Here is a 62,683-nt window from a genome sequence, read left to right as displayed (position 1 = left end):
ATTAATTAAAATCATGAATGTTCACATTTATGCTTGAAAATTATTCTTCTTTGGATGGTTAAAATATTCAAACATGTATGAATGTTGGTTAAATAAATTATTTTTCATTAGATGGTTAATTAATTTATTCAATTAGTTTTGTATAATTCACAATTAATTTTTAATCTTTGGATGAATTAATTATGTAGCATACTCTTAACTTTGATTGCATCAAAAAAACGTAAATTATTAGAGAATGGTTATTGGAAATAATTTTTGGCTATTGCACTAAATTTTGATTAAATTAAGTTGGACTTAAAATTAATTAAAAATTGCTCAAATTTTAATTCTAAATTTAACTTGTGAATTAATTAAAGTCACTCAAAATTAATTAGGATTAAAATCCCAAACCTTACACATAATCGAGGCTTGAAACCTCAAGCATCAGACTCGGCCAGCAGGGGTTGCTCGCGCAGCTTGCATCGACACTGCTGATCGAGTTGATGCGCGTGTGTGCGGGGTCTGTGCGAGCAGGCAGTGCGAGGCTGCTAGTGTGCGAGTGCGAGGCAGCGCCCAGTGCTTGTAGCACATGCACGATTGCTTGCAGCAGCGCGTGCGGGTGCTGGGATGCTAAGCAGCACCTAGCTCACAAGCAAACACTACAAGGCTGCTAAGCAGCACTGAGTAGTGCGATGTGGCAACCCAGCACTAGCGCAAGCTAGTGTGAATAGCTCAAGGCCATTCAAGCACCACCACTTTGCGGTTTGGCTTAAAACGAGGCTTAGACTCGGTTTTTTCACGTACTTGCTTAAATTTTACAAAAATCGACTCGATGTGCTTAATTAAATTTAATCGGATTAATATAATTAAGATGGATGCGGGTTTTTGATATGAAATAATCAAGAAAAACCAATTTTAAATCCAAACTTCAATGTTCAAGATGTAATTTGAGAAAGAAAAAATAATTAAGATAAATTCTTATCACATCAACCATCAAGTTTGATGCAATAACGGTTAAATCAAAGCCTACCATGAAGTAGGGCAAAGATTAGAGAAAACATCACATAGATTTCAATAATAACAAAGATTATGGGTAGAGAGAGAAAATCTCATGAGATTTAAAATTAAGCAAAAGTTATTTAAAAAAAGAAAGATTAACCCTATTTAAAGGCTTTACAAATAAACCCTAAAGTTCTTAAATTACACCCCTTGGATTACAAGTGAAAGACCAATATTATAGCAAGCTAAGAAAAACAAAAGATAGAACAAAGCACCTACGAAATAGGGGTCTTATTAGAGCAGTCGCTCTAAAGAGTTAGAGCAGTTGCTCCTCTCGAACAAAGTGGTCTCTCCATAGAGGGGAGCGTTCTCTGCAAAGCTTTTGCCAAAAATCCCAATTTCTGATGGAGCGGTCGCTCCAGTGATTCTGCCTGGATAGCCCGATTTCAAATGCTCATACCTTCTTCATTTCTTGGTCAAATTGGGCATGTGACCTGTCATTGGAAAACTCTTGGACTTTACTTTCATCTCCAATTTGAATCACCTAAAAATTCCTTGTTACGAAGAAGAAATGGCTGAATGAAGTAGTTGCGTGATACATTAATAAGTTTCTTTCTTGGCTAACACATGGAATCCTTGGAGCTTTATTCTAAGCAAACAAAAGTTACTCGAGTTTGATGATGGTTAACCCCGAGAGGTGACCACCAAGGATTTTAGCATGTCTAAGTATCACAACACATGGCACTTCTTCAACATCCTCTTCTTCAAACCCCTCCATGCAGTCGCATCAAACCCCTCCTCTTCAAACGGAATTGCACTCAATTCCGGATCATAATCACCAATATCATCCTCAAAATGAAAAGGATCAAGATCACCAATGTTAAAGGTTGCATGAACCCCAAAGTCTCCTGAAAGTTTGAGCTTGTAAGCATTGGATCCAACCCCCTCCACAACTTCAAAGGGGTCTTCGGATCTTGGCATGAGCTTGTTCTTTCTCTTAGCTGAAAATATTTCCTTCCGAAGATGGAGCCACATAAGATCTCCTACATTGAATTCCCTTGGCTTCTTGAATTTGTTCGCTCTTGCCTTATAACTCTCATTTGCTTTCTCAATCCTCTTCCTGACATCTTCATGAAGCTTTTTCATCATTACAACTCTATCTTTTGCCTCAAAACTCAACTCCTCATGAGGAATACTAGGCAACAAATCAAGTGGTAAGCGGGAATTGAAGCCATACACCACTTCAAAGGGTGTTTTCTCGGTAGCAATAGAATGAGAGCGGTTGTAACCAAATTCAACTTGAGAAAGTTTAACACCCCAGTCTTTCAAGTGCTTGCTAATGATAGCCCGGACAACGGTAGACATAGTACGATTAGTAACTTCCGTTTTCCCATTGGTTTAAGGGTGACTAGAAGTATTGAACAAGAGTTTGGTTCCTGCCAACTTCCAAAAGGTCTTCCAAAAGTAGCTCAAGAACATTGGATCTCGATCCGACACAATGCTTTTTGGAATACCATAAAGCTTCACCACCTCTCTAAAGAACAAGGTAGCCACATGAGAGGCATCATCGGTCTTGTGACAAGGAATGAAATGAGCCATCTTACTAAAATGATCCACCACAACAAACACAGAATCATTTTCTTGGAGTGCTAGGGAGAGCAACCACAAAATCCATATTAAGATCATCCTAAGGGTGATTAGGAACCGGAAGAGGAGAGTAGAGTCCCTCATGGAATTGAATCTTATCCTTTTGATAAGCCCCACAACGAGCTATTATATCTTGCACATTACCAAACATTTTAGGTCAATAAGAATGTTCCCAAAGGATATCATACGTCTTTGCAACCCCAAAGTGTCCGGCTAGGCCTCTTTGATGAGCTTCTTTCACAAGTAGCTTTCGATGAGAACATTTTGGAACACAAAGCTTGTTTCCCATAAAAAGGAAACCTTCTTGCATCATGAAAGAACCATTAATCCCATCCTCACACTTCTTTATCAACTTACCAAAATCCTCATCATCACCATACAACTCTTTGAGCAACTCAAACACCAAAAACTTTGCATCGAGAATAGTGATCATACAATGCCTCCTAGAAAGAGCGTCGGCCACAACATTGCTCTTCCATTCTTTGTACTTAGAAGAGAAAGTGAAAGATTGGAGAAATTCAACCCATTTGGCATGTCTTGCATTGAGTTTATGAGAACCATTGATGTGCTTGAGAGATTCATGATCGGAATGTAGTACAAATTATCTAGGCCTCAAGCAATGCGAACAATGATTAAGATCCCTCACAATTACATAGAACTCCTTTCATAAGTACTTTATATTGTCCTTGCCCGACCAAGCTTATCACTAAAATTGGCAACAAGTCTCCCTCCTTGAACAAGTACCGCCCTAAATCCAACTCCACTATTAACACATTCAACCTCAAAGGGTTAGTCGAAATTTGGAAGAGCCAAGATTGGAGACTCACACAACTTCTTCTTGAGAGTCTTAAAAGCCCTTTGAGCCGATGGTGTCCACTAAAAAGTTCCCTTCTTTATGCATTCGGTGACCGGAGCAAAAATAGTGCTAAAATTCTTCACAAATCTTTGATAGAAAGAAACTAGGCCATGGAAACTTTTAGCTTGGGCTAGAGTGGTAGGAGTAGGCCAAGAATGAATGCCTTCCACCTTACTAGGGTCCATTGAGATCCCTACATTATCACATAGCTAAGAAAAACAACACTATCCACCGTAAAAGCACATTTTTCTAACTTGGCAAAAAGCCCCCTACTTCTCAATGTTTCAAATACTTACTTCAAATGTTCAACATAATCAAGTTCACATTTGCTATAACAAGCATATCATCAAAATAAACAACAACAAATCTACTAATAAAGGGGTGAATTACCTCATTCATGAGTCTCGTGAAAGTGCTAGGAGCATTTGAGAGCCTAAAAGGCATTACAAGCCACTCATACAAGCCTTGCTTTGTCTTAAAAGCAGTTTTCCATTCATCTCCTTCATGCATGCAAATTTGGTTGTACCTTATCCTCAAGTCAATCTTTGAAAACACCTTGCAACCATGAAATTCATCAAGCATATCATCAAGTTAGGGAATATGAAAACGATATTTGATGGTAATATTATTGATAGCCCTACCATCCACACACATCCTTCATGTACCATCCTTTTTCGGAACCAAAATAGCCAGAACCGATAAAGGGCTAAGGGATTCCCTCACAAATCCTCTTTCCATCAACTCATCAACTTGTCTTTGAAGTTCTCCTGCTTCATCGGGGGTACACCTATAGCCGGTCTATTAGGGAGTTGTGATCCCGGAATAAGATCAATTTGATGCTCAATTCCCCTAATAGGTGGTAAACCAGGTGGGAGATCATCGGGGAAAACATCTTGGTACTTAACCAAAACTTCCTTGACGAGGGGGTGGATTGGGTTCTCTCATTCACTCTCTTGTGTTTTCCTTAGAAGACAAATAAAGACAATTTTCCCTTAATTTATCTCCTTTCCCATCTCATATTCCCCAATGAGAAGGTTCTCTTTTATTGTGTTTCCCATACCCAAGGATTCTTTGTGTTTAATTGTGGGGGGTAAGGGGTTGAGTACAATCTTCTTCTTATCCATCATGAATGAATAAATGTTTTTCTTCCATCGTGCAATACACTTCTATCAAATTACCAAGGCCTTCCAAGTAAAAGCATCCATAGGCAACACATCTCAAAGCACATCATCGTTATACAATTTGCCAATTGAAAAAGAAAGAAGAGTTTGTTTTGTTACCTTCACCTAATTTTGATTGTTAAGCCATTGAAGCTTTTAGGGAGTAGAATGATTGGTAGTGTCAAGATTGAGCTTTCTCACTGGTGTTGTTGAAGCCACATTAGTGCAAGAGCCACTATCAATGATAAGGTTGCAAACTCGATCTTTGATGGTGCAACGAGATTGGAAAATGTTCTCCCTTTTCTCTTCTGCCAAAGGAGTGGAAATGAAGTGAAGTGCCCTTATAACAACAAGGATTTGACCCTCATCGGCTTCTACTACAACCTTATCCTCCTCATCATATATAGGATCCTCGAAATCCGTCTTCTCATCTTCGTATTCATCATTATCCATTTCACGAATCATCATAGCTTCAATATTAGGACACTCAATAGAAAAATGTCCATAGTCTCTACACTTATAGCAAACCTTCCTATTGCTCATCTTGTTTTGGTCATCCTTGCTAGAAGAATGCATGGGAGCCTTGCCTTTGTCATCCTCGGCAATAGGCTTGCTTGCATTGTCTCACCCTTCGGAGCAAAAAGATTCTTGAAGGTAGGTTTAGAATACCCACTAGCACTACTTATCTTGTCATACTTCTCAAACTTCAAAGTCTTTTGCACAACATGATCAAAACTTCCATGGGCATGAACATTAACCTTTTTCCCAAACTTTCTCTCAAGACCACCAATGTACCTAGCAATTTTATGCTTTGGGGCTTCTTCAATTCCACTCAAAATACAAAGCTTTTGAAACTCACTAGTATATATACTTCTCTACCAGCATAGCACCTTGCTTGAGAGCATTCAATTTATCTCTAGGCACAAAAGCTCTATTCATATGTTTCTTCAATTTCACCCAATAAGTGATTTTTGATTTTCCATCTTTCCTCCTACGATTTTTTAAGTTCTCATACCACAAAGAAGCATGTTTTATATTTTGAAGGATAGCCAATTGAAAATGTTTTTCATCATTATAACCCTTATACTCAAACATATTCTCCATACTTCTAACCTAATCAAGAAATTCATTAAGATCAAGATTACCTTCAAAATCCGGGAATTCCATCTTGGTGTCTTAGTCACGATTGTCCTCATGGTGTTGTTGGTGGTGTTCCCATCTCCAGTGAGGAGAGTAAGAACCATCTTCTCCACTTGGACTTCTCCTTCTTCTAGGGCTTCTTCTATTCTCCAAGACTCCTAGAATTCTATCAAACTTCCTTTCTAGAGCATCCAAGCTATAGTTCTAATTGTAACTTTAATTATCTTCACAAAAGTATCTATAATCCATGTTTCAAGATTGGAAGTTTGTATCATTGAGAGAAAAAATTCAAATTTTGTGGGGAAAAAGGTGAGATCTTTTTAGAGGGGGGAAGAGAGATTCAAAGGGCAGGATCTTTTTAGGCTAATAACCTAGGCTCTTAATACCAAATTGATATGAAATGACCAAGAAAAACCAATTTTCAATCCAAACTTCAATGTTCAAGATGTAATTTGAGAGAGAGCAAATAACAAAGATAAATTCTTATGACATCAATCACCATGTTTGATGCAATAAGGATTTAATCAAATCCTAACACAAAGTAGGTCAAATATTAGAGGAGAAATCACATAGATTTCAATAATCACAAAGATTATGGGTAGAGAGAGAAAATTTCATGAGATTCAATATTAAGCAAAAGTTGTTCTAAAAAGTAAGCTTAGCCATATTTAAAGGCTTTAAAAACAAACCCTAAAGTTCATAAATTATACCCTCTTGGATTACAAATGAAAGGCCAAGATTAAATCAAGCTAAGAAAAACAAAAAGAAAGAACATAGCCACTATGAAACAGGGGTCTTAGAGTGGTCGCTGTAAAGGGTTGGAACGGTCGCTCCTCTCGAATAAAGCGGTCGCTCCATAGAGGGGAGCGGTCGCTCTAAAGCTTCTGACAAAAATCCTAATTCCAAATAGAGCGATTTCTCTAAAGCTTCTGCCAAAAATCCCAATTCCGGATGGATCAGTCGCTTTAAAGAGTGTAGCGGTCGCTCCAGCGGTTCTGCCTGGATAGTTCAATTTCAAACGCTCATAACTTCTTCTTTTCTTGCTCAAATTGGGCATGTGACCTGTCCTTGGACATTAATTTCATCTCCAATTTTAATCACTTGAATATTTTATAACCAAGAAGATATGGCTGAAACAAAAACCTCGTCCGAGAACTTGTATAGAGAAGGATTTCCCGCGGCGCTCCGAGACACTTATACAGTACTGAAAATCCCCTCTAATGTTGTCTAAGTGCCTTTCTCGTGTGATGAAGTAGTTGCGTGATACATTGATAAGTTTCTTTCTTGGCTAACATATGGAATCCTTGGAGCTTTATTCTAAGCAAACAAAAGTTACTTGAGTTTGATGATAGTCAACCCTGAGAGGTGACCACCAAGGAGTTTAGCATGGCAATGTGTCACAACATTTGGCACTTCTTCAACTTCCTCCACCAAGTTCCATGCACCTGCATCAGTTTTAGTGGGAGCTTCATTAATTGGTTTTGAGCGTCTTAAGCTTTTATTATGCTTATTATTAGGTTAGTTCACATGATTGGATAATCCCTTGACCAGTTTTAATTAGGCATGTTAATTGGATTAACAACCTAAGTTAGTAACTAGTGCTCGCTTGTTTGATACTTCCTCTGTTCATTTTTACTTGACCCGCTTGGACTTTTACACTATTCACCATTCCTCCTTTGACCGTCTTTTGTAAATAATAGGTAAGGTATAACATATTCATGTGGGATCTTTTAAAATTCGTCTCAATAAGTACTATCATAATATATAACTTTTATAATTTTTAGTTATGGAGAATTAAAGTTATTTATCGTTAAAATTTTGCATTGGCAAACGTGATAAAAAAAACAGGTCAAGTAATAAATAACAGAGGAAGTACAAGTTTTGTAATTTTGCTCGTATTGTTTGTAAAAATTGCATAGGCCATTCACTTTAGAAGTGAATAAGTGAATGGAATATTATAAATATCTTTTATGCAGGTTTTACAAAAAGTGACTAGTATGGCCCGACTAGGATAGAAAATACGGACTGCGTTCCGTTACGTATTTTTGTAAATCTAAATACGGACTGCATGCAGTTAAGTATTTTTGTACTTAATTAATTTAGATTACTCCTAGTTTCTGGTTCTTGCATGCTTAATGGTTAAGTCGTACACAAATTGACTTACTTTCAACCATGGGAGTTTGCCCAATGGGTGTGGAGTGATGTAATCCCTCCTCGCATTTTGGAAATTTTTTCGGTTGATCTAGATGGATTTTTTTTCAAAAAAAAAAAAAAGTATTAAAGTTGTCACTTCCAAAGTTATTCACTAATAATTTTCTGTTTTACACAGATCACTAATCAACTCATACAATTAACTAACTCATACAATTCTACACTTGCTAGTTTGCAACTGTATTTATAATAAAATGTAGGTAACCGTCAGCTGATGTTAAAACCGCAAAGGTAACACTATCTATACACATGCATAGTTCACACTTCACATGACACAATTAATTTGCCATAATGACCACGACAAAAGAGTCATCCTAACTACATTTTTTTATTTGAGGAAAACTCATCCTAACCACATTTAAGACATGACAATTTGTAATTGACTTATATTACCATACTTTCCTTTCGTTTGTTGTAAACTTAGTTAATTAATGTAATTTCAGCCGTTTTCAAAATTTTAAAAAAAAAAAAACGAACAAAAAAACTTACAAACAAATTATACAAGATTTGGCGTGTGAAGATAAGATTTGAGAAATTGAAGTGTAAAGATAAACTAATACTCCGTATTTTTTAAAACAGATTTACTCTAAACTCTTAAAAGGTTTACTCTGCCCTTTAATTGGACGATCGTATAAAGACTCAACCCATTTATTTATTAGACGGATACAACCCAATAATAACTGTGGCGGGTCATGGGTCATGGCTTTTAATAGGGATCCAAGGCGTCCAACCCATTGAATTGCTCTATTGAAGCGCATTCGACGTTCTCCATTGAAGCGCAGTTGCCGTTCTCCGTTGAATCTAGTTCTTGTATCCCCCATGGAAGCAGCTTCTGAGGTAAGTTGTTTGTATTTGTTATCATCATATCAAATATCCCTAAAATTATGAGATAATTGAATCAAATATCCCTAAAATTATGGGATAATTGAATCAAATTTGGTTGCTAATGTATTGCACAACACTTTAATGTTAGGATTCAACTATGAAATCAGAGCTCTTTTCCCTGGGCTCTGGGCTGCCGCCCCTCCTGCCCTTCCTCAGGGACGGGCCTGGAAAGGGAGGTTTATGGTGGTTGGGAGGGTTGGTTTTGGGGATGGGTTGGGTGGTTTCGACGTAGTGAGTGTGATTTCCCTAGGCTGTTTCAGAAACTAGCAATTACGTCCGAATAACATGTTTCAACCCCAAACTACCACCTTGAGTGTCATGTTTCAGTCAAATATTACTTGCTATTGTGAATTAAATGATTCCCAATGTCTCCCTAATAATGGTTTTAAATTCTAAGCCTCCAAATCTCCAATGGTCTAATTATTGTGAAAGCTCACAACATTGGAATCAAATTTGCATCGTGCTTATCATGGCATAATCTGCGATCAACATGTCATACCATGACTGTACCCGTGATCTCAGCCAATTTATATTTTCGAACCATGTTCATGCATAACAAAATTTAATCTCTATGAATTGGGTAAAGGGGCTTTGTTTTTCATACAGAGAATGGTAGCTAAGTCACTAGTTTGTTGGTTTGTAGATATTTCATTTCAGGAGCAATAGTAGATAGTTCCATTCCATTTGCATTTATCAGCAGCATGTATATGTTCTCGCGCGCGCGTGCGCGTGCATGTGTGTCTGTGCGTGCGTGTGTGTACATGAGTGACTAGATTTTCCATTTGCTTCTTTTATGTAAATGAGTGACTAGATTGTCCTGGAGTTTGCTTATATAAAATGCTAGACAAAGTTTCAAAATAGCTCACCAGTGTTAAGGGTTGATGGTCCCAGAACTCTTGTGGGATTTCTTTTGTGGGAGGGGTTGATAGAAAGATCCAAACAGAGTAAGAAAGGAGATCTTGGTTCTTTTACTAGAAAGGATTTTCAAGTGATATGAGACTAGTATAGTTTTTTCTGTGCTTAGAAACAGTATCATTCTTCCGTGACTACTTTCTAATTGGTGCTGAAGAAGTCATATCTCTGAATCTATTCAAATCAAAGAATGTCTTGATGATAACGAACTTCTTGTTTTTGCCTGTTTTGTGCGATTATTCTTAATTGTTGCTGGGTGACCTGTTTTAACTTTTCCATTGACCTTTGTTTGTCGAAGGAAAAGGTTATTTCATTTTCTCTGTTGTAGTTGTGGTCTTTTATAATTGTTTGGTTTCTGGCTGTTGTGTCTTCTTTCAGTAATTCTCTTGTTTCTTTGTCCCTTTAAAATATATGACACGTCAATGTTTGGCAGGATATTGACATGATCACAGAAGTACAAGAGTTACAGAGTTTTAACTCTCAGGAGCTCAGTAAGCTGTTAAAGGACTCTGAAAACTTCTCGCTTATCCACATTACAGCAAATGGTTTATCTTTGCAGGTCAGTTGACTATCTTAATTCTCACATTTTTATGAAAGGTAAATAAGAAAATAAGATAGTTGGGTTTGGTTGATTAAAACTGAATAGAAAAAACAAGAAACAAGATGGGGTTTGATTGATTAAAAGTGATTTAAAAAATAGATTATAAGTGAATAAAAGGTGGGGTTTGGTTGATTGCAAAAGTGACTAAAAAAATAGAGGTGAAATGAAACTTTTATATAGGGACAAGATTATTAGGTGGAGTGAGACTTTTATTTGGGGACAAAAGGAGTAATATTTATGACCTCCCTTGGTTTTAAATTGTACTAGGACATTTTAAAGTTGGCCTCAAATTAAGGTGTGGCTCAATTCTCTTCATTAAATTCTATTGTATATTTTATATCCTTAAAAAAGAACTGAAGGTAGGACTACATCGAAATGTACCATAATAAGTATTGGTTTTGTCAAGTGACATACTTTATAAAACAATTCTAGAAAAGTTACAAAAATGTAGGGGATTTTTTTCTCCTTCTATTTTGGTCACTTTTGTGGATCAGGATATTTAAAGCAGTTTTTCTCAGATTGATATGGATAAACTCGTTCGACTTCTTCCTCCGCACCTTACTGCTGTGCTTTTGTCCTCTCAAGGAGATGAAGCCTCTTTGAAATATTTATTATCAGGACTCCGGCTTCTATATTCTTTATGTGAAATAGCTACTCGACATTCTAAGCTTGAACAGGTCAGTAAAATTTTGGCCAATATGTAGCCTTTCAATTGTATACTCCTTTGTCCCATATAAATGTTTTTATTGACTACTTTAAGAGGTGCCTATTAATACTTCCAATTGCTAATTAACCTGTGATTTCATTGTCATTTTATGTCGAATAGCCTTTATGGGCTTTGAATGCAGTTATTAAATATGCTTCAATTACTATAGCAAAATTAGTTTTGTCAAATAAACTCTCATGTTACCATATTAATGGTTTGTCTTAATCCATGTTCTTTGTTGATTAAAATTATTTATTTATATGGAGGAGATACTTCCTTTCTTTCATTTGTTCTTCACTATGCACGTTTGCCGATGCATAGTTTTGACTATTAATATCATTAATCATGTGTTGGTGAAAATTATATATCCTTGTAGCATTTATTGTGACGAATTACTTCCTCCGTTAACCGTTATTTGCAACATTTACCCAAAAAGGGTGCTAACTATTATTTGCAACATTCCCAAATCTTTCTATTTTTAGTAATTTTTTTTAAATAAAATTACAAAAACACCCTTACTTAAAATTTTATAACATCAATTACATACTTAAAACATAATTGATTAAAAACTAATCTAATCTAATTAAACTTATTTTATATCATTCAATAATCATCAATCCTTCATCATCTCTTCATCTTCCCCATTATCTTTCTCTCTCCTCCATCATCTTCTTCCTCTTCCCTCATAATCTATTTTCTCCATCTTCATCCTCTTCAACATTAACTTTTTCTCTCCTCCTTCAACCACTTTTCATGAATTGAAGAAGAAAGACACTCAATTTCACATCTGGAGAAATGGTGGGTTTCGGATCGAGGTTTGTGGGTGGTGGGTTAGGCGGTTTCGGGTTCGAAAGGTGGGTGGTTTAGGGTGGCGTCGGTGGTGGTTTTGGGTACAAAAGGTGGTGGTTTTGGGTTCGTGGGGTGGTTTGTTAGGTTTCTATGGTGGTTTTGGGCGGTGGTTCGAAAGGTGGTGGTTTTGGGTTCGTAGGGTGGTTCGTGGTGTGTGGTGGTTTTATGGGTTTCTGTTGGTGGTTTGCTGGGTTCGTGGGTGGTTTGTTGGGTTTCGGTGGTGAAGGTTGGGTTCGTGGTTGGGTTTTGGTGGTGTTTCGGGTTCTGAGGGTCGACGGGTTTGGTGGTTCTGATTGTTGTCGGTGGTTTTGGCGGTGGTTCTGGTTTTGGGTTTTTGTGGTGGTGCTGGTTTTGTTTAATTGTTTTATTTTTTATTTTTTTTATTATATATGTAGGATTAATACTTAATTACATGCCCTTATATTTCAATAATCATGCTTTAAAAGTTTTGCATTGGCCTCCGCGAAAGGTACCATTGTTGCAAATAACCGTTAACGGAGGAAGTAATAGGATCCCACTTTACTACTCTCTCTCTCTCTCTCGCTCTTTTTTTTTTTGTCTTATTTGCTCTTTGGTTCGTTTCTATTGCAATATTGTAATTTAAATATCTCAAGCTGCGTATTATAAAGCTTGCATGTTTAGAAATAAAATACCAAGACGAAGTTAACAAGATACCACATGACTATGTTTTGAAGTATAAAAAAGTCATTAAAGTGCAATATTCCATTTGCTTTGAATAGTAGCAAGATTCCATTTTGGACAAACATAAAAAACAGAGGGCGTAAGCGGGTACCGGGTACCCGGTGTCAGGTACTTAAAAAATCGGCCCATGACCCGACTCGAGAAAATTCGGGTACCCGAAAGATAATATCCGATTATTTCGGGTTGGGTCATCGGGTACCCGAAATTCTAACATATAGTAATTAAGAAGGAAACAAAGAACCCAATTCATACAACGATGAATTTGCAAATTATAGAAGGGAAACAAGCATTTAAATGCAAAGTAAACCATGATTTAAATAAATAAAAAATTAAATATACCATAAATTCATAATACTCATAATTATTTCTTATTATATATACTACTATTCGTATTACAAATCAATCAACGAATGAAAAAAGTTAGAAACTGTGATATCTATATGACGTATGTGTCTAAATTCAGCCTCCCTCTTTTAGTCTTTACTCCATTTTTATATCAAATACCTGCTAGAATCTACCTTTTGCAATCACTTAGCAGTCTTGAATATTGAAGCTCAATATTTCTATCATTCATGGTGGTTATTGGTTGTCAAGGTTTTTAGATGTCGGCAAAGGAAAAGTTGCAGATCTTGAAATGCACAATTAATGGTGCAGATGCATATAGTGAATTCAAGAGGGTGGGGAGAAGAAGAGTGAGAGTATGGAGGAGGAGAGAGAAAGAGGAAGCAGAAGAAGCAATTGGTTTGAAACCACGAGCGGCTAAGAGACAGATATTGGCTGGCCATTAGTATAAAGATGTAAAACTCCAATAATAATTTTTAAAAACAGTTATGTGGGTTTTCAGGTACCCGTCAAACACAAACAACCGGCCCATGACCTTACCCATTGACTTGTCTTTTTTTCTGGTCGGGTATGCAATTTCATAAAAATTGATTTTTTTACCTGGTTTTTTTAGTCGGCTCAGCTGGTTCATCAGGTCGGGTATTTCGGGTCGGGTAATTTTAAACACCCCTAAGTATATCTATGAATTGACACAGTGTGGGTATTTATGCCAATTTACCAATATGACCTTAGAAGGCTTAGATATATAAAACTAAATATTATTAAAAAATATGCCTCCTCCGTTTTTTTTTAGTATTGCACTACTTGTCTTAGTGAGGAAATTTTATAAATATTGCACCATTTCCATTTTAGGAAAACAAAAATCTATGTTCACATTGCAAATACCTAATGTACCATAACATTTTAACACTTAATTTTTTAGTATGTTTACAATTACATGGGCAGTTTTGTTTTTTTTTACCTTTCTCTCTCTTCCTTTCACACTTTTTAAAAAAACAGAGGAAGTTAAAAAGTTATTGTGAAACTTTATAGGAAAAATTAAAACTAATAATCCCACCTTTTGCTTCATCTTCTCAAAACAATCCCACCTTTTCGGAAATCTCCATATGCTCAAATTGATCCCTCCAGTGGTTTGTAAAATTGATAACCGGTTTTAGAAGGTGACTTGCCACGCGTCACCTTCTAATTGGACTTATTTTTATTTTAAATAATTTTTTAAAAAATAAATAAACCAACCCCCTTCATCCCATGGTTCGAAGATGCGGTATCGGTCGTGATCGCGGAACGATTACGGTGACTTGGTAACGGGACTGATGCATTGGTCTCGGATCATATAACGGTTGTCGCGTACAAATTTATTTTATGTTTTATTTATAATATGATTTTTCAAATAATGTTTAGAAATCTTATGCTCTTTTACTCTAATATATAGCCCAAAAAATATTCTAAAATTATTAAAACTCCTAATCTGTAGTACACTACAGTAGTAGTGTAATTGAAAAAGGGTGAAAAATGAATGAGGATCACGTTGCAAGAGATAAAATGAAGAGGGAAGAGAAAGGGTGGTGGGTTCACTGCATTAGGCCAAAATTAAAGATAAAAAGAATTTCCAGTTGTCATAAGTTATACCACAACTACCTTATAATTTTTATTTTTTTTTTAAAATATAGAAGATATTTTAGACTTTTTGTCGACCTTTGTCAACCTTACCGAGAAATGATCGACTTTCATGGAAAAAATTAAAACCCTTGCTGAAAAGAGCTTAAAGTTTGGGTTTTTTTTTATCGGATCTTTGCCGGAATTGTTTGATGCGGCCGAGTTTTTGCTCAAAACGCCCGTATCGGCAAAATTGCGAAGTTTTAAAAATCTGCGTGACAACCGGGAAATCTCGTAACGACAACTTGGAAATCCGTTACATCTCGGCCGATTCGCGACATAACGGCGTTGGTAGAGTTTGTATACTATGCTTCCCCCCTTCCTGTACCCCCACTTGAAACAATCTCCCCTTGCCTACCAAAGCTGCCCCACCCTTTCCTTGCTGGAGCTTCCCCCACCCCTTCCCTTGCTAACCTTACTCCCTTTCCTCACTAGAGAACCATAAAGAAGATATTTGCTGCAAGAAAACAGAACGTGTGGCAACAGTTTTTTTTGTGAAGAACTTCACCCAATTTTCTCTCTCCTCTCCCCCCCCCCCCCCCCACTTTAATTTAACTCTTTCTTAACTTTTCCAAGTCAAATTGAGCTTTAATCAATGGTATAGTTTATTCTACAAGGGCGATTGAAGCTACTATTGAACAGTCAACTCAATGTAAGCTTAAATACAAGCTGTGGGGTGATTGGTTTTGTTGAATTTTGCCCGATTTTTCTGGTTAATTTCAACGAAAATAATGTTAGAAGAAATAGGTTGTCAAAAAAAAGTGGCAATAATTGCTTCTGCTTCAAAGTGTACTCTAAAAAATTTTGTAAATGGGAATGTTAATGGAATTTTAATGGTGAAAGTAGTGATTATAATGAAGATGAAGATGGCGATGATGATCTTTCTTGTCTCAGGGGTTTAGTTCATGTGGGGGTTTGGAGTTCGGTGAGGGGGGTGCGGTTTGGTGTTTTTGGTGGTGTCTAGGTCCGGTGAGGGGGGTCAGGGAGAGGAGGTGGAGTTTGGTGTTCGGGCTGGAGTCTGGTGGGGTTTTGGGGTTTGGTGAGGCGTGGGCCAAGTGGTGGTGCGGTGGTGGTTATAGCGGGGTTCCCATTGAAGGGGCTGGGAGGTGGAGGTAAGAGGAGAAAGATTTAAGAAAAAACAAAATAATTTTTTTTTTAAAAAAATATAACCTTTTAAACAAGATGTGGGTAAGAAGGATTGTTTTGAGCATATGAAGGTTAAAGGTGGGATTGTTTCTAGATTTTTTCGGAAAAATGGAATTGTTTTAAAAAGACGAGGCAAAGGTGAGATTATTAGTTTTAATTTTTCCAACTTTATATTAATACATATTTAAAATTATATTTCATGATAAAATTTATTTTTAATAAGTTACTAATAAGCTATGGTTACTTGGTTAGTATATCTGCAGTAAAAAAGTAGTAAAAATTTTGGAACGGAGGGAGCATATCGGGACTAATTTGGAAGATTCCTTCATATTGTGAAGAGTGTTAAAGATTCTAAACAAGGAGAACAAAAGATAACTAAGAGAGTACTTTGTCAATAGTTTTGTTTAAGGAGGCTACATTTGCTGGCATGCTTATGGAATCCGTATAGACAATGCAACTCTAGGTTTCAACATATTTTAGAGGCTTAACTGCTTAAGCATATACTCATGTCCGACCCCTATTCCACATTTATTGGAACACTTCTAAAAATGTAAAGGTCACTGCCCCTTTTATTTATTTATTTATTAATGTTACTTTTTCCTAGTAATGGACCTACTAAAATCTGGAGAACTCCAAGCCTAAATCAATGACAAAAATAAATCATCCATCTGCCTTCTTCCTCCTTTCACCAAAAAGTAAATGCACATGTTAAATGTTTTCAAATAATTGTAAATTATAGGTCACAACCACTCGATTTTTTTTTCCTTGTAACACATCTTATTTCATGCTTGCCGATGCATTATTTCAATCACTAATATATTTACTCTCCCCGTTTCGTAATAATCGCAATGGTAGGGAGTGCACATAGTTTAAGAAAAATATAGAGTAGGCTTGTAGGCTTCAACAAATTAGTGGGGTTGGTATGAGAGAGAAATAATAAAAAAGTAGTGTAAGTGGGTTTGATAGGAGAGAGAAATAGTAAAATATTTGTGAAGGTGGGGTTAGTATGGGTTATAATTAATAAAATAATAGTGGGTCCTTACCAAATAAGGAAGTGTTGCAATTATTATAAAACATACATAAATGGAAAGAGTTGCGATTATTATGAAACGGAGGGAGTAATTAATACCCAATATATTTCTTTCACAATATAAATACCCAATATACCCCTGCTTTTTAATACTTCTAGCTTCACTTTATACTTGCAATCAGTAGTGCAAGTTTGTACTTTTACCTCTATCTTCCTTTTTCCCACTACCTAAAATCTTGTGCACTTCCCCCATGTTGCAATATTAAAGGAGTAGAGGAATTATGCGGGATAAACTTTGTTCTTGCAAGATTTGAAGGGCTCTCTTCCTAATAGCATTTAGCAGATGATCACAAGCCACAAGTGATGCTTGGTTAAGCTAACTTCCTAATAGCATTTAGCAGATGATCACAAGCCACAAGTGATGATTGGTTAAGCTAACTAGATAGCAAAACTCATCAATGCAATAACAATTCAAAACTGATATATTTATTAATGTACACATCAGCCTTATGTAGGCATTATAGCCATGCCTATAAGAATCCTGATGCACTTAGGGAAAACTAAACAAATCAGCAAACCAAAGTAAGATTACTTGCCTAAGACTTAGTCAACACACCTAGCATGAATTTGTAAATAAAATCTAACTCCAACTAGTATTCTAATCCCACAAGGATTCTACAACAACAACAACAAAGCCTTAGTCTCAAAATGACCTACAAGGATTCTAATTACAAAAATAATCTAAAAGTAAAAAAAGTGCTAAAGTGCTTAAACCACAAAAGACCTATACCAGGTAGGATTTATAAACTGTGCAAACCAAATTTGACACAAACTCTAATTAAACTAGCATATGAAGACTCCTATTAGAAGTAGTAATCAACTTGGAACCATCCAGCAACCTGTGGGGCCTAAGTAACCCCAAATCTGCCACCTTTTAGCTTGCTTGACCTCCAAGAGATATTCAAGAAGGAAAAATTCATGTGTGGGACACGTCACCTTGATTCACATATCACAATGATTAAAGAGAAAGGAAAGGAATTATCAAGATCTTGATGGCTTTTTGGGAATGCTGGTTCTGCTAGATGGTTAGTTGGCATTTGGCACTATAACTTTCTTTTTTGGTTTTCCCCCACATTATGATATTGTATCTCAAGTAATCAGATTTAAATGCAAGGAAGAAGTCTTGGTCATCATGACTTCCCCTAAACAGGAGAAAAATAGACGGAGAAAGTGAAACTAACATTAAATAGGGAAAGCATAATGCTGTCTTGTTTTTCCCTTGCTATGTCATCTCCAACATTCCAGCACAATGTTGCCTTGTTTGATTTTGGGTACTATATGTGCAGTTGCAGTTTAGAATATCGATTCCTCATCTGTGCTGACCTAGATCTTTACTTTAAAGCTAATATGAAGTTAATCCACTTTGCCAAGAATATTACCCATTAAGTTTTTTTGTTTATAGCTGATCCTTTTGTTAAAACGCTTCTGTCATTTAATGAGTTTTTGGAGGGAAACTAAGCCGGTTTAGTTTTTTCAGTATTTTATTCATACTAAAACATTGAGTTGGTAAAACCTCTGTGCCGTTAACATGGTAATTATTTCTCAATTTTCGTCCAGTGACCTTGATTGCTTACTGTTTTTCTGCATGTTGTCAGCTTATTTGTGGACTCTCAATATTCTCTATTTCCTATATCTGTTTTGAGTTGTGGTTAAGTTGTAGCTTCTATATGAGTGGCTTATTAACAAATAAATATGAATTTGTGCTCATCATTATGTGTGTTAACAGTTCTTTTATTCTCTACAGATCTTGCTCGACGATCTGAAAGTGTCAGAACAGCTGCTTGATTTGGTGTTCTATTTACTCAGTTTCTGCTGTAAACAGGTTCTCTGCCTTCATTAACTCAATTAATTATGTTCATGAAAGTACTACATCACGGCCTAAATGCTGCAAGGAATCTCTTTATTGAACCATAATATCTTTTCCAAATTTTGATTTTGGATTATGTTCCTTAATAAGATTTGTGGTCTATGTCTGCTTATGCTATTAAGCATTTGGCGGCCCCATTTGAACAGCAGTAAAAATTTGTAATGTATATAATGAAAAGTAAAAATACACTTTAATAATCCCAAGTATGGCGATTTACTTCTAATAATCTCAACTAAGGTTTATTATCTAATTATCCTAACTATACTATGTGTTTGCTTCCCATGACCGGTAACCTGCTAAAAGAGTGTTTTTTTTTTTTTTTTTTTTTTTTTTTGGGTTTTAATAGCCAAGTGTCAACACGTGATTGGTCCAAAATTTTTTTAAAAAAAAAATAGATAAAAACATTAAAAAAAAACCCAAAATTTCTCGGCTGCCAAACCCTAACCCCTCCCCTTACCTCGTCGGAAAGGTTCCCGACCACCCCCTTAACCAACAAAAACCGGTCGGCCTGTCCTTTAGCACCCCACCTGACCTACCGCCGACCCCCTAAACCACCTACCCAGCTACCTCGGCCCAAAACCACCGACCCATCTCTCGAAATTAGGCGCCCTCTCCTTTCCTCCGCCGCCAAAATTGCCACTCCTCCCTTCCCCCACCCTTGAAATCGATTGTTTCGACGGTGGGGGAAGGGAGGAGGGGCGGTTTTGGCAACGAAGGAAGAGAGAGGGCACGAGGCTCGTGTTGGTCGTTTTTAGGGTCGTGGTGGCTGTGTGGGTGGTTTTGGGGGTCGAGGGTGGGTCAGGTAGGGTGGTAAAGGGCCGTCCGACCGATTTTTGGCGGTTAAGGGGGTGGCCGGCCGGTTTCCGGCGAGGTAAGGGGGGGGGGTTAGGGTTTGGCGGTGGGAAGGTGGCTGGGCAAATTCTTTGTTTTGTTTTTTTTTTTATTTTTTTTATTTATGTTTTTAATTTTTTTTTAATTTTTGGGCCAATCACGTGCTGACATGTGTCATGGTTACCTGGTATAATAGGTCGTTGACTTGGTGTTGACCAGTTGGGACCATTGGAGGCAAACACATAGCATAGTTAAGATTATTAGATAATAAACCTTAGTTGGGATTATTAGAAGTAAATTGCCCATAGTTGGGATTATTAAAGTGTATTTATCCTAATGAAAAAGAACTGAAGTATACTAGAAAGAAAATCCAAGTCAGTACGTCGCAGCCTTCTGCCTTCTTGTCACTCCTAGTAATAGTTTTTGCTCTTTGGTAGGGCCAAAGGTAACTTATAAGCCAGTGGAAACTTCCATTGACTTAATCTACGTTCCTTGCAAAAGCCTTCTCTTTCTCTCTGTTCCCCTTCCGGGCGTTATCTTTAATTGATCCCTCCACACCCCAGCCATGCTATTAATCACTTAGAGCATTCTAAAGCCACTGCCATGGGCTTGGTGACTTGGGTTTGTTAAATGGAAGAGGTGAAACATGGAAGATCTAATCAGTGTTCAAATTGGCAAGTTTGGGTAGTTTGGACTGTAAGTAGACAACTCAAAGTGATATTTCTATAATTCTTTGAAAACACTTTTGTGGGATAGCGGGAATATGCGTACTTGTTCCCATACTACATCTGGAATAAAATCATGTACTGTACTAGTGTACTACCATGTAAAGCTGATACTGCCTCCTCAAAGCTCCATAAACAGCATGTTTAAATCCTAGTCAAAAAAAGTAGTGGCTGCTTCTAACGCATGGTTGGCTGGGGACATGAGTGTGTTAGGCCATGGATATATGTTTGTCAGTCATCAATTTATGATATATCACCACCTTGTTGGTCCCTGGTCAATTGTATACCTCTTGTTAATCCATTTCTAATCTGGTTAGCTATTGATTCTTTAATTATTGTTGATGTTATGGAATAAGGAAGAGGAGGAAGCTATAAGTAGTAGATGTGATGAAGGAAATAGGAGAGCAAGATGGTATGATGGTTGCTGATGCTGCATAAAATTATGGAGTGATTGATTATGAAAGTTTCACCATATGGGGTATCAGGTGTACGGGGTTTCCTTTTATTTAAAACGGCATATTTGAAAATGAAATTAAAAAATGCAGCAGCTGACTGAAATTCTTAAATATTTTGCTAGCTAGATAAAATTTGGCAAAGCTTTTTCACCATATATCTCTATACTACTGACATGGCATATGCATGCCTGGACCTCAAATATAAAAAATACCTCCATGTACTAACTTTGGACCTAGGACACCATGTGAATGATGCAAAACCAAAGGGTATGTATAAGGCTGTAGGTGCTATTACCAAAATAAACCCATCAGGTACTAAAATAAATCCTTCCAAGGCTCCATCCTAAAAGAAATCTCAAATTTATGAAATTCCTCTTTTTCCATTTCTCTCTCACCCATTCAAGTATTTAATACCCGATTTTGAGCCATTGCTGCCCCCGTGATCTCCATCTCCTAAGTATATGTTTTTGCCTTTCTTACTAACCCACTATGCCATTAATGGGTTTTCGCTCTGCCAAAAAGTTGCCTGGTACATTGAGTCTTAAATCTGGTCATTTGGTTTTAATTTCAACTGTCAAGGGCTCTGTTTTGGAGCTTTAATTGTGAATTTCCACTACCTAGATTTCTAGAACAATGGTGGTACTATCTTTGAACTTTATGTTCTTTCCATTGTTTAGATAATGGGCCTAATGGCTGTGTTACAGAAGGCGGATTATTGGTGGTACTATCTTTGAACTATATGTTCATAAATATATTGAACTATGTTTCTCTGACGAGGATGCACATCAAGGTCCCAATACCATTGTATAATTTTCGGGTTGTAGTAGTTTCTGGAATCAGTTGGTGTACCAGGTGGGGTCTGTTCCTTTTTTGTTTTGTTTTTTTTTTTTTTAATTTTTTTTTTATTAATACATATTTTGGAATCATCTGTCTTTCAAAGTGGCTGCTGGTGTTGCTAGGTGGATTCAAGATAATGGTACTGATATGCAGGATTTGATGATTGTGATAGAGTGGTGGTGCTAGTTCTGGTGTGGCAAAGTTGGTGTTTCTAGTAATAGGGTTGGTGATGGTGGAGATTACTAGTGATATTGGTGTGGCCTCCCCTCCTACACCACTTTGGAACCACCTTCTGTTATCTAGTAATTATTGATTGGCTCATAGTGCTAATTAATCAATCAGTGCAATGCTGCATAACCACAGGGGTGTTGACTGAAATTTTGAATTAAGAACAGTTGTTTACTAGGAAGCAATTTTGAATTTCTGTATTTATATATTTATTATTCCCTCCGTTTCGTAATAATCGCAACACTAGGGTATGCACAAACTAAGAGTAAGGCAAAGGAAGTTGTTCGCCAAGTGAAAGAAAAGGCTTATCAGGAGTTTTATGAAAAGCTTGACTCCAAGGAGGGAGAAAAGATCATTTATAAGATGACGAAGAGAAGACAAGAGGCAAGGAAGGATATTGGAATGGTAAAGTGTGTCAAAGATAAGAACCAAGTTGTTCTTGTACAAGATGAGGACATCAAGGAGAGATGGAAGGGGTACTTTGATGAATTGTTTAATGGAAGTAATGGAGTGGTGACAGTCTGTGAGTGTTGAAGAAATCAACATGGAGTATGTGCGGAGGATTAGGAGAGTAGAGGTGGAGATTGCATTGAAGAAGATAAAGCCTAAGAAGGCGGTTGGCTCTGATGGTATACCGATAGAGGTGTGGAGGTGTTTGGGTAAGATTGGTATTGATTGGTTAACAAACCTCATTAACAAGATACGGAGAGCTACAAGGATCCCGCAAGATCGGAGGAAGAGCACTTTGGTCCCGGTCTATAAAAGCAAAGGAGATGCTCAAGATTGTTCTAACTATCGAGGGATCAAGCTTATGAGTCACACTATGAACTATGGAAGCAATCCATTTGATAAGACAAATGATGGAGTTTATAGGGTAAAGAAGAGCTACAAGGATCCCGCAAGATCGGAGGAAGAGCACTTTGGTCCCGGTCTATAAAAGCAAAGGAGATGCTCAAGATTATTCTAACTATCGAGGGATCAAGCTTATGAGTCACACTATGAACTATGGAAGCAATCCATTTGATAAGACAAATGATGGAGTTTATAAGGTAAAGAAGAGCTACAAGGATCCCGCAAGATCGGAGGAAGAGCACTTTGGTCCCGGTCTATATAAGCAAAGGAGATGCTCAAGATTGTTCTAACTATCGAGGGATCAAGCTTATGAGTCACACTATGAACTATGGAAGCAATCCATTTGATAAGACAAATGATGGAGTTTATAGGGTAAAGAAGAAGGGTTTTCATATGGTTTTTATTGATTTAGTGAAGGCATATGACAAGGTGCCAAGAGAGGTACTTTGGTGGGCAATGTTGAAGAAAGGTATCCCACGAAGGTACGTAGACCTGGTTAAGGATATGTATCGGGATATGTCAACCAATGTGAGGACATGTGGAGGGTTGACAAAAGATTTTCCTATTACAATTGGATTGCATCAAGGGTCTGCATTAAGCCCTTTCCTTTTTGTAACAGTCTTAGATGAATTAATTAGACCAATTCTAGATGAAGTCCCATGGTGTATGTAGTTTGCGGATGATATCGTTTTGGTGGATGAAACTAATGATGGAGTTAATGCCAAGTTGGAGAAATGGAGGCAACGGTTGGAATGTAGAGGGTAAGATAAGTCGGAGTAAGACCGAATATTTGGTATGTCGCTTTGGTACCCAGGGGGGTCAAGCAATAAGGTGGCGAGTTCATTAGCGAATGTTTTAAATATCTTGGTTCGATCATCCAAAAAAATGATGACATTGATCAAGACGTGGCCCATAGGATTAAGTCGGGGTGGCTTAATTGGAGAGCGACCACGGGAATGTTATGCGACCGAAGCATTCCCTTACAGTTGAAGCGCCATAAGCCCAGTGTTGCTCTTTGGTACAGAATGTTGGGCTTCTAAGAAGGAGCACATTAAAAAGATGGAGGTTACGAAGATTCGAATGTTAAGGTGGATGAGCGGGAACACTCTAAGAGATAGAATCAGAAATGAGGTGATTCGCAAGAAGTTAGGTGTGGCAGGCATTGCAGACAAACTAAGGGAAAAATCATTTGCGTTGGTTTGGGCATGTAAGACGGATACCTGAGGGTGCACCGGTACGAAGAGTGGAAGAGTGGGACCATGGAGGGGTTAAACGAGGGAAAGAGATACTGTAAAAGACTTGGTTGGAAGGAGATCCGAAGGATATGACGTATATGGATGTACATGAGGGTGAGGCATTGGATCGTAAGGGATGGAAGAGGAGGATCTTTGTTGATGATTACACGGAATAATCAAATTTGGTTCATGTAGCTGGCCCACTTATGGGATTAAGGCTTTGATTGATTGATTGATAGGGTATGCACAAAGTTTTAGGAAAATTATAGGGTGGGGACCATAAGTGGGTTTTATTATAATATAAAGTGTAGTTAGTATGAGATAGAAATAGCGTAAGTGGTGTTGATAAGATGATAGAATTAACAAAATTTGTGAAAGTGGGTTAGTAGGATAGAGAAATAATAAAATAATTGTGGGACCTTACCAAATAAGGAAGTGTTGTAATTATTATGAAACGGAGGTAGTAGAATATTCTATGATGCAACTGATATGTGAAATTGAAATTTTCTCTTGCATGATCTAGAAATACAGGTTTTCTGGTGCTATGCCACTTCTGTACTCGGCACTTGTAGCTTGCAGTATGTATCTACTCACTGCTTGCATTTCATCACAATGGAGTGAACTCGCTTATGTTCTCCAGGCACACCCTAAGGTATAATATCTTACTTAGTCTGTTTGTTGTTGTTAATCAATTCAAAGCTGATAATTTATCCCAGCTGTTATAACTTATATGTATTCCTCCTGGCATCAGCTCTGAACTAGTGGTTTACCATTTTGACATTTAGAATGGCTGAACAAGTCTTTCTTTGACAGGTTGACATATTCATAGATGCAGCCTTTGGAGCTGTCCGCATGAATATCAGCTTCCTTCAGATAAAGCTGTCAGCTGATGAGAATGAGTTTCACTCGAATTCTAGTCTAGGCGCTGAAAAGGCAATCAATTTCTGTTGCCAGCAATGTGAGGCTTCTTTGCAGTTTCTCCAGTCGTTATGCCAAAATAAGTCTTTCCGAGAACGCCTTCTCAGGAATAAGGTTTCCACAGTTTCTATATTTTTTTTATAAAGCATTTATTATCTATTATATTATTCTGTACTCTTCCAAGTATGCTTGGTGGCTGGCTTTTAAGATAGGAGAAGTAGACTGTTGACAAGTAGAACCACATCTAACAAGTACCATCTCTCATTATATTTGGCAAATATGTCTACACAAGAAACAAGGAGCTTTCCATTTGCATAACATTTTGTTTTCATTTTAAAGTAGCTATGGTCTTCTGTTTGAAGGCACATATGAGCTTCAGTATGTAGCTTACTAGCTTGCAAATTTCATGATTTTAGGTCTCATTATATTCCTGGTTGTTAGGGTTTGATTTGAATAGTTAATCCAGTAGTTAAAGAATATAAAAGGGAGAAAATATGATGCACATGTCTTATGGGGAAAACCTTCAGTACAATGGTTAACAGAAAGAGGTGCTATTAAGTCTAGTGATAGTGAATTAGTGATAAAGGATTATAATGTCTCTTTGTTTTAGTCTTGTGAATATAAATGTCTTTGTTTGATCCACGAGATATGGAGAGTATGTATTGCTTGAAGAAAAGGAGAAGATAGAATTCTGACTGATATTTCTTGTTGTTAGGAAATTGGTGGTTTGTAGCGTTTTTTGAGGCATCCCGACAATTATATACCTACTTTACGGCTCATGAACAAACTATCTATTATATTTATTTCTGATTAATGCGGAACAAGTCAATGAAAAATAAGAATTGAGAAAAAAGATAAATGGAGAAAACACAAGGATTTACATGTTTCGGTCAAGTTAGAGTATTAGACCTTCATGGGGGGGGGATTCGAGAGCTTTTTCACTATAATGGAAAAAGAACAATGAGAATATAAGGAGTATTAATTTTAATGGCCTTCTAGGGTATGTTCTATTGATCACCTAAAGGGTCCTTTTATAACATAAGAAAACTCCCAAGTATAACTCAAATAGCGGTCATAGAACAAATACAGTTTTAGGAAACGTTCCATAAAACATGCTAAGCTTCAAACCGGACCAAAAACACCTTACTCGATCAGGAAAAGCAAGTCTTTGCCCTTTCCAACCGTGCCCCTTTTTGGCACAGACTTGCACTTTGTCAGTAAATTCCAGCTTCGATAATTCTTCGTAAAACGGCTACAACTTTCTTGTTTCTTATCGGAATTGGGCACTTAATTTGTTGTTGGAAAGCTCTTGGAATAAGCTATCATCTCCTACTTAAATCACCTCAAGATCACTTATAGATTGAGTGATATCTACATTCGAAGTCAGCCTTTGCCATTTCACTAGATTTCAAGTCACAATTAACACTTGCTAAATGTCTGAGCTTCTTGAATCATCCTTATCAGGCTGATTAGATCTGAAAAGCAGTGTTAGGATAAAGCTTCTGATTAAGCAAAGGTCATATGGACACCAAAGAAAGAATTCTCGTGCTTGGCTTCTCTTGGAGTGGTATGTCAGCCACAGTTTTCATTGGGTGAAGGCTGTTAGGGGCTCCTTCCAGAATTAAGGTGGCACAAAACATGGTGGCTTGGGAGGATGACAAGGCTTATGGGACCCTTTTCTAAGTGAATTTTGTCTGTTAAGTGAATTAGATGCTGCTTGTTGGAGGATGAAGGAAAGCTGAAAAATCACAAAATTGGACTTTCATGATGATAATATACTTCGTAATTGTCATGGAAATCCCTGATCATATGTCCTCAAATCCTCTTGTAAGAAGATGGGGAGAGGGGATTTGCTCAGTTATAACTGATTGGTGGAACCCTGTTGGCAGATTTAAAGGATAAAGATCGTGGTTTGATTATTTAATTCGGTCAGCTTAATTTTATTGGCTTTGTATTGGCTGTATTACAAGGGTTTCCTTGTTCTATATTATCCTTGGAATATTAATGCACTCATATTTGTCAGTTTTACATAATAATTGAAATCTGACAATTTCTCGTTGTTTGTTCATGATTCTAAAACAAACTTATTATGGAATGGATGGAGTAGCTTTGGGTCATGGGTCAAATCCAATGGGATATGTCAATTTGCTACCATGAAAAAATTTAATAGACAAGCTGCATGAAAGGCAGTTGCAAAAATTGGCCAGCACTCAGCTTAGGCGATATATCAGGGTAGAAAGAACAACAAAACCAAAGCTTTAATTTCAAAAGGATGAGGTCAGCTGTAATATCTATACTTTCTTTAATTAAATGCATTAAGTATGCTGACAATATACCATTCTTAGCTTATAAGGCAAATGAAGCGTATCTGGCTAGGGGTGACATTCTCCATGTAGTTCTGCACCTTCAATATAAATCACCGAGCCCTGGCTTCTTTCTTGTTTTGATAGTTAAGAACGTGGCTATCAGCATGCTAAACTTGTCTCTCCAGTATTTCCATTGTTATTTTCTCTTATGAAATGATTAGAGCTATATTTCTGGAGACTGAAGGAAGATTTTATCTTTGGTGGGGCTTGTCTTGCTAATGACTTAATTGAAGACCTGAAGTTGAGGGAGGTTTGATTTGAAGTGCTTTACTCCATAAATGCATCTCTTTGGTAAGGACTACAGAAGTGGCAGTGGCAGTGGCTGTTCTGGTCAGAGGCTTATCCTTTGTGTCCGTGAATTATCAAGAGATGGCATGGACTTCAGTTAATTATTAGAATGCTTCAATGCATTCACTCCTATAGTCCTATTCTATGATATGAAAGGTTGCCTTTGCGGCTCCAGGTTTTGCTCCTCAGAGTGCCTTGCGCCATTTGAATCTAAGATACTAGAGACTCTAAGGTCTTGAAGTAGTTTAAGGCCTTGATTTGGGTTACTTGTTTTAACAAGCTCAACACTGATGATAAGCTGTAGATTCGGCAACTAAAGGTGTGTGCTCCTTGTCATTAGCAAAGGGGACTATTTATCATCTTATGTTTAACCATGAGGCTTTGGGATTTCACTGGATCGATTTTTTTAGGGTGATGGAGAATCTACTGGTTTATTTAGTTCCTATCATGTGCCATGGTTGCGGAGGCATGACCAAACATTTAAATGTAAATGACTAAATGTTAGTTGGGATCTGTGCTATAGCTTTGTGTGTCTAGCTTCTCTTTGTTGTCGCATTGGGTGTTTTTCCTGGGTTGTTAAATTTTCCAAAGACAGCATGATATTTTCCAGTGGTCTTCTCTATTGTACTTTTTTGTCAAGGTATCCAGGGAGCTTTGACTGTGACGAAATTTTATGTTATGACATTTAAATATGAAAGGGAGGTATAAGGAAGCTATGGTCATGCTGCTGGTTGCTGTAAAATCTAGAAGGATAAGACATCAGTTTATAAAAATAAGTGAATGAAAAAAGAAAGAAATCTTGTACCTTAGTGGCATATGTAATCCTTGTTATTGTTTGAAGTGGTTTTCTTGCAGATATGTAATATTATTATTATTTTTGGACCAGCATGATTTAATCTGTCTTACAAAGTTATGTATTGTGTATCAATGTAGGAGTGGTGTGGGAAGGGAGGAGTCCTTCGTCTTGTTCAAGCTACCTTGAAATTGAATATCTCACCATTTCTCAAGGAGCCTCTTGCAGTGGTAGCTTCTGTTTCTAGGCTAAAAGCTCGAGTTCTATCAATTGTAAGTCAAAAAACTCAAAAGGTGTAGATTTCTCTAAGTGATCCTCTAGAATTGTATTTACTATTGTACTTCAGTTGGTTCAGTATCTGTAGTTTGGCTGAAAATGGTAACCAGTGAACTTCAGAATTGCAATTGCTAAGAGGGCTACTAATTGACTTAAGAAGTACTGGCATTTTGCAGCTGCTGCATCTTTGTGAATCAGAAAGTGTGTCTTATCTGGATGAGGTTGCCAGCATTCCAGAGAGCCTGGAGCTTGCAAAGTGTGTTGCTGTAGAGGTAAGCTTAATAGAACAATTCTGTATTCTATAAGATCTTATAGGAGGAAAAGCATACGTTCTTCATATATATTCACTCCCTTTTATAAGATGGTCATCATACAGGTATTGCCATCACCGCTTTCTTTCTCAACTAAAAATAATTAAATAAATAAATAAATAAAAGAAAAGAAATGAATGTTTATTGGTGAAATGTTCGCTAGTGGATTCAACCAACCTCCCTTTTACTGAGAACATTTTCCTACTATTTCTTGAGGAGCTTCTTATTTAATAGAAAGAAGTCCAAAATGATATATATTTATATGTTGCATCTTTTACTTTTTATAAGCATCGTTATGTGTCCCATTTTTCGGTAATTAAAGAGATTTTTTCTTGAACTTAACAGAATTTGAGTATCACCTTCTTCTCCATTGCTGTATATTATGGAACTTTAACCTAGTTGAACGTAACAGAATTTGAGTATCACCTTCTCCATTGCTGTATATTATGGAACTTTAACCTAGGATTCAGATTGGTCATTAATTGACAATAATTAAAGTGATGCAAAAGCTGGTGAAATTGTGAGAATATCTGATATATTTATTTGCCTATGGGTTGAGATAGTTGTTTGTTTCTAGATTCTTACTCTAGTTTGGGCTTCATTGACAGGCTTTTACTTCGTTTATAGCATGTGAAATGAAAAATGATTCATTCTCTCTATAAAAAATAGGAGATATAGATTATAGTTTTTTCATATTATCATTTTTATTTCTGATTCATTATTTTATAACAATTTGCATTAGTCACATATGCCTTTCAGAACCAAGGGTCTACTAGGTATTTCACTAATGATCCATGTATTGATCTAGGTTATTACATTACTGAAGACCATGTTTAGCAGAGATCTTAAACGACTGGTAAATCACTCGGGTAAAACATACCCAAGGGGGCTTTTGCAGCTCAATGCATTGCGCCTGACAGATATCTTCTCTGATGATTCAAATTTTCGTTCCTACATTACAACATATTTCGTGAGCTCTCTTGCAATGCCTTGTTGTTTTATTAATTCTTCAATAATGCACTTATCACATGGTATCCCTGTACCCTTGGTCATTTTCAGTTGATATTTGGCATGTCTGTACACGGTTATTTGCAGAATTAGGGGCCCCACATTTGCCATATAACATGTTTCAAAACTATTATACTTTTATGTTAATTGTCTTATAAATCACTTTGTATTTATATATTCCATTTGATGCCTAATTTTCTCTATTCGCGTCATGCACATCATTTTATTATCATTTCTTTTTTAAAAGTTCCATACTTATTGCATAGGCTTTCCATGTTTGTCCAGGCTGAAGTGCTGGCAGTGATCTTGTCAATTCCCTACCAACAGTTTTTGGCTGGTTGGTGTTCATCTGACTTACCTCTAAAGGAAGAAGATGCTTCACTGGAATACGAGCCATTTGTTATGGTTGGGTGGATTTTGGACTCGTCTTCAATGCTAGATACGATAAATGTAAATGCATATGAATCTAACTTTATTCCAACCAACAATGCCCAAGCGTCTTATGCCCATCAACGAACTTCTCTATTGGTTAAAGTGATTTCCAATCTTCATTGTTTTGTGCCTAAAATTTGCAAAGGTCAATTTTCTTAGTCTGATTCTTGTTTTCATGTGCATCAAAAGCATTCTTACTATTATCTGCTGTTAACAATCTAGCTTTCACTCTAAATTACAGAGCAGGAGAGGAATTTGTTTCTTCACAAGTTTCTTGAACGTCTGAAGCTGGATTGGCACGATCCACAGGCTGGATCTACATTCAGCTCTGCTCCTCAAAAAGCTGCTACTATATGCAAGAATCTTCGTAACTATAATTCCCTGACCACCTCTTTCAGATTTGATATAAAAACTTCTGCATAATTTATGAGTGCCTGGTATAATTTGTGTAGGTTCATTATTGGGTCATGCAGAATCCTTAATCCCCACTTTTCTTAATGAGGAGGATGTACAACTATTAAGGTAATTTGGCGTCTTACATGCAGTGTGCTCTTTAAGCTTGTATGATTTCTGCTTTATGATTTTTTTTTTTTTATATTGATAAAATTGTAAATTTTGAATCGGAGGCTTTTATTTTGGAACGGAGGGAGTATATACATATGAATAGTAACGTGCTTAAGTCAAACTTGATTGTAACTTATATAGAGTACTACGTACAATCATACATGTATTGCTTTAATGTTATTTTGCTTTAATTTCTTTTCATATTAGTTTTACAAGTATTGAATGATAAGTATAATAATCATATGAGGCTAGTATACTTACATGTATTTGTATTTTATTATTTTTATATTCTAAACTATTTACAAATTTAAATATGTTTTAATGTTTTTTTATTCAGCATGTATATTTTATATATATATATATATATATATAATTCTTTTTTTTTTTATTGAAATAAGAATTGCTACAATTAATTTATTTAATTGTATCATTAATAGATCTTGTTTGAAAGTACTTTACAAGCTGAATTTTTATGATGTAAAAGTTACAAATTTACTAGTATAGAACTTGTGTTGAAAAAAAATATAAATATTTTATGCATATGAAATTTTTAAAGTTTATCCAAAATTAAACCTCAAAATAACATATTCATCTTGAAAAAATGTGTTTGAATATTGCTTACACATTATGTGTGGCATGCTTATGCTTAGCTGAGCTTAAGACTTAATAGTTGGCAAAGTGTTGGAATGCCAAGTATCAGTCTTGTAGCATTGGTTGAGAACTCAGCTTTATATGTAATGTTATATGATATGATATATTAGATTATGTATATTTTATATCCTCATACGGGATTAGATGGAAAAAGTTGTATATGAAGGCAAAAACAAGTCAACAAAGTACCTTCTTTACCTACTTTTATTTGGTGGTTAATTTTCAGTGCTTATTGCTAGGAGAAGATAACTTGAAATGAATAAATAAATAGTAAATTTTTCAGCAAAAAACTTTTAAAAATATCATCGAAAAAAAAAACCTTGTAAAAATAATTTGGCAAACAAGAACCACCAACTTACTTTTTCTTCCAGCATTGACTCACATTTACCGGCATTGACTTCTTATTTTTCTCTCTCCTCCATCACCGCCACCACTATCTCTCCTCCCTTCCACTACCACCACCACCACAATTTCTCATCTCCCTTCAATTTTCTCTCCTTTCAACAAAAATTTACCACCACCGTCTTATATCCTATCCCCCTGCTTTACCCCACTATAGTTGCTTTCTCCTCCTGTCGCCATTTGTCTTATCGTACCTTGCCTCACTGCAATTTCTCTTTACTCTCCATTCAATTAGTTGACCATTATAATGGTCAAATTTAAGTGGGGGTTTAAGATCGAAACCCTTTTGACCATATTAGGGTCGGTTTCCATCGTTGGCACGTGGCGTTGTTTAGTTCATGTTGGTTTTTGTAGTTCATATGGTAGGTTGGCTTTGATGATGAGACCAATGTCGAAGAGAGGCAGCTTTGTAGGTGGTGGTGGGTCTGTTGTTAAAGAAAGGAGAGAAAATTGAAGGGAGGAGATGAGAAATTTTGGTGGTGGTGGTGGTGGGACGGAGGAGAGAGAATAATGGTGGCTGTGGTTGGAGGATAGTGAATAGTTGTGGCAGTAAGGGAGGGGAGAGAAAAGTAAGAAGGCTATGCCGGAACACGTGTCAACACCGGTAAGTAGTTGAGCTTTCATCTAGCAAAAATGCTAGAAAATTTTTAAAAGGTTTTTTTTTTTTTTTTTTCCTTCACAAAATGGTGCTTTAAAAAGGGTTTTTCTAACAAATTTTCCAAATAAATATCACCTCCATTTCAGAATTATGTGTGAATTTTTTTTATTGCATACCCAATTAAGTGGACAAAGTGGTGAAATCTGACACAATTTTCATCTGATTAGAAAGGGTGTGTGTACAACAAAGTTACACATGTGAGGTAAATTCACCCAATAAAATACTTCCTCTGTTCTTTTTTACTTGACCTATTTCTTTTATCATGCTTGCCAATGCAAAACTTTAGCGATCAATAACTTTAATTCTCCATAAGTAAAAATTATAGAAGTTGTATATTATGATAGTACTTATTAAGACAAATTAAAAAAGATCCCACATGAATATATTTTTCCTTACATATCATTCACAAAAGACAGTCAAAGGAGGGGTAATGAATAGTGTAAAAGTCAAAGTGGGTCAAGTAAAAAAGAACGGAGGAAGTATTATTGAAGGAAATGATGCATAAATTGTGAAACATTCCAAGTTGCACATATTTTAAAGAAGAGGCACTATACATATTAAAAAAAAAATAATAAATAAATAAAATAAAAAAAACCCAGCAAATTTGCTGTATGAAGTCAAGTCTCGAGGCACCTTGCTTTGGGCTTGGTTCTTAGGGTTAACTGTTATATAGTGCACTAGTATTTGCTCCTTGTGCTTCCATTGTCTTAATCAATGTTCCCGATGTACTTTTAAACAAATTTTCAACCTGGATGATCTATGTGAATTTTTTTCTCATGCACTGTTTTGGCTATCTTTAGTCAAATATGCCAATGTGGAGATGAATCTTAGCTTATAGCAAAGTCATAAACCATGAAGACATTATGTTAAATAAATTATAAATTCCCTTTTTTTTTTTTTTTTTTTTTTTTTTGGTTTCTGTTGCAGGCTATTTTTCACCCAATTGCAGTCACTTATTGGCCCGGTTGATTATGAAGTCAATAGAGGACTGGTAAATGTGTATCTTTGACATGAAATGGAACTGTTTGCAAACTTGACCTACCTATCTTTGGCTGCATAATTATTGACAACTGTTATAATTGTCGTTAGGAACTTCAAAATTCAAGAGGCTGTACAGCTTCTCTTCAAGGAAATGTTGATTTTGATCATAAGACCAGACACTCTAACCTGAGAGAAGGTATGTCAGAAAATTCAGCTTTTCCAGGAGTGGAAAATTCTTGCATTAATGTCGAGGCTACTGCTGAAGCTGATGGTGCAATGCATGATCAGAAGACGTGTGAAGGTAAATCTATCAAAGCTTTAGCTGAGTGTATAGTCGAGACCAAAAAGGAGATTCATAATGAAGAGACAAGTGGATCAGATTCAAGCACTACAAGAGGACAGAACCCCAATGATAAAGTTGGTGATGGTGAAAATACTATGCCAAATGAGCATTTCCAAAGAAGTAAAGTTGGAGGTGTTCAACAAGATGAAAGGGTTGAAAGTGTATATGGCGAAGAAAGGCAAGTAAGGAAACGTAAGAGACATATAATGAACGATAAACAAATATCGTTAATTGAAAGGTGGCTGCAGGATGAACCTGATATCCATAAGAACATAGTTTCTTTAAACACATGCGCTGACAGATTAAGTATATATGTAAGAGAATTCAAGCTATGTTGTTTTTGGTAATTATTTGACGTTATTATGCGCTGATAGATGGTTTTTATATGTGATTCTTATCTGTGGTCCTTGCAGGGTTCAGAAGTAACATCTTCACAACTAAAAAATTGGTGAGCCAACTTTCCCTTTTTCCTGGTGTATATACATTATTGACTACATTATTTGTTTGTGTTGCTTATTGAGCATTAGAGATGTCTGTTTTTTCTTCAGTTTTTTATCCTGCGTTGTTCAGCTAGTTTATTAAGATGCTTCCATTCCTTAACTAGCCTGTCCCCACTTTTAATATTCTGTGCATGCTTAATTGCTGCTTAGGCTATGCTTAGTTCAGCTTATTTTTGCTTATCTAATCTGGTCTGAACTTATTTTTTTCTGATTTGTTCTAGATTTGAACGTAAAAGATAATATATATAATGTGTTCTATGTATCCTTACCTGATAAAACCTTGATAGACTATATTTTAAGAGAGCAATGCTTTTCATTGATGTCTAAGCTTTGCATTTCTTGGTTAAGAAAGGTGTAATCTCCGTTAGAGAAGCCGAGGTTTGTGTAGATATGCCATATGGAGGATACTTTCAATTGTCTACTCTGTTTTAGACTTTGAAAGTGCTTCTAAACCCATGGATACCTTCTTTTGGATTTCTTCAGTCAGGACCTAATTATACAATTAGAATGTAAACCTTTTTTTTTTCTTTTGCTTGGCCCTTCCCTTCCCCAAAAAATAATAAAACATCAATCAAGAAATTGTGATTGATGATTTGTGATTTTTTCTGCTCAAAATCAAGAAATCCAATCACATACTAGGTAAGATTAACCACACCAATATTCAGCCTAAAAGTCAAATAAGTTAAATAGCTAGAAGTAAATTTGGGTCTGAATTTTCTTATAGAATATTAAGCAATTATATTACTCACTCTGCTCTTGAAAGTTCAACTCACTTTCCATTTGTGCGGTCTTCAATGTGCATCTTTAACCATAAATATCTTAGGGTACTTATAATTTAATATTTATTAAGGTGGTGTTTCTTGTAAACAGGTTGAACAACAGGAGAGCAAAGCTTGCACGAGCAGCCAAGGATGGTAACCCATTATCTGAGGAGAATGTTATAGCTGACACACAAGTGGGGCCCCTTGTGCAGACAACTTCAGATTCTCCTGAGAGTCGTATGGAGGATCTGCCTGCTTCTGCTGCAGTTAATGACCTCAGTCAAGTATCGACAGTTCAGAGAACCAGTTCAGGGATAAATATGAACCCTAGTCTTGGGACTGCCCACCCTGAAAGTTCAAGCAGATTAGGCATCCAAAATGAAGGTCTGGCTACAGATACGAGTTGTGTAAACTTTGAGGCAGGTCAAGCTGTTATACTTACTGATACACTAGGGAAAGAAATTGCGAAAGGAACTGTATATCAGGTAGAAGGTGAATGGCATGGCTGCAATCTGTCAGATACTAGAACTTGTGTTGTAGATATTACAAAACTTAGGTCTGAGAGGATTGTAAGGCTTCCCCACCCATCTGTTGAAGCTGGAGCCACATTTGAACAAGCTGAAGTCAAGATTGGGACCATGAGAGTGCTATGGGATTCTGGTCGAATGCTCAAGCCGTAGTTTAGAAAGGGGAGATGTCTAGGTGGTTGTTTAAGTAGAAGTAGCTGGTAATGCTGATCCAAGACAAAGCAGGGCCACAAATTTGGCTGAAACAAACTAACAGGATTAGGTGGGTGCTCTTTTTAAAAGTTGAGCGCCATTTCTTGTATAGTATCTTTTATTGGAAAGTTGTGCTCTTACCAATGTCATTTGTAAATGACTAATGTCTAATGATATCCAAGACTAATTATCATGTATGCTTCTGACCCTGTTGTACAGCTCCTCCATCTTATACCTGTGACCATTACCATTTTTACCGTAAATTTGTCCAGTCAAATAATGTCTTAGGAAAGAGCACTCTTTTATGGTGTCTAAATCTTTCATTAAGATAATTCCATAATTCTTTGGGATCTTCTACCATATGTATTGTAAATGATGCCTCAATAACACTAAGGCTTTTACCTGTTCTTGTTTTAAAGCGGGTTTTACAACCATCATTGCAGAGTGGTAGTATCGGTTGTTTGACTAGAGGGACTTTTATTATCTTTAACAGTATGCTCTAACTAGGGTTAAACTAATGCGGTTTAAAACCAAATCGCAAACCGAACCGAATTAAAAATGCGGTGCAGTTTTTTCCTAATATGGTTCGGTGCAGTTTGAGAAAACAATATTTGCAGTTTGGTTTCGGTTTCAAGATACAAAAAAATTGAAAACTGAAATAGAAACTGTAATACAACCCATATCCAAATTTTAGCCTAGTCCAATTTTGATGTCTAGCCTACATATATAAAGCCAAAGAAAAAAAAAAAACCTAATCTTTTACCCCTTTTGTGTCTCTCTACTCTCTCACTTCCTCTTACTTACTCACTCTTGTACCCCACTCTCACTCCTCCGTCCATTGTCCTTCAGTCGGTGTCCTCCATCCTACGTACGACGTCGACCCTTGGATACTCCTTTGACTATCCGACTCTCTCAAATCTAAAGGTATTCAATCTTTACTCATGTCTCTTTAATTCGAATTAAATTCAAGTTTTATTGTAAATTTTGCTACTTAACAGAAAATATGCTAAGAAGGTAATATATAAGAACATTTAATCATGTTATTTATTTTCATAAACGTATAATTATTCAACATGGTTATTTTTTAATGCTGGACTTGAAGGATATGGCTATTGGTGATGCTGATATTGATGAAATGATCGAAATTATTGACTGATGATGATATTCTTTACTTTATACTTGTTCTGCTAGACTGCTGCTACTGTTTTGGTGTTATGTTGATGTTATTTTGGTGTTATTTTACTGTTGTTTTGATGTTCTGCTACCACTCTTTGGATAAAATTCGATGTGGTTCAGTTTTATTTTGAAAAATCGAATTTTATACAGTGCGGTTTGGTTCTATGTCAATAGTAATATGGTACGGTGTGGTTTGATAAATCCCAAAATCGAATTAATGTGGTTTAGTTTCGGTTTGGGGTATAAACCGCACTGCAAACCGAACTTTCACCCCTAGGCCTCTAACTTTTGAGCTTTCAAATTCATCATTGCATATTTGCATCTACTTTTCATTCCAAAAATTCCTTTCTGGATAAATGTAGGATGATGAACTGTCTTTCATAAGGTCTTACATGATAATTAGTTTTTAATCACAAATCATATGTACCACACATATGTTTAACTCTTCTGTATTTATTATTAAGTTAATCAATCAAGTGATAAATAAAATATTTAATATAATAATAATAATAAACCATAAATAATATAATTCTTTTCTTCCCCTTGGTTTGTTATTATGAGTAAATATATAATTAGGCAAAAATGAATCATGTTACTTGTAAAAATAGCAAAATGACAACAACAACAACAATAATACAACAATTATAATAATGACAATAATATTATACAGTGATGATTAATAACAATAATACAAAAGCAAACTTTTAATCTACCGAAATGACAAAAATAAACAAGGTTCACTTGTGTATAATGACAAAAATTAATATTGCTAATAACAAAACTATGAGCGCCATAATTAGAAGGAAATATTGTTATATTTTCCTTAAATCTTCCTCAAATGTGAAGGTGTGGGTGTTTTGGTTGCCGACGACGAGAAACATACTGATCGGGGAAGAAGAGGTGAAAACTTTTGGGTGATTTTTGGATAAAAGTGGGAAGGGATAAAAAAATTTGTGGTGAAAGCGGGTGCAAAATCCACCTTTTATAGAGGTAGGTTTATCTGTAACTATTTTGTACAACGGTAAAAATATCATATGATAGTCTAATGTACTGGAAAAATTGTAATCCCCCGTATTTTTGAATAAATTATAGGGAAATTCTCAATGGTAACTGTTTAGGGTAAAAATACCCTTGACATGTGGGCCAATGCCACTGCGACACGTGTCCCTAAGCTCAGCACTCAGCGAGCCAATCAGAGCATGACACTTGTCACTCAATGATAAAAGGGTAAAAACGGGCTTTAAGCCCATAACCCTAGAAACCATAAAACGGTGGGAAATTTACTTAGGTTAAATAACCTAAAAGGCACATGTCCCAATGCACTAAAAACACTGATCATTTACATTAGTTGAGATACAAACAATATCCAAGTGCAATGACTCCTAAAAGCACTCTCCCTTCTCTCTACTTTCTCTCTCTAAAATATCTTTTTCCGGTCACTGACTTGATCGTCGGAGGCGAATCTCCGACACACCGAAGGTTATTTGTTTTTCAAGTGACCAGACCGTTCGAGTGTTGCATTGCAGATCTGTCTCTCGCGGGAAGTACACACTCCCCTCTTGGGTACGTACAAAAAACCCCAAAACAGTAAACATGTAGGTTTGCACATTCTCAATGGTAACAAAATATTTTGCAAATTCTCTTAAATAGCATTAGTTTTTTATTAATTTCCCAAATATAACAATATTTTTACAATTAGAAACTAATTAGCTTAATTAAAAAATACTTTACCTAATAATTAACAAAAAAAAACCGCTCGCTGGCAACACTTATTAGGTTAATTATTGTATAATTAAGTTAATTAGTTGTTAAATGCAAAAATATTGTCATGCTAGGGAAATTAATCAAAAGTAATGTTATTTTGGAGAATTTATAAAAAAATTTGTTACCATTGAGAATGTGCAATTTTTCATTGCTACCAATATGAATTTCCCTAAATTATAATTACATTTATTTATTATGTATACAAATATTTATGTAAAAATTAAATATTTGTATAAATAATAAATTATTTTATGTAAAATTTAATTGAACTTTATTAAGTGAATAAGCACTATTTTAATTTAAAATTTTCTTCCTATTTACTAACCATATTTTGACAATAGTGTTAGTAGTCCAAGTTTAAGTGAAATGAGCCTATTTTCATCAAACCCATCATATTGTGGCACAAAATAAAATTCCTAATCCTAATAGAACAAGGAAAAAGAGCTTAAACACCTAAGCCTATATTTTTATAAAACCCTTAAACCACCCCCTCTTAATTTCCCTCACAAAAGAACTACTACTATACTGCACTCCTTATTTTCTTTCCCCTCTCACGCATTCAACCAGCGAACAAAAATAAAAATAAAAATTGAAGCCTTACTGCACACCTGCCACCATAGCCACCACCGCCCAAAACACCTCCGCGACCACCTACGCTGCCCCTAAACCGTCGCACGATCCATTTACCGAGAGGACTAATAGAAGGTGAATCTAGTTGGTAAAGTGACATACCAATTCGTTTACTCAAGGTACGTACAGGGCGAATTGACTTTAGGAGTATGTTTAAGGATATAAAATACTTAGAATCATGTTAGGGAACTTGTGGTTGATTGAAATTGTTTGGTAGCAAATTTTAGTGGTGATTAATGTGTGGTTAGTCTTGATTGTGTATGTAGTCGTGTGGAAGTTATATGTGTGTTGATTTATCTTGTTAGTATTATTTATGCATTAACTTGCAAGATGAACTTGGAGGCAAAGGTACGCTAATATGTGGATCGAGTTATTGTATAATACAGGAAAGTTTTAATACTCATTCATGATTGTTAAAATAGAATGAGTAAAGGGAGAATTAAAGTCTTATATGACGAGGTTGAGGATTTGAGGTGCCTTATGCACTTAAGGTGTTTTTACACTGAGGTAGTTTCAAGGATTTAACACTAAATGTTGTTTGTTACTAATTATTTAAGAATTAAATTGGAAATGTGAATTATTTAAATGAGTAATGTTTGATTGTTGTGTTGTTTTTGTATATGAGTCATTATCGAGTTTAAATCTGTAAATCACGTAAAGTGCAAGATGGATGAGCAATAAAACTCTAGATTTGTGTACGTTGAGAGTATTGACAAACACAGGTTGGGGTTCACGAGGTATTAGCCGTGCACTTTTCTAGAGGTCATCTGATTTACGAGTCTCTTGTTTTCAAATTCTTTTTAATACTTTAAGGAGCTAGATGCGATCTCGTACTAGCTATGGCCACGGAGTTGTGCATGTTTGCCATCTGAATGTTTATTGATGTTTCCAAAAAGAGGCATAGGGTTTTTATTTAATTGATGTTCCTAATTGGAGTATGGGAGAGACAACCTTGTCTATTGTTTAATCTAACAAAATAAAATGAAGTAATTAGAGCTCATTAGAGGAGTCATAGCGATGTTAATGAGTTGAGTCAAGTGGTTGAATTAAAAATGAATGGTTGTATATTGTTTAAGTTAGTAGCAGCATGCTAGGAATTCTATTATGATGTTTCATAGCTTGTATGTACTCAACGTTGCTGATTGCGTGCTGTTGTGTGTGTGTGTTTTCTTGGTCATGGCCTCGGCTTTCAATGACCCTGTGAATCCAATTTTTACACTTGTAAGTTTGGTGAGCAGATTTATTACAGGCGTTTGCATAATTTGGACTTGCATCAAGGTGGTGGGATTTGAGTGGAGAGTTGGTTACTACTCGTAGTTTATTTTCATGAATATTTAACTTTCTTAAACCTTAGTTTGATTTAATTATTATTTCGTTAGTTGGGTTTTAAATAAGGGCCTTGATGGTTCCTACTTGTAAGATTTAATTTGGTTTTGCATATTGGTTTTGAAACTTAATTTTATTTGGAGTTAGTTTTCCGCTGCCAAATTCTGATTATTTTTCTTAGCATTTTAACACGTGGCGGTAGCGCATCGATAATTTTCCAATATTTTATTAAAGCTATTTACAGGAAAAAGAGAGAATTATTGGGGTGTTACAAAGTGAAATCACGCAATTTCTATTGTACTCCTGGAATACGATGCTCTTTGTACTCTAGGTTCTTATCGTATCATATTATTTTAAGATGTGTATTATATTATTTGAAGATGTATTTCATGTTATTTTACTACACAATAATGTTATTGCATAATTTTCTTCATTGTATTTCATATTATGGATGTTGCTTTATTTAGTGCATTATGCTATTTAATATGATCAAACTCTAGGTTATTATGTAGAAAACTTTTGTTATTCACAAATTTTGAACCTATAAATCAAATAAGGCGTATTTTATTGTTACGAACTGATCAAATTGGATTAGTACTGTATACACCTGATTGTGTCTCCCCAAAAATCAAACCCGGTGATGAGTACCTTTCACGTCTTTGATTATCGAGTTAGGTGAAGAGTTGAAGAGTCTCATGAAGTTTCCTTAGCCTTGACCATATTTCTAACCTTTCTTAAAATATTTTAACCCAAAATAATTCATTTCGTGCCCTTAAAATCATTCTTTTCGTGTCCGATCCTTAAAGACGAACAAACCATATTATTTTGGTCCATAATATTGGTCCAATTATTGCTTAGTTGGATGGGTTTGAAAAGAGCTTCCCAACGATATATTATAAGCCCAAATCCGACTTAAAACGAATAAGTTATGCACAAAATACTAATCCGAGCTCAAACCGGACTTGACCCAATGATCATGTGGAGGGTCCAAATACTTTAATCCCAATCCTAAACCAATTAGGATTTGTTAGGAGCTTCTACAATCCTCTAGAAGGTTCTAATTTATCTTTTCCCCGAAAGATAAAGATTAAAGATTTCGAGATAGAATAAAACTCCTCTTTTTTATAATCCTTGTTTTATTCGAATTTAAAGACGTTCTAATATGATTTTCGTGCCTCATAATTTTTATCCAAATATTAGATGATTGAAAAGACCTTGAAATTATCCTTTCAATGATATATTATGATCCCAATTCCGAGATATAACGAAAAAGATATGAATGAAATACCAAACTCTTTCCAAAACTGACACTGTTCCATTATTTCGGCCATATCTTTTATTCTAAAAAAGATATCCATTTGGTTCTAATTGGGTTGGAAAGTAGATTTCCAGAGCTTTCCAACGCGCCGCGTTAGTTCCATCGCGTCGCGATGGGTCTTTGTTACGCCACGATAAAAGGAGTTTTATTCTGATTCAAATTCTTATCCTTAATTTCTGATCGCTTTGACCCTCTTTTTTCCTATAAATAGAGGTCGTTTTCCCCTGTTTCAGATCACCAACAATCATCATCACCACCCCGAATATTCTTTATCATCCTTATCTCTCTTTTCTCTCATGTTCTTAGCCTTAGCCTAAGCACACCCTAAGTACATCCTTGATACTCTCCCCAATCAGTCACCATACCTCATTTGCGAGATTCGAATACTCCAAGCAATCCTCGACGTTGCCTTCAACCTTGACGTGAAAAGTTTATAGTTATGAGGGTTTGGTCCCAAGTCTATATTTTTATTTTTATTTGAATTATTTACTTTGTTGATTTAATCTTTCTTAAAGTTACTAAAGTGTGTATTGTTTTAACAGCAAGAAGGTGAGGCTTCAAAGCGAGTAATTCAATCACCCTTGTTTTAATCTTTGATTTTGGAGTAGAAATCATGTTTATAATATTATTTTAATTCTTAACACCATGTTAGGATGTTATTATCATTTCTAGTATCATGTTTAGGGTGTCGATTATGATTTCTAGTATCATGCTTAGGTTAAAGTTTTGATTATGATTTTTATTAGTGACATGCTAGGGTTTGTTATTAATCCGTTTAGTATCATGCCTAGGATCTTACTAATGATGTTTTGATTATATAATTATGATGATGATTGTTGTGTCAATTAATTATATGTTTCTTGATTATTCATGATTGATTGTTATTGCTTGATCGCGCCCTTTTTGCAGATTTAAAGGGAATTTGTACTTGAAATCACACCTAATAAGATAATTAATAATTTGATTTAGGTTTAATGTGATTTTAATTCAAGTGATCACCAATAATAGATTTAATTGTGCATTTATAATCAACCAACATAGATTAAACAAGTTTAGGGCTAACTTGATGTATGTATGTTGATTGAAAAGCGCACATAAATATTATAAGAATTATGTAGAGGCCGATTTAGGGGGGGTTCAATCTCTTTTCGGTTGGATTCTTACCATCATCCCCGAATATCCACTCATGGTTCCGGACCACTATGAATTTAGTGATCTTCATGATCGTGAATGGGGTGTAACCTTCGCACCCGTGAACGGTTTACAAGTTCCTAAAACTTGTTGGCAACTCTTCTATCTCTAGCTTCCTTCCCTTGGAGCACTGCCATGCCTAAAATCATGAACACAGTGGGGCTCAAAAGGTTGATTTTGAAAATTTCCCTACAGTTTTTAGCGACTGCAATGGGGAGGATTTCTAGATTGATTCCTAAACTTTATTCTGGGAATTGATTTAGAGTAAGTGGATGAGACTTGAAAGATTCTAGATATTCATTGTGCGTAATTTTGATTAACATTGTGGCATAAGCATAAAAAGGTTCACATTGGAAAGACCATCTGTAATGCATCAATAACATAGGAATATACATGTAGGAAAGGCCGGAAATATCTTTCACTACTATAATCGAATAAACGCTACGAAAAATAGGAAAAAGCGCCGAACATAGAAATTGTCGTGGCGCGTTGGAATTTTCGCGAGACGATAGAGTTCATCGCCAGATGACAGCTTTGTCGCGGCGCGATAGCCTTTGTTTTCTCGCGCCGAGTTCTCACGACATTGCGCCAGAATTCTGTCTTCGCGGTTTTTCCTGATTCTAGTACTATTTCGACGTTTTACTTCCTGATTAAGTTTTTTTTACTTTTTTAAACCCATATGTGTTCTACATATGGTTTTAGCCCTTGTGAATTCACGCTCCATCCACCCTAATGAACGCTCTGTGCAACAATGAATGCATCCGAGTTTGTGAATTCACCAAACCATGGAAGGGAGTTTAACTTGCGGGGTCCCATCCATAGTGCCAACCCCTCTAAGGTAAGGCTTCCGGTGATGCATCCGAACTCATAACCATGGACCCTTTTGGATACCATAATCCTTGACCTTAGAGAACTAGAGCGATGATTAGGTGGCAAACTCATTGCATCATATTGTGACTACTTGTGTATATCTTACTTGTGCATAGCTTGTTTGTGATTAAACTAGCCTTTGGTTTGATTTGTTTCTTTTACATATTCCTATACAAACTAACCCTTTGTGATAACTTGATTCTTGTACATATGACTTGTATATACTAACCCAAAGGGCTTTGCTTAATTAAATTGTTTAATTAATTTGAACTTAAAGTCTAAATATACTCGGCCTAGCAGACTATAGGGTTAAACCTTCGAAAGAATCACCGTAAACAGATTAGATTGACGTTCCAGCATTGGCGCGAAAATCTGGTCTGTAGCGTAGAACTATGGTCTCCATCGCGCTGCGATATCCTTATCGCGCCGCAATGGTTCAAGCGTCCTGCGATGGTTCCATCGTCGTGCGATGGTTCGGCTGATTCCTTCCGAGTCTTTGCGTCGAGTCTAACTATCATACTTAACCAGTTTAATGTACATACATGGTCTTCCCCTAGTCTTGTTTGAGTTTAACCACATGTCTAGTCACATGGTCATTACGCGAGTCTTGTAAATATCACTTACACTCAAGAGTCTTTGCACACACTTTGTACATACTTTCTTCACATCATGACCATGTCTTAGGTCCATACATGAGTCATCCTTTCTGTCATTTGAGTTGAGGGTCCTTCTCGTTCTCGAAAATTTCCGTACCTTTCCACAAATACATTCTTTCCCTTTACATCACTTTCCATATGTTACATACCTTATACCTCTCTTCTCAAACACTTTCCACATTTACATACTTTCCTCTCTCATGCTTCCCCATACATATCATTCCCCTCATACACCATGATCTTTCCCCATCTATGCATGTTGAATCGAGTTTGAGTCAAGTGATTGACAATAAGTGTCCATGGTTTCCCCTTCTAAAGCATTTGGCCAAGGAAAGAGGGTTGATTAGTTCAAAACAACTCCTATATTCAAGAGATCTTCTTTACAAAAACGGTTCGAAAGAAGACGAAACCAATGGAGACCAAACAAGAAGATGTTGACAGAATTCACAAGACCGTAGATGACCATGCTGAAATGCTCAAAGGACTCACCACCCAAATAGAGAAGGTCAAAGACCCAGGCAAACATGTCCAACCTTAGACAACCAAGCACATTGAAGAAAGCCTAAGTCAAGTATCCAATAACTATAAGTATCTTGGCTAAAGCTCTAAGGGAATCTCACTGGAAAAGGATCTTCTTCCGCACAAGTTCTTTTCCATTGACATTCCCAAGTTCAAAGCTACTGACAATCCTTACTTTCATTTGAAGGCTTTTGAGACAATCATGGAGATTAAAGGGATTGATAAGAAAATATTCCCTTCATTATTTTCTCTTTCTTGAGAACCAGTATGTCAACAATGGTTCTTCTCAATCGGTTCTGAGAAAATTGCTACTTGGGACAGTATTACTCATGCTTTCATTAATAGATACAAATGTATTCAAATAGAAACTGATCATAGGGAACTTGAAATCCTTAAACAAAAAGAAAATGAAGGCTTCACCGCGTTTTATAATAGGTGGAAGGAAACTTCTACCAAAATGATTGAGGTTACAAATGAAAAAGAATCTGTGAGAATGTTCATAAGAAACCTTCAAGACAAGTACGAAAAGCACCTAAAATATCAACCTTTAAGCACCTTAAAGGCCATTTATGATACAGGCATTAACATTGAAGATGACCTCTTGAAGGCTAATAACAATGGCAAGAGCAAGAAGAACGACAATCCTTCTTCCGCTTCTTCCCATCACATTAACTACATTGATGCTGATGAAATCTAGGCCCTTGATAAGGACGCTTCAAAAGCCAAGAAACCCAAAAGAGAATTCACACCTGGTGGAATATCCTATGATGTTGCTTTCGATCGTCTCTATGATCGAGGTTTAATCAAACCTATTAGTCCCATTGAGGATCCAACACCAGAAAAGCGATCTTCAAGATGGAATCCCAACTCCTATTACAAGTACCATCGAGGCAATGGTCATACCACATATGAATGTTACATGTTTCAAAACCTCATTGAAGATCTCATCGATGCAAACAAGCTTCCATTCCTTTCAACTGGCAAGAAGATCGAGTGATGATAAGGACAAAGCACGAGGAAGGCTTTCAACGACAAGAATTCATGATTTTTCTTTCTTATTTTTTTATTTCCCTTTTCCCCAATAAGTCTAGCATAGAAACCCTATATCATTTTTCTTAGATTTACTTCATGAGTTTGTTTACCTTTTTCAATTCAATAAAATGAGTATTTCTTTCCTTGCATATGATCATTGCATTGCATTTCTTTCATTAAAAAAAATAAAAAATCCAGGTCGAACGAAACAAAAGGTGTACTAATGATTTGAGGCACCCCTTGTAACCACATCATATCACCTTCACCCTTTCAATTACATAATCCTCTTTTGATAAACCACTTTGAGCCTCGTCTAACGGTTGACCTTTCATTTTTTCAACTCACATCTACCTAACCTTGGGATGGGATGGTGTGCAATTTATGCAATTTCAAAGACAAGTAATAAAGCTTGAGTGATAGTCCCAAAATTCAAAGAGTTCAAAAGGCAATAAAAGTGTGCAAAGGGCAAGTTTTCCAATGTCTTTGATACGAACATGTCTCAGATTGCGTCTCTTATCGAGTGCTCGGCACCGTGTCTGAGAAACATGAATGCCAAGTGAGTGATAGACCGCATGACCGGGATTTCCCACACTTATTTAAAAGAGGATTCAAATATAAAATACAAAGGAAAAAACAAATAAAACACAAGAGTTCAAAAGTGAGAAACCTCAAGCATACAAATATCAAGATTTAAATGCAATATTGCACACCTTGGGGGCTTATATTGAGTCTTGAGCCTTTATCCTTTCTTCTTTAACCTTAAGCTTAACCCCGTTACAACCCTTGAAAGACCTCTTTGAGGTGTACACACACTTGTGCGAGGTTCGGCTAGAGCTACGTTCGGCCTGATTCCTAACGGATACGTATGGAACCTCACATTAGGGTGCGGCCATAATAAAAAAGAATTTACTCATAATCACATCATAATCATATCAAGGGATCTCCAATGCTCATCCCTATCCGTTTAGAGCTAGACTTAAGGGCTTGATCCCTACTTCATTAGCCTACCCAGCCTAAGAGTCACCATCATTTGGCTTTTCTCAAAAATATATTTTCCACAATGTGGGGAATTTTTCAAACTCAACTTTTTGAGCCCCACTGTATTAATGATTTTAGGCATGGTGGCGCTCCAAGGGAAGGAAGCTAGAGATAGAAGAATCGCCAACAAGTTTAGGAACTTGTAAACTGTTCACAGGTGCGAAGGTTACACCCCATTCACGATCACGGAGATCGCTAACTCTATAGTGGTCCAGAACCATTACTGAATATATGGGGATGATGGTACAAATCCAATATAAAAGAGATTGAACCCACCCTAAATCAGCCTCTACTTAATTCTTATGATATTCATGTTGATAAGTGGATAATATACCATATTTTTAGTCCCTAATTTTAGTCTTATTATTGCCTTTTGTTTATTATTTTAGGAATTTATTTACTTTTATAATTTTAGTAGTATATATCTTAGATTTATTCTTTTAATCTTTTAATGAGTTTCTTATATTATAATACTTAATATGTTTATCATTATTTTGATTAGGAATGGACACAAACTACTTTCCACTAGCTCACAAGTCATGTGAAGAGCACCCAAGGAATTGCAAATTTAAAGAAAAAAATTATTATAAAAGAAAAGCAAAAAGATAAGGAGAGGCGTGAAGAGCAAAGCTTATCAAGAAGTTGTCAGGTTTATTTTTATCAAGCTCCATCCGAAAATTAAGGGAAATCATGGAGAAGATGAAGTTCTATCCTATACTACAATTTTATCCCTTCAAATCAAGAAAATCGAGGATGGTTTTGGGTTATAAAAAACCCCCAATCATCCATCCCAAAAACACACAAGTTTTACTACGGGACTACATCGGGAATTTGTGAGGTTTGGTGGAGTACGATTGATCCAAGACTGATAGACCGAACTTACCGGAAGGTGGAGGGACGAGTGACGGTAACGATCTAGCGGCGGCCGTTCGATCGTGGCTCATCAGTTATGAGTTCCCTTCACTCACTCTTAAACTCTATCAATCTTGTGATTTATGTTAGTTGCTTAAACTAAGTTAACTTGATGTAATTTAGTCTTTAATTTTCTGATTTTTCGTTTCACCTTTTACGCGCTGAGTTTAATGGGATTTCAATGCTTAGTTTTGTGTTTAATTGATTCACATGATTATTTGTTCTTACATGCATGTTTAATTAAGCTATACTTGTGGTAGTGCACGATTGCTTGTATGGAGTAATTAAACTATACTAAATTATTACTTGGCGCGGCGTTACTTGATAATTTAGAGGAAATAACTTGGTGATACTAGTTTGAGCGGCTCAAGTTTAGTATTTTTGATTTTGTGAAATTAATCTAATAAAACCAGTTTATTGGGGTAGAATATATATTAGCAAAAATCTAATTTTTGTGAGCAATATATGTCAAATAGACCGCGGCGGTAGTTTGTCTACCTAAGTACTAAAACTGAGCATTGAAGGAAACTAAAAAGGAATGGAGTTGGAACTAAATTATATCGTTTTATTCTATGATCAAGTTAATATATTAATGGTAGTTTGCTTGTCGTCTACTGTAAATAGTAGGTTATTATTTTCTTTAGTCTCCTTAGTTTGGTTATCAAGATTTAAGACCCCCCATTCTCTTGTGCATAATGTAAATAGTTTAGTTTTCTGAGTTAGTTTAAAAAGTTCAAATTCTCCTCGTGGGATCGACCCTTACTTATCCTTTTACTAGTTATTAATATTTTTGAAGGTCTAAGTTAGGTAAATAATTAATTAATTTTATACGGCAAACGACACGTATCACATGTGCACTTTTGGATCAATATACATACATCAAGTTAGCCCTAAAACTGTTTAATCTACGTTGGTCGATTATTAGTGCACAATCAAATCAATTATTGGTGATCACTTGAATTAAAATCATATTAGCCTATAATAAAATTATGGGTTTTTCTAAGCTATACCCCTAAGGTAGTCGAGTTTCTAAGTTGTACCCATGCTTTTTCAAGTTTCTAAGTCGTGCCCTTCAACTGTTTATCAATACTAAAATGTACCCTTATTAGTTGTTTAAAAGTTAGTTGAGAGTGTGATTTCGTGGCTTCAGTTTTTGTTATTAGGGTTGCGGTGACGAATATTTCTTTCTCCTATCATTTCCTTACCTTTTATCATCTTTTTATTAAATTTATACTTAACTTTAGGTGACGTGGAAGTCCCAAAGAGGGTACCATTCATTAATGGTAGTGAGTTGAGGGGCACAACTTAGAAATTTGAAAAAGTATGGGTACAGCTTAGAAACTCGATTACCTTAGGGGCATAGCTTAAAAAAACCCTAAAATTATTAATTATCTTATTAGGCGTGATTTCAAGTACAAATTCCCTTTAAACCTCCAAGAAGGGGCGTGATAAAGTAATAAAAATCAATCATGAATAATCAAGCAATATATAATTAATTGACACAACAATCATCATTATAATATCATCAAAACATCATTAAAAGTAAGATCCTAGGCATGATACTAAATGGATTAATAACAAATCCTAGCATGTCACTAATAATAATCATGATCAAAGCATTTACCTAAACATGATACTAAAAATTACAAAAACATCCTAACACTACAAGAAATAAGCCTATTTCCGACGGACATCTTCGACGGACATGATATTCCGTCGGAAATCCCGTATATTCCGACGGATTTATATTCGGTCGGAATATTAATTTTCCGGCGGAAATAAAATCCGTCGGAAATTTCCGACGAATTATTCCTTCAAAACATAAAATTCCGACAGAATTAAATCTGTTGGAAATTTTCGACGGAATATTAAATAAATAAATAAATAAACAAAGCCTACAAAACCCTAAAAAACCCGGATTACCCCCTCCCCTTTTATTTCTCATTTCTCTCTCCTCTCCTCTTCTCTACGCCTCTCTGCTCCTTCTCTCTCCTCTCTTCTCCTTCTTCTTTTCCGTTTCTCTTACCTTTCTCCATCACCTTTCTCCTTATTTTCTTTCCTTTCTCTTTCCTTTCTCCTTCTTCTCTTTCCTCTTCATTTTCGTTCTCTGTTTGTTCTTGTTTTTTTTTTCTTTCTAGAAATTTTCGACAACAATTACTATGGGGTTTCGGGTTTTCGTCAACAAGCAAATAATTATGGTGTTTATGATCAAATTCGATCATGAAAACTCTAGATCTAGAGGTTTCATGATCGAATTTGGCCGTATTAAACCAAATTCGATGAGAAATTAACATCCAATTTCGGTGTTAAGGTATGTTTTCTTGATTTTAATTTTCTTTCTCTTTTTTTTTTTTGCTTTTTTATGGTAATTGTTGGGTTGTAATTGTGGTTTTCGTAGTAGTGGTGGTTGTGGTTGTGATTGTTTTTTTTTTTGTTGTAAATTTTCGGCGATAGTGGTGGTTGTGGTTTCTCTTTTTTTTTTTTTTTTGGTTAATTTCCGGCAATAGTGGTGGTTGTGGTTTGGGGGTGTTTGGGTGGTAGATCTGGATTTAGGTTGGTTAGGGTTAAGTGGGGGGGTTAATGTGGTGGGTGTTGTTCGGTTAGGCTGGGTGGTTGGGTGGTTCGGTTAGGGTGGTTGGGTGGTTCGGTTAGGGTGGGGGTACTGGGTTGTGGTGGTGGGTTAAGTGAGGTGGGTTAAGGTGGGGGTATTGGGTGGGTACGGTTTTAGGTGGGGTGGTGGTGGGTGGGTATGGTTGGTGGGTGGAGATGGGGTTAGTTGTGGTGGTCTAGTGGGGTAGGGTTTGGGTGGGGTGGTCTAGCTGGGTGGGTTGGTCTGGGTGGGTTTGAGGTGGCTAGGGCTGGTGGTGGGTTCAGGTAATGTGGGTGGGTGGGTTCAGGCTAGGGCTGGTAGTGTGGGCTGGTGGTGGGGGTGGTGGGTGGGGCTGTTTTTTTTTATTATTATTAAAAATTCCGATGAAAATTTCCGTCAGAAGGAAGTAGATTCCGACGGAATATTCCGTCGGAAGAGGTAAATTCCAACGGAATCTTTTTCGTCGGAAAATTGCGACGTACTGTCAATTAAAGTAAAAAACAGCGCCGACAGAAATAAATCCGTCGGAAACTAGCCTTCCGACGGAAATTTCGTCGAAAAAGGTCGAATTTCCGACAAAGTGTTTTACGACAGACTCATTCCGACGGAATTCTGTCGGAAGGCTAGTTTCCGACGATTCCAACGGATTTTTTCCGTCGGAATCAAGCTGTTTTCTTGTAGTGTAACATGATACTAGAAATTATAATAACATCCTAACATGATACTAGAAATTTAAAAATAATATTCTAAACATGATTTCTACTCCAAACAAAAATAATAATGAGGGTAATCGAATTACACACGTTGATGTTCCTTCCTTCTTGCTATTAAAACAATAAACACGTTAGTAACTTCAAGAAAGATTAAATCAACAAAGTTAATAAATTAAATAATAATTGAAATATATGTTTGGGACCAAACCCTCAAAATTATCAACCTTTCACGTCGAGGTCAAAGGCAACGTCGAGAAAGGTAAGGTGTATTCAAATCTCGCAAAAGAGGTATTGTGACTGATTGGGGAAAGTATAAAGGATGTGTTTAGGCTAGGCTAAGAATATGAAAAATCAAGAGAGAGAATATTAGAAAGGGTATTGATGATGATTTTTGGTGATTGAAAATGGGTTGATACGACCTCTATTTATAGGGAAAAAAGAGAGTCAAAGCATCAAAAAAGAGTCAGAATTCAAATCGGACTAAAAGAAGTCTCATCGCGGCGCAATGGAACTATTACGGCGCAATGGCTTTGTCGCTCTGCAATGGTTTGAAAAAGATAGAATTCGTGTGGAATCCGATTTCCACTCGGATTGGGTCAATCGAATTTCTACATGATGAAAGGAATCCAATCTATCTCTGTAGTGTGAGAAACTTAGAGTATGAGGAACCATCTAAACTTTAGGATATTGAAGTAGTGAAGGACTTTTTAGATGTGTTTTCAGAAGAGATTCCAGGTATGCCACCAAAAAGAACCACATATTTTACCATAGAATTAGTACCTAAAACAACACCTATATATCTCTAAGGCACCATACAGGATGGCACCTGCAGAGATGAGTGAGTTAAAGGGACAATTACAGGATTTGTTGGAGAAGGGGTACATAAAACCAAGTGCATCACCATGGGGAGCTCCTATATTGTTTGTGAAGAAGAAGGATGGTAGCATGAGGATATGCATCGATTATAGGGAGTTAAACAAGGTAACCATCAAGAACAAATACCTTTTGCCTTGGATAGATGACTTGTTTGACCAGTTGAAAGGTGCGGCAGTATTTTCTAAGATTGATTTGAGGTCTGGATATCATCAACTACGAATTGCGGAAGAGGACATTCCGAAAACGACATTTAGGATGAGGTATGGACACTATGAGTTTACAGTAATGCCTTTTGGGTTAACAAATGCACCTGCAATCTTTATGGACTTGATGAATAGAGTGTTTCAACCTTTCCTAGACCAATTCGTTGTAGTGTTTATTGATGACATTTTGGTTTATTCAAAGGATAAGGAGGACCACGCAGAGCATTTGAGATCAGTGTTAGCTACTTTAAAGACTAACCAGTTGTATGCCAAATCCTCGAAGTGTGATTTTTGGTTGAAGAAGGTAGCATTTTTGGGACATTTTCTATCTAAGGAAGGAGAGGAAGTAGACCAAGCAAAGATTGAAGATGTGAAGGGGTGGCCTACACCTAAGAATGTGTCAGATATTCGAAGTTTCCTAGGCCTAGCTGGATAGTACAGGAGATTTGTGAAGGACTTTTCAAAGATAGCTAGACCTATAACTTCGTTGATGAAGAAGGAATCTAAGTTCATATGGAGTGATAAGTGTGAGGAAGCGTTTCAAACCTTGGTAAAGAGCTTGACAACAACATTAGTGTTAACCTTACCTGATGGGAGTGGTTCTTATGATGTGTATAGTGATGCATCTAAGAATGGACTTGGATGTGTTTTGATGCAGTAGGGGAAGGTGATTGCTTATGCATCGAGACAATTGAAGAAACACAAAGTTAACTACCCTACTCATGATCTAGAACTTGCAACGATAGTGTTTGCGTTGAAAATATGTAGACATTATTTGTATGGAGTGAAATGTAGGATATTCACAAACCATAAGAGTTTGAAGTACCTTTTCACGCAATCAACATTGAACATGAGACAACGTAGGTGGTTAGAGTTCTTAAATGACTATGACTTAGACATTTAATACCACGAAGGTAAAGCGAACATAGTCACGGATGCTTTGAGTCGTAAAGCAACTCATGGAGTGAACGCTTTGGTAGTGGCAGATGAGCTTTGTAGAGAAATGAGTAAGTTAAACCTCAAGGTAGTACCACATGGAACGTTGAAAGGTATGCTTAATAATTTGAGTATCCAACTAAAAATATTCGATGAGATTAAGAATAACCAAGTAGGGGATGTGAAATTAGATCGCATAAAGGAGAAGAGCAAGCAAGGGAAGGCGACTAATTTCAAAATCCATGATGATGGTAGTATTCTATTTAAGGGGAAATGGTGTGTGCCACAAAAGTGTGAGGAGTTAAAGAAGAAGTTGATGGAAGAAGGACACAATACACCCTATTCAATACACCCAGGAGGAGATAAGCTTTATAAGGATTTGAAAAAGGTGTATTGGTGGACTAGGATGAAGTTAGAAGTGGCGAACTTTGTAGCTAAATGTCAAACCCTTCAAATGGTTAAGATAGAGCACAAAAGACCACAGGAAACAGTGCAACCACTCGAGATCCCAGCATGGAAGTGGGATTTCATCTTGATGGATTTTGTTACTACTTTACCTAAGTCGAAGAATGGAAATGATACTATTTTGGTTGTGGTGGATAGACTTACCAAATCGGCAATGTTTATACCAATGAAGGAGACTTGGAAAATGGAACAACTTGCAAAAGCTTACATTAATAATGTTGTGAGACTACATGGAGTTCCTAAGGATATCGTTTCAGATAGAGATTCTAGGTTTCTTTCAAAATTATGGAAAAGTGTTCAGGAAAACTTTGTTACAACATTGAAGATAAGTACAACATTTCATCCTGCAACGGATGGACAATCTAAGAGAACTATCCAAACCTTGGAAGATATGTTAAGGTCATGTGTTTTAGATTACCAAGGAGGATGGAAAGATAGTTTAGACTTGGTAGAATTCTCTTACAACAATAGTTACCATGTAAGTATTGGCATGGCACCATTAGAGGTCTTGTATGGAAGGATATGTAAAAGTCCACTGTGTTAGAGTGACATAAGTGGGACAATAATTCTAGGTCCTCAATCGATAGAAGAAACCACGAAACAAGTGAGAGAAATCCAAGCTAAGATTCAAGCTGCTCAAGACAGGCAAAAGAGTTACGCAGATTTGAAGCGTAGGGAAGAGGAATTTGAATTTGGTGACAAAGTATGACTTAAGATATCACCAATGAAATGAGTCATAAGATTTGGAAAGAAGGGGAAATTGAGTCCGAAGTACATTGGGCCATATGAGATTTTGCATAGGATAGGTAAGGTTGCTTATAGATTGGTATTGCCTATGGACCTTAGTAAGGTACATGATGTGTTTCATGTTTCTCAGTTGAGAGGGTACGTCCCTGACAAGTAGCATGTTTTACAACCTGAAACCATAAAACTAGACCAAAGCCTAACCTATGAAGAAAGACTTGTAAAGATTCTTGATAATAAAGTGCATAGTACATGCAAGAAGGATGTAAAGATAGTGAAGGTTTTGTGGTCGAATCAAGAAACTGAGGAAGCGACATGGGAAGCTGAGGATGAAATGAGAAAGAAGTACCCAGAGTTGTTTGAGGTTAGTTGAGTTACGGGGTCGTAACTCGTTTTCTTTAAAGGGGGTAGAATGCGGTAGAATTTTGTGCTTTTTACCTTCATTTCAAGCATTTTTGTGCATTTTTAGTATATTTTGCACAATTTTATACAAATTTTAGAAAGAAAGAGAACAAGAACAAGAAAGGTTACAAAAAGTACAGTAACTATAAGTATCAAGGAAAATTTTTACTAAGTGGGTGAAAAAGTGCAATTTTAAGCAAATTTTGAACAAAGTTTTTATTATTTTTGTGCTTAAGTTTTGAGGACAAAACTTATTTTAAGGGGGCTAAATTGTAAACTCTATAATTTTATAATATTATATATATAATTATTTATTTTACTTATAAATTAAAATGATTTATTTCATTTTAAATGAATTAATTATTTAAATATAAAATAAGTGTATAAAATAATATGAGTTATTAATTGGGGCAATAAAGTATTTTAATTTGGGTGAACATCAATTAAATTGTTGGATCAACTTGTTGGGAATCAAAGAGTTCTTAAGAGCCCAGCAAGTTGGCCTCAAAGGAGAGTTCAAGGAGGAGTAGGATTAGTAATGATAGTTTGATAAATAAGTATTTTTGTTTTTAAAAGGGGATATAAATACCCCAAACACTCAAAGAATTTCACACTCAAGTATCGAATTGTCAGATTTTACAAAATCCCAAACTTTTCCTTTTATTTTTCTCTCCCTTTTCCTATCTTTTTGTCCCCTCTTTCCCATGCCTCTCTCTTACCTCTCTTCCTCACAGCCGACGACCACCACCAGCCACGCCGGTGACCAGCGGCATCCACCAGAGGCGGTCGTCCCTTCTCCCTCTCTCCTCCTCCTTGCGGTTTGGTAAAAGGAAAAAAACAAAAAAATAAAAAAATAAAAAACTTTTTTTTCCTAATTTAATTTCTAGCTTTTTTTTAATTAATTCCAAGCCTGATTTTAATTATATTTTGATGTTGATTTTGGGTACTTAATGTTGTTAATTTATTCCTATAATATTAAGTTTTTAATTTAATCAAAAACCCCTAATTTACAAACCCTAGAATTTGAGAATTTAAAGTTTATGATTAGAGTTTGATTCTAGGTTGTTGTGGTTGTTAAATTAATGATTAGAACATGTTTTTAATGAGTTTAAAGCCCTCAATTAATGCTGAAATTAATTATGCACACTACTTTTTAATTATTATGTTAGGGTTTGATTACCCATAAAAGGGAAAACGAACGTTATTAATGATTTAAATATGATTTCCTAGTCTATTAGTGATATTTTTTATTAAATAATTATGCTGGAATTTTATTTAAGTCATGAAAACTAAGTATTTTTGATAGGATTGTAAAGTACCCACTTAAATAAAAGGTTTTAAGGCTTTTACAACATTAAATTGGGTTAATTAGTGAGGTTTACAGTATATAATAGTTGCTGGAAATTTGTGAGAATATTTTTGTTTATCGGAAGCTTTGAGCTAAGTGATTTCTAGCGAGTGTGGCTGATTTAATTAGACATTATTCAAGGTATGTATGCGCATAAGAATATTTATGTATGCGTAGTATCATGGTATGATTGTAAAGTATGTTTCAAGTGATGGATTTGTAGCATGTTTGGTTGATTATATGCTTGGAATTGATGTTGGTTGATCATAAATTATTATGCAAGCATGTGTACATATTATTTGAGGCATGATACAAGTTGAATGTGTATGAATCATGGAAGTATGTTTTATTTTCAAGTATCAAGGAAGCATGAATTTAATAAACCTTGCTTATGTATGTTTAAAAGAGCTTAAGTTAGAATTATTGAGCATGATTCATCATTTTATTTCTCACCCATTTATTATTGGAGTTGAGTCAAGAGTTAGTTTAATTACTTACTCACTCATGTAAGTTGAGATTGAGTCAATGAAGTTTATTAGTCCATCGATTTTATGCACCAAGGTAGTAATAGTGCAGTTTTGTGTACAAAACTAGGCAAGGAACCTTAATTAAAATAAATAGTATGTGCTCACTAACTAATTCAAAAATGAAATGGAAGTATGTGTTGATTGTTATTATGTTTGTTCTTGATTGATTGGTTGGAGTCATCACGAGTTAAATTGGTAAATCACGTAAAGTGTAAGAGGATACGCACCAAAACTCTTGGAACGTATACACCTTGAGTATGAACACATGGGGGGGAGTTATGTGACTTTATATTTGATCATAGATTCTACAGGGGTACAAGACGTTGTACTTTCTTTTATTATTAATGCGTTGGAATTCCGTCACAAGGTGACATAGTAGGTGCCAATTGAGGTAGCTCCTTAATTGGAAGCTCGATATTTAAAAGGGCTATTTTTACTTTTTTTTTTAAGGAAGGAAACCCGTTCGATGCGTAATCCAAAGCTTTTTATTAATAATTAATATTGTTAGTTGTGAGTCAAAGGTAAGTTGACTTGTGAATTGTTTAGCGAGAATGTTTTAATTATTTATTGATGCTAGGATATTCATGTTAGTGTGGTGCATATGTACTCAGCTTTTGCTGATTTGTACTTTTGTGTTTGTGTTTGGCTTTCCTTTGGATTGACCCTATTATGACCCATGGTGAGCAGAGGGAATAAAGAGAAAGTGACAGGTACTTGAAACATGAAGAGCATGAAGGGAATAAATGCAGAGAGTTACTTGTTATGCTTTCTTAGTTTTATATTTTGAATTGTTGATTTATTACTCGTTGACTAACATTGATATGCTTTATTTAAGTTGGTTTTTAAAGGGTCGTGTTTATATTGGTTCCTACTTGTGAGCGTTTTATTTTACCTGTATTTTGAGGTTGTGAACTCAAGTTTTATTTTGAAAAGTTGGTTTTTAGTTTTAGACTTTCGCTGTGTGACTTTGAAAATAGTCTTAGCCGCTATATCGGTGGCGCTAATATTTTGGTTATTTCCTAAAATGAGTTCTATTTAGAGCAAAAAGAGTATTTTAAAAGGAGGAAATTTTCAGGGTATTACATATTAATGAATAAAGAATTATTATCTTCTAATATATGTTGATGTAGGATCAAAAGTAAGTGCATTTGTTGTCTTATATTTCTTTTTATAATCATTATCCATATTTAAAGTTTTTCTCTATCATCTAATTGTCCAAGTACTCAACCTATGTAATGACGTTTGAGATTTGGTATCATCGTAAGTGTGCAAACCACACGGGCATCATCGCTTTCTTGAATGGTCTTAGCATCCGAATCACTTGTTTTGGCCTTGTCGCAAGTTTACTAGTTGTTGAGAAGCTCCGACAAATGTTGTGACCATTGCCACGATTGGCGTTCGACGTCGACAAACACCTTCCGACGTCGACGGCTAACAGCTTCCGTCGTCGACACCAACTTTCGTCCGTCGTTAACGATACCAGCTTTCGATGTCGACGACAAGCATCTGCCGTCGACGAATACCTTTCGATGTCGACAATCAGCTTTCGACGTCGACGAACAAATTCCAATGCATCATCAACACTGACATGACAACAACTTAAGGTTACATATGAACAAATTATGACATTAGAAAAAGACAACGACAAAGGCGTCAAGAGTCAAGACACAAGACAACGACACTAACATCGAATTGGATGCAAAGTCAAAACTGAGTATAATTTTCCTAGTTTTCGCCGTGCTCCAATTAAGAAAATGGGGGGCTATTGTTATGAGGCAATTTTGTATGACCGTTGACCAACGTTGACGACTAACGATCAAGAAACATAAGAACAAGTCAAAGTTGTTGTAAGTACTCCTACGATCAAGGAGGGGATATTTCCCAACAGGAAGAAGTCAATTGAAGTCGTTATACATATGAATACTCAAAATAGTCCACATTCATTGGAAGACTTGATCAAGAATCAACCACCATCTCTTACTTATATGGAGGACACCCCCGACTACTCTCCAACAACTTACCTAACGCCTTATAAATAGAGGTACCTTCCTCATAAACCATGCCTATTCTACGTACAACTACCTTGCCACATGAATTACTAGCTACAAATCCTAAGTCTTTCCTCTAATATACTTCCTCTGTTTCTTTTTAGTTGACATATTTCTTTAGTCACGTTTGCCAATGCACAAATTCAATCATTAATATTTTTAATTATCGATTATCAAAAATTATAAAAAGTTGATATTTTGAAAATATGCATTGTGACGAATCTAACAAGACCCCACATAACTATATTTTTCATTGCGCATAAATTACAAAATACGGTTAAAAGAAAGTATGTGAATAGTGCTAAAATCAAAACGTTTTAATAAAAAAATGAAGATAGTATAATCCTAGAGCATTATTGTCCATGTAGGCATTCCACTATAGAAATGCATACCAAGCTTATTATCATTCGCAGCCTTGTTTATATATTCATGCTCCTATCAATGCCATTGTTCTTATCCTTACTACAATTTCCACATGTATAATCCACTAGCTAATCTACTATAATTTATCCCAAGTCATATGCTTGTATACACGAAAAACCCTCTGACATGCCATACAAATAGTACACCAACTAGGCAACAAAAGCCGCTAGTTACTCCTTCGATTGTCGCATTGTACACATTCTAATCTCCTTTCTTTCTGACTCTCTTGTATTCTTTTTCTTATGTCTTTACACTATCAATTATCTTGGATTTGTGGATTCATTGTTACCTGCGGTTTTTACCTATCTTTATCGAGATTTTTCGTGTTACCATATTGATCTCACCTCTCTTTTTATTTTCCGTCATTTATATTTCGCATTCAACACTCTTTATTTTAATTTAGTTATTCCGTAGCCCATATACCCACATCATATCTTAAGTGCAAAATTTAGCATAAACAATAGTCTAATAAGATTTTGTTGATTGATACTCATTATTTTTATAATACCAAGGACAAAATGATGGTGGATGCAATGGATTATACGCAAAAGCCTTAGTTTTAATGAGTAGTATATTCAAGTTTATAACCCTGATAAACAATTTATGTATCAATGGGTAGTTATATAATTGACATATAACCTGGTTACTGGCATTAGTTTGGTGTTAAAATCTACTTTTTCTCTCCTCTTTCAATCTTTGTTTTTTATGGCAAAATAGAGAACCAACGAACAAAATTTATTGATCGGAGGAGGAAAATTAAAGCTCACCTATCCATTGGGAATAATATTTCCCTATATTCCTCTATGTGTTTTTAGAATTTTGTTTAATGTCAACAACATAGTGGTGTTGGTGTTGGTAAATTTGAAACGGCTTGAAGAAGAAGATGAAGGTGAGTAAGGATTGGAGGAAAAATAAGAAGATGCGTGGGAGGGAAAAGGGGGATGAAGAAGATGAAGGTATGTAGGTGCGCGGGGAAGAAGAAGATGAACAGGAGAAAGGAAGAAAAAGAAGAAGGAAGAAACGAATGTTAACCCCATTTCATCAAATACAACTGGCAAAGCAGTGTATATTTGATTTGAAATTTAGCATGCACGAAAATCTAGACAACTTATTTATGATAGTGTCATTTGATAAACGAGAAACTTGTATCAACGTTACAATTCAGGGCTCTCCTAGTTTCAACAACTATACCAAAACTTCTTAATTATTTTTGAAATAATGTACATAGTATTTGTTACTATGTATAATTTAACTTCTTTACCGTACTTACAGTATTATGTATAACATTTGATCATAATCAATAAATATAACCACGTTTATTAATAGTCAAGATTTCCGTTAAACAAATGTATCCTACTCGTATCAAGCTATCATTATTTTTTAAAAAAAAAAATCTCCTAAAGTATGATCCTATTATCCTAATTCCTAACATGATACGGAGATAGTCGTGTGTATAATGTGAACACAGAACACATAATTTACTTCTCCAAAATATCATCATTACTGAAATAAATTTATTGTTATTGGACAAGGATATTAAGAAATTTAGCTTCATTTCCTTTACTTTTACAGGTTTGATAAATTTAGATTAAATAAGATAAGGATTGATAAGTTCAAATTAGTAAGTGTAAATTCCAATAAGTTTTAACACAAATTATTGCGTCACTCCAGCTTGATCAAATGTTTCGTCAGTCCAGCGGGTTTTTGCTTTATACCAATGATCGCTCCCATCGGCGGCGTTGTTATTAGCGGTGATATCGTCGACGGCTAGAAATTTGTTGATTGTTGATTATATTTGTCCATGATTTATGCTTGAATTGGCTTGATAATTGCTTGAGATTCTCAGATATTTCAAAAAAATATCCAAAAAAATCGATTTGAGGCTTTCTTGTGTGATGTATAATTGTTGAAATTGATTGTCCTATGTGATTGTATGTTGAATTGTGAGCGTTTTGATAACAAATGCATGTATTTTGGTTGAGAAATGAGCATGTTATGTTATACCCACGAGCTTAGTACGAGACCTTTTATGGTGGTTCCGCCATTGTTGACCTTTTAATTATTTTTATAAAATAAATTCTATTGTCTAGATTATATCATCTATAATAAGTTGGATGATATCATTTATAAGTTGGATGATATGCTCTATAAGTTGGATGATATCCTCTATTAAAGGATGTGATATTATGTATATCAGCCAACAAAAGAAACATATTAACTAACAAATGAAGCATATTAGCCAACAAAAGGAACATATCAGCCAATAAAAGATAGATATCAGCTAACAGATTGATTATTGAACATATCAGCCAACAAAAGGATGAAATCAGCAAACAAAAGCAACAGGTAAGCCAATATATTTTACATATGCTCTATCAAATAATATATATCCTCCAACAAACTTTACGTATCCTATATTAAGTAACACATATCCTCCAATAATTTGTACATATCCTCTATCAAATACTACATATCCTCCATCAAATACTACATATCCTTTAATGAACTATACGTATCCTCTATCAACTAACACATATCCTCCACCAAATACTAAATCATATCCTCTAACAAATTTTACGTATCCTCTATCAAAGATAAATTGTACATATCCTCTATTAAATACTACATATCCTATAACAAACAATATATATCCTGCAACAAATTTTACGTATCCTTTATCAAATAACACATATTCTTCAATAAGTTGTATATATCCTCTATCAAATAATACATATCCTATATCAAATACTGCATATCATATATAATTGACGCACGGATTGTTTGATGCGGCTTGCCGCACCCAATACCTTCTCTAAGTTCTAATGATTCAATAAACATAAATAATGCGGTATGAAATATAGGTTGATAAGTTTATATGTAGTACTTCCTTCGTTTCATATTAGATGACACATTTCATTTAGGCACGTTTATCAATGCATACTTTATAATGCAAATATACTTTATTACATGTTAGAAAAAATTATAAAAATTTGATGTTTAAAAAATAGATGTTGATACGACTCTTACAAGACCCCACATCACTATGTTTTTTCTCAATAAGTTATGTGAATTGTACACAAAATCAAACTGTGTC

At 35.8% G+C, this 62,683-nt stretch overlaps 1 protein-coding gene across 1 annotated transcript; it reads left to right on the top strand.

The window, feature by feature from the left end:
- The first annotated feature begins 8,293 nt into the window (after window positions 1–8,293).
- Window positions 8,294–36,316, top strand: LOC110682982 (nodulin homeobox-like). The gene is made up of 16 exons (XM_021859320.1): window positions 8,294–8,829; window positions 10,223–10,348; window positions 10,909–11,067; window positions 18,626–18,703; window positions 24,435–24,563; window positions 24,725–24,943; window positions 28,417–28,548; window positions 28,729–28,824; window positions 29,672–29,833; window positions 30,157–30,448; window positions 30,545–30,670; window positions 30,756–30,825; window positions 33,506–33,569; window positions 33,668–34,216; window positions 34,316–34,350; window positions 35,273–36,316. Exons 1-16 carry the CDS (start codon window positions 8,812–8,814, stop codon window positions 35,841–35,843), a joined length of 2,826 nt encoding a protein of 941 aa, XP_021715012.1. The 5' UTR covers window positions 8,294–8,811; the 3' UTR covers window positions 35,844–36,316.
- The last annotated feature ends 26,367 nt before the right edge of the window (window positions 36,317–62,683 follow it).

Source organism: Chenopodium quinoa, unplaced genomic scaffold (genome assembly GCF_001683475.1).
Source record: "Chenopodium quinoa cultivar QQ74 unplaced genomic scaffold, ASM168347v1, whole genome shotgun sequence".
Classification (NCBI taxonomy): domain Eukaryota; kingdom Viridiplantae; phylum Streptophyta; class Magnoliopsida; order Caryophyllales; family Amaranthaceae; genus Chenopodium; species Chenopodium quinoa.
The sequence above is the reverse complement of the archived record's forward strand: the minus strand, read 5'-3'. Positions and strand labels throughout refer to the sequence as shown.

What these genes read in the sequence shown, in the direction of transcription:
- LOC110682982 (XM_021859320.1), top strand. An exon ending in GACATTCTAAGCTTGAACAG is followed by an intron (nt 11,068 to 18,625) that starts GTCAGTAAAATT and finishes TATTCTCTACAG; the next exon opens with ATCTTGCTCGACGATCTGAA. An exon ending in GAGGATGTACAACTATTAAG is followed by an intron (nt 30,826 to 33,505) that starts GTAATTTGGCGT and finishes TTTCTGTTGCAG; the next exon opens with GCTATTTTTCACCCAATTGC.